Source organism: Lactuca serriola, chromosome 1 (assembly GCF_051521515.1).
Source record: "Lactuca serriola cultivar US96UC23 chromosome 1, Lser_US96UC23_V15, whole genome shotgun sequence".
Lineage (NCBI taxonomy): Eukaryota > Viridiplantae > Streptophyta > Magnoliopsida > Asterales > Asteraceae > Lactuca > Lactuca serriola.
Window position 1 is genome coordinate 101,508,577 of NC_136408.1, and position 72,089 is coordinate 101,580,665.

A 72,089-nucleotide genomic window follows, 5' to 3' on the forward strand; every position below is an offset into this window, starting at 1 on the left:
CTTGATACATGATGTGACTGGGTCACATGGTGATGTTTTAAGAATCAAAGAAAAGTGAAGAAACTTAAAGAAAGAATATGCTGAATCTGATCGCATAGATGGATTTCTATCGCGTAGTTTGAAGATCGGATTCTTGAGCTACTTCTTAGGAGTTATGAGATATTGCTTAGGAATAGATAACAACAAGTTTTCATATGGATTGTAAGGATAAGTTTTCCGCAAAGTTTTTTAAAATAAAAGGAAAATTTTGATTTTATTTATTTTAAAATATCCTTACAATGGCATCTGTGGAAATTTTTGTTGCTTATAAGATTCCATTAATAGCAAGAGTGGAAATATGAAATTGATTCTTTCATTTGTGGTAATGTCTAAATTTACCAAATAAGGAAAGATTCCCATCACCCAAGTTTCAATTGGACCGGAACTTGGAATCATGCAAGTTATATAGCATGATGAATGAGAACTTTCAAGTATTGGAAAATTAAGACTAATTACATGTTCACATGGATGTGTGAGTCAAGTGAAGGACTAAGGGATCGAGTACACATTCCTGTGCACTGATTAAGTCCACCACAAAAGATTGGTAAGACTATTCGTCATGATTTACTTAAGTTCAGTAAATATGGTTATACTTACAGGCTAAAGTATAATTCTGAGACATTGGAAAAGTTTCAATGTAAGGCAGAGCGAATAAGAAGAATCAAGTTAGGCAGAAGGATAAAAGTTTCTCAAATCTGAAAAGATGGGAGAGTACTTTAGTATCAGTTTTTGTGATCATCTTAATGATTAAGAAACCATATCAAAGTTAGTTCTCTAAGGAAATCTTAGTGTATTCTTATGACTAAGAAGAGGAACTTGAAATGTTAAAATGGTTAAATCAAGAGGATGAGTCATACTTCGTTCCAATACACGTCTTAGAGTCATACTCCAAGATTGTAACTTGAGTGACATGTCTTAAAGAAGGTTTAAAACACTTGTCAAATGTTAGAGTAAAAGTTTTCTACTCTTGTACATTTGAAATTGGTAAGTTGTGATGTTTTGGATAAAACAAAGACCAACTTAGGCCAATTTTGTGAAGTGTTTGTCTTGATTAGAATCCACACTATCTCTTGAATAACTGACAAGAAAGTCTTATATGTCAAGAGGACAGTGGGAGTCTTAAAGGTCTTGAAAGTCTCAAGAACTAATCAAGAATAAAACCTGAAGTTCTTCACTAGCACACGACTTGAGGTTTATAACCTATCGTGTTGACATAGTCTATGCCCATTCCAGTTAAATTTGGCTTTGCATATGAGTTCTTAGAGTTCTCAATGTGTTGCACAACAACTTGGAAGCAATGGCAGGCCCTTGAGCTGCCAGGTGGCAAGAAGTTAAGATTGAGTTCAATCCATATGAGTTTGGATTTGTCATTATCCTTGTCTTGTGACTATGGTTTTGACAATTCACATGGATAAGAACACATACACCATAAAAATCTAAGTGTCATAAGGTTTCTCTCCGATTTATGAAAATGATGGTGAGGAAACACTTTCACTAAGTAGATTTTAGCTAGATAGCAATTGTGATATTTGCATTCTCAAAGTCGTTAGTGGAGCGTGTGTGGTTTACCAGCACACTAACCTGGACTTGTAAGAAGTGACAAAAAGGTCTAACCATTATGATTACGACATCCCTCTTCATAATTGTTTAGACGCACAAGTGTGCTATCTAAGGGAAGGTGTATGATTTTGATAAAGTTTTATCAAAACAATCTAGTATCAGAAATCTGAACTTTGGTAAGAAAGTCAGCTAATTTCCGAGTACATGTCAAAGCTAGTGGGAGCATAAGTGTTATGCTAATAATCATCATGATAGTGGGAGCATGATAATTATGATAAGTATTGCAAGTTAGCAATGTTAATTATAGAAAACAAAAGGTTTCAATTGGGAAAGAGTTGTTTTACTATAATTAAGGGAGAGGAAATTATACTTCATCTCAAATCTATAAGCTTAGATCGTGAGGTTTTAATCATTTAGTCAAGGATATATATGAATTTCATGTTGGAATGGCTCAAAATAAGGAAATTTTGTATATGAGTCCATTATTTGCGTTCTAAAAATTCGATTATGATTACGGCATCCCTTTTCAAAATCCAAATTATGAGAACTTGGAAAATTGAAATGGAAATGTTATAGCAAAAGACTGGTTTAGTCTTTATGTGAGACATCATGAATCGATTCCCATATGCTTCGGATATAGGATCGATTACATGTGCTATATTCATCCTTTCTAAAATTTTCCAAATGCCTGGGGCATTAAGAAGGGAAAAGGTCTAGAACTGGATATGACTAAAAGGATTAAACAATTGTCGAGGACAATCTAAGGTTTACCAAAGATTGGGTGCTCAAGGACAGTTGGAAGTATAGTGAAAATTCTGGAAGGACCATATTGACATAATCTGGAAGGAGGCAACTCTTGTTCAGAAGTGATAGTCAAAATGGAATCTGGAAATGTTTCAAAGTTAGAAATTGTTTAATCTGTGTAAGATTAGGAAACTTAATGCAAGAAGGATGTTTCCAAGGAGCTGATCTCCTTTGGAATACTTTGTAATGTTTGTTGTCAAGTCCTTGTGACTTTGTGCATAATCATTACAAGAGGATCAATGCATATAAGTTTAGAATCTAACAGATTTCAGTAAATGGCATGAATTTGGAATTCTTGCATTTGCAGTAAGGATTTGGGAGTGTGAAAAGAGAATCATTGAAGTTATGTTCAATTGATCTAGTTCACAAAGTAAAGATCATAGACAAACATAGTATGCATACTTGGTGTATGGCATGACTAATGTTTAGAAAACACAATGTACATGCTTGGAGCATGGGACAACTATTGTTTTAAATTCAAGAATAAAGTTGATAGCTAAAAGAGTATACAATGAATAATGTGTAATCATATGGTGATAAATAAAAGGTGTTTTATTTATGTTCATAGGTTTTGATACCATATTGGATTCAGTTATTATTGTGTTTCATTTTGCATGTTTTGACTTCCCGAATAAACTGGGTTATTCATCTAGAATGACTAAGTTATTCAAACCATCCACAGTCGGTCATATGTTGGAAGTAGATATGAATTAGGACTGTCATGGGTTGGCTTGTAGAGGTCTAAGGTGTTGGACAAAGAGCTACAACACTCATGAGTGCTCATAAGTTATGAGTATTGGATTCAACCCGCGCTCATTGGAATCACTTCATGGATTTTATCACGAGTGATCATGAGACGGTAATATCTTATATTCTTCAAACCTAGAGATATGAGTTGTTACTATGAGTTGATAGTACATTGATTGCACGAAAATGCATTTGGTAACTCGGTGCTATAAAACGTGTCTTTGTGTATGATTCAACAAGTAGTAGAACAAGCCATATGAGTCAAAGTTTATCCATTCCTTTTACCTTCGGGATAAAAGCGATATCTGTGGGCCCCTCGATGATTTGATGATGACAAATGGAAGTGCTCGGCCGGGCCAGGACTGATTTGATTTGTTCAATTAGTCAATCGTCATAAATCGGAAATCGGGAAACAACAAATGGACAGAGAGAATGATTATAATCCATGTCTCAGTCCATATGATATCTAGAATGGAGGAATATATGATCCCTTATCTAATGGAAAAGTCACTGACAAAGGTCAGAGTTCATCTACAAGGTCAGAGTTCGACAGAAGCTTTTGAGAGCTACGATTGCTGATCGGTTCCTGAAGTCATACACAATAATAGTATTAGACTTATCCAAGTGGGAGACTGTTGGATTAATGTATAAGTCCATAACTATAATTGGTAAGACTTGACCCGACCCGGCATGGTCCATTTGGGTTGCATGACATCATGCACTTGGATAGAATATAATGAGAGAAATAAGACACTTATGGTTATTAATATATTATAAGTTCTAGTATATTAATAATAAGAATAATAAGATTATTTAATTAGTATTGATCAAGAATTAATCTAGGATTAATTAAGTGATCAAAAGAAGACTAATTAAATATATGGGTTGATTGTGTAAATCATCCATACTTGTATAGTGGGCTAATGCTCCATGGATAATCAAGTTGGGCTAAAACCCATAGGATGGTCCATGGATGCTCCATGGTGTATTTGAACCCATGGATCCAAGGAAATGGAAAGTCATGACAATTAGGGTTTACCCTAATTGTAACACTATATAAAGATCTTATTCTTGACAAAATCGGGACTAGTATCATACTAGAGTGAGGTAAGAAAGGGCTAGCCGATTTTCATGAAGTGTAGAATTCTCTCAAGTTATTCCAAGTGTATTTGGTGTTGTGTGAACCATTTGAGGTGTCACACTTGGGGAACTGGGCACTCAAGCTTCATGAAGACTTTCTACATGAAAAAGGTATGTATTCTATCTTGTTATATCCATTGTTTTGTATGCTAGATTAGGATAATACCTTGGATGTTCATATTTGCATGTATAATAGAGAAAACATAGATCCAAGGTATTTAGGGTTGCATGTACACTTAGGAGTGTTAGAATGCTCAAAACCCAACAATTATATGAGTTAGGAAGTGACTGAAGAACCTAATCAACAGCCATTTCCTCACAGACAACGGATCCCAACATTCTTAACTTATCAATGTGTGACTTCATCCCTAGGACGTGTGCACACACCGACTTTCCTTCTTTATGTTTACTTGCCAAAAGGGCTTGAGTGATCTTGAACTTTTCAAGCCTTTGAACTTGTGGGTTAGGGAGAATAATTTGAGGAGGAGGAGGAAGTGAAGTATGATCTCTTGTTCCTCGATCGAATCGTGGAATATCATCTTCATGTGGAATGCTTGTTCCACGAGATTTGGGAAAACCATAGTTGTCGAACTTTGACATCTACAATACGGGAGAAAACGAATTCAAGTTAGTTGATTGATCGAGTCCTTAGTAAAACACTTACTATCACTAACTGAAGTACTTTCGATCATCCATTTACACTACTGCTTTCCTTTCAGAGGACCCACACTCCTTCCGGAGCTACATACCTTTCCTTTCCAGGAAATCTACTCAACAACCCTTACCGCACTTATAAGTGCCGCTAAGCTAAACTCCAATCTACACTATCTATGTAGAGCAACTGTTATTCCCGAACTCCCATATACTCCGAATCCGATCACATACTAACTAGGCCCATACACGGCCTCCAGCCAACTCCATCATCATGATCAATACTTTGGGCCAGACCATCTCGATTACCATTGCATGGTAACATATTCACTCATTCTCCTCATACTGATCCACTAACACATACAAAGTCTTCAGCATGACTGGACCGCTTTTCCAGGCCGTCAGCCTATCTGGAACACTCTCAGAACCTTCAGCATTTCTGGACCGTTCCTCGAGATCATAATACCACTATATATGAAACTTGGGTCTAAACTCATAACTTGAAGTTCAAGGACCTACCCTTGTATTTCACACAAATCTTGTGATTCCTTGCAGCCGATTACGGCTCGCCCGAACCTCAACAATATTTCCATTCCGAAAGCGCTCCAACAGAGGAATGAACTACTAGGATCACTAGGCCCACAACCTATGACTGGAATACCCCTCCAAGGCCCTCAACATAGGTCTGGATTGCCTCTGAGCCCACATCATGAGTCTGGTATACCCCACCTGGCCCTCAACTCATGACTGAAATGCTCCTGATAAACTATCAACCTTGTCCAAAAGAAAACCTAACCAACGTCCTTTACAACACCAACCTATGCTACCATGTTGAAATCCCACTATGCATGATCCACCTATAGATCAAGTTGCTTATCCAAGCAAAATCCTGCAACCCTTGGTCGCACTCGACCCCAGAATAGAATGATAGACGAACTTTAGATCCAACTTGCAGACTATAACCCAGACATGATCACACGTACATCGAATCAACTCTAATGCCATCATAAATACCCGCCGTTACACATGAAGAACCACTACCATGAACATAACTGGGAGTCCTTAACTTCACATTCACTCGCCACAAAGCCCATTCTGGATCGAGACTGATCCGATTCTACCAATACAAAACTAGCCCGAGAAGACTTCCACAATTATTCCGAAGGTTACTGCAACACGAGTCTAATATAAATCAAAATTCTATTTCACCATTGGGGAGAAACATACCCCAAAGACTTGGGAACATAAACACACTGCATAAGGGAATGGGTGGCACAATCCTAGATTCGCAACTGTCGCCTCTTGAATCCCATTCGGAGAATTCCTGCTCCCTGAGGGTTCACAACTTAATGTCTGTCCGACGATTCTGGATAACATAATCTGAGCAGCAACAGAAAAAACCTTCAATGGTTGATGCTCAACCTGAGAATTACCGATTCTCCCCCACTTAGAACACTAACCACCACCACTGGTGTGAAGCCCAACATAACTTAGCTGGCAATCCCTGATGCTTGAATGATCCCACTCTCAAATCTTGAAGTCCAAAGATAGATGCTCTACTAATACTTCAGCAACAAGATATTTCCCTTGGCGCTCTCATACGCCAATTAATAACGATTACGAAAAACCATTGAATCCTGACAATGTCGGATATCCATCCTGTGGAACCCTATCCGCAAACCTCCCACATATTACCCCTTTTTTTTGAATGAATGAATCCCTGATCTCTAATCACCTACAATCCTTTGATAATAAATTTCTCCTAACACCTCCAATGGCCTAACCACTCATTAAACTTCACGACACATAAATCAGACAGAACAGGAAACTAACCCGGAATTACAACTTGTCCACATTCAACAATATTCCAAGACAAAATAAAAACCAATCACAGACGATTTGACCACAATATTATTACAGAATGGGGGCTTTCCAACTACATACCAGCAACTTCTTGCGGCTCGACCTTGAACTCCTGAAGAACGATGACTGCTGGAATCTGAATTCCTTCCGTCCTCAATACAGGACAGCTAGACCTGAAATGACCTAGCTGGTGACAGTGAAAGCATATCTGATCCTTCTTGCAATCCTGCTGCACATGCCCTCTCTCCCTACACTTGTAGCACCTGAATTTGCGACAAGCAATTCCATGGGTTCCCCCACACTTGCCACACACCTCCTGACTTCCATTACTTAGGTTAGCTGTCTCCAACTCTTCGTCCTCTGCTGAAAAGTCCCTCCTCCTCTTTCCTAGTTGTGACCCCACCACCGATACTCCCCCAGAAGTCATCCCGGTAGCAACATCTCTCACAGATTGCAACGCTGCAACATGCTCCTCGAACTTGGCGATCACCCTGGTGGTGACCCGGTCCACGACACCGAACAATTCTTCTCGCAAAATCTGAGAAACCTTCACGGAAACCATTTCCTGTAATTGATCGACGGACAATACTGACCTATCCTGGCCACCCGCTTCCGATCCTGATCTGGATCCCGCCTCAAATCGATTCGCCATCACCATACTGAACATATACCAGGAAGATATCAGATAATCCACATACACAACGGGGAACCTACTCCCAACCAAACCCTAGGGGTTGTGACTTCCTTGTTATGCGTATGGGTCTTGTGCTTTCAGTAGTACGGGCCCATACTACCTTCCACACCTACCCATATTTTTCTCAAGTATCACCACAACACCCTAAAAATATTCATAAACATAGAGAGCGATCCATCCTCACTCCTAGAGGAATGCTAAATATCTCATAACTGGCCTCCCGGCCCCTCACTACCCACCCATCCAGCAACTGCCACACGACCGTCCATTGGTGCCAGTTAACTATTGCATGAATACAATCACATACCACATGGCTTAAACAATGTTAGACTAAAAGATTTAATCCCACAACGGTTGGAATCAGACAAGAGTTGCGCAGCAGGACCAAATCCCTTACCCTAAGACCATTTAACCAATGTAGCATGTGATTTGGAGTATTCACCCAATAGTTAGTTCACACGCGAAAGAGCCATACAACAATCAATGAGGTACTCTACATAAGATAAGGCATCAAAGATCATGCAATTCTATCATATGGTTCCTGAGGATCCCTATCTTAGTACTAGCATGTTTTCCTAACATATCACAATATCAAATAACCGTATGGTATTTTGGGGTCTACTTACTGGCTCCGGCTGATTGTACACTCTGCATCCTCCTTTACTTATTTTGAAAACCTTTTAAAATCATTTTAAAATCTTTTCCTTGATTTGAGACTGGATTCACACGAGTGTTCCTCCAATTCACTCAAACCAAGGCTCTGATACCAACTTGTAACACCCAAAAAAAAATTCAAGCCAATTTAAACTTTTAAAAACATTTCGAATCCATTAACCATTACGAACTTGTTTTCAAAATGTATCATATCAGAGTATCCCAGAAACAAAGTCATAAAAAGTGAGGAGCTGTACGATCATGCCTTTGCCTTGCCACGATCCCCTAAAGTACCTGAAACAATAAACTGAAACTGTAAGCCCGAAATCTTAGTGAGTTACCCCCAAAATACCGATACAGTCCACATAACGATATCAACAATATCATAACATTACAAACTGAACATAACAACATGCATTGGGTCCACAACTCTTCAAGCTGGACTACCCCCTGGACCCTTAGTACGAGTCTGGAATGCCTACCGGGCCCTCAGCTCGTTTCTGGAATGCCATCAATCCCTCAGTACGAGTCTGGAATGCCTACCGGGCCCTCAGCTCGTATCAGGAATGCCATCGAGCCCTCAATACGAGTCTGGAATGCCTACTGGGACCTCAGCTCATATCTGGAACGCCATCGAGCCCTCAGTACGAGTCTGGAATGCCTACCGGGCCCTCAACTCGTATCTGGAATGCCATCAAGCCCTCAGTACGAGTCTGGAATGCCTACCTGGCCCTCAGCTCGTGTCTGGAATGCTCCAGAGTCCTCAGTACGAGTATGGAATGCCTACCGGGCCCTCAACTCGTAGTCCTCAGTATGAGTCTGGAATGCCTACCGGGCCCTCAGCTCATATCTGGAATACTCTAGGGTTTGTTGGCTACCGCACGGAGCAGTACAACCTCAACCCATCCCACATAACATGTCGACATGTATCATGACCAATGCACATACAAATAATCATACAATATCACAGGCAGTCCTACAGATCTACCCGACTAGCATATCAACTGGCATTCATCACTAACTCAACTCAACATATCAATAACTACTAGAATGTCAAATCCAATGGGTCGGCCTTGGTGCCTTAGGCCCCTTAGTATAGTGAGGATAACTCACCTTGCAACTGCCGAACTGAATCACAAGATCACAATCCCGAAGCACCGCCTCAAACTCCAACACCTATATCCATCAATAACCATTGACATAAATATCCAAATTACCATAATACCCCTGAAGGTCAAAGTCAAAGTCCTCAATCAATGTCAACCTTCCTGATTAACTATACTCGTCGAGTCAACCCGTCGACTCGTCGAGTTCTCATATCTAGAAAACTCTCATAGCACGACTTAACTCGCTGAGTCGCCCCAAGCCTCGTCGAGTCCAACGATCTCTGTGTTCCATCCTGACCAACTCACTGAGTCCCCAACCGAATCACTAATCCAAGGCTTTAACTGAAAGAGGTTAGGTTATGCGAGCAGACTCACCGAGTCCAAGAACAGACTCGCCGAGTTCACGACAATCTTCAATAGACTCGTCGAGTTGTTCTTCCAACTCGTTGAGTCCAAGCTCATCATCATAAGACTCGCCGAGTCGCCTATGCGACTCGTCGAGTTACTACACGACTCAATGTCTGATCTCTAGCCCGACTCGCCGAGTCATCCCCCAGGCTCGCCGAGTCCATACGTGCATTCTCATAATCTCGAGTCACCGAGCTACTCCTTTGCTCTAAACAATAGATCTGGGTCTCTAGGGTCCATTAGCAACATAAAGTTGCCACCTTTACATGCTTCTTGCCCCAAAATACCAAAAACCAAGCTAGAAAAGGACTTAACTCTTGGGGAAGGGCTTTTGCATAACAACTAGAAAGTCTTTCTGCATCAATGATCCATATAGAACTCAGATCTGGAGTTTCAACTCCAGATCTAACTCATGCTTCAAGATCTCATCAATATTTCTCCAACCAAACCCTAAAACTCCATGAAAATGGAACTAGAAAGGAGAAGACCAAGGATAACGATTCCTTACCTCCAAAATGATTTCCCACTGAAGTATAATCCGGATCTCTTCAAGTCTCCTTGATCCAAGCTTCTTGATCTTCAAGATTCCTTCACAAATCACACCAAATTGCTTCCAAGTCTTCTCACAAACGAAATTAGGGCTTCTGGATCGCAAAAGGGTGCAAAGAGGCTGAGGGTGGGTTATAATGTGCTTTATATAGGGCACAACCCCCCGGGATTAGGGTTTTCTCCTTTCAGCACCAACTCGTCGAGTACAAGCCGCCGACTCGGCGAGTTGGCCACTTAAACCCGCGACAAACCACTCCGACTCGGCGAGTAAGCATGCCTACTCGTGGAGTCCCTTTCCTTAATTTACAATTTAAGCCCTTCAACGGTACCTCTGGAATTTTGGGTGTTACATTGTTAATTTTTTTAGATGTTGATAACATTTCAAAAATCCTGATATATTTGAATATTCAATATAAATCTAGAATTATATGATTTTTGCCCTCATGATGGGAGTTGTAGTGGTTTGAGGAGTGAAAATGTACATAAAAGATCCAATGTTCGAACCTTGGCACACCAAAATAATGCTAATTTTTTTGCTATTAACCTTCCATATAGGACCTTAGACGGATTGACGTGGGGCGTTTAGATGATACAATTTACAATTTTTTTTTTCTAATTATACAATTTTTTACCTTTTAATTAAATTAAATTAAATATATATAAAATTACCTTTTTAATTAAGCAATTCTTGAAAAACTCATTACCGGCCTTGCTTAGAACCTTGCTTAAAATATGTTATTTTGGTGATAGTACGACCTCGTTTGACAATCATAAACTATTAATATTTATTAACACTAAAAAGAATGTTCGGACCCATGTCCAAGAAGATTTCATATACGACTTTTGTCACCCGGTCCGATAAACCAATACATTCCGGATCCTTATCGCCGACTGTGGGGGTTGCGTCAACATGTTCACTATTACTGTCGTAATTCTCTCGATTCTCTCGCTAACAACCCCATCATCTTCTTCCGATCAACCACCCCGATCCCCGACCGATGTCTGCATCATCGGTACCGGCATCGCCGGTTCATCCGTCGCACACTTCCTTCGTCAATACTCCTCAAGCATATCCCAAATCCGCATGTTCGAGCGTCATCCCATCGTCGGAGGTCGTATGGCAACCGTCACCATCGGCGGAGAAACATTCGAAGCCGGTGCCTCAATTCTTCATCCCAAAAACTACCACGCTTTGAACTTCACCCATTCGTTGAATCTCAAAGTCAAGGGGCCTTCCGCTAGTGATAGTTCTTTCTCGCTCGGCATTTGGGATGGTCAAAAGTTCTTATTCAAAACTATTGATTCCAAATCAAAGAGTTCGGTGGTTCAGTACTTCGTCTCCCTCGCTAATTCGTTGCGAATGTTCGTCCGATATGGTGTTTCCCTCCTTAAGATGACCAATTTTGTTGAGGTACGGCTTCTTCTTGTCGCTCTTCAAGTTTATTAGCTGAACTTAAACATAAGCGTGCCAGATGATGATCCACTTGATTGATTTGAAATTACAATCAACTCATTTCAGTTTTGAATTCCTATTAACTTGCTAATTTTGTAATTAATTAGTTCTCAAGGACATGAAAAATATTTTGATTTCTTGATGGATTAACATATTTGTAGCATATAATTGTAGTAATATGCGTCTAAAGCCTCATGAGATTGATGTAATTAGTTTTTTCAAACAAAGAATCGTTCTAATCCATGTCCCTCTGTCTTAGAGTAACTCCTTGGGATAATCCAAACATCATTTCAATACTTTGGCCTCTACCTCTGTCATTGATCTTCTCTTGGCTTTTCCTCAAAATCCTTACGTCCCTAACCTTCTCTTTTATACAATCTTTCTAAATTCTAATTCTATTCTCCTCAACATCTACATTTCTGAATGCTCAACTTGTGTACATGTGGTAAATTATGGCAGGTTCTATTGTCATGTAAAACTGTCAACTTTAATGGAACTTTATGATGTTGTAATACATGTAACCAAATTTATGTATGCATTTACTACCTTAACAGGTTACAGTGGATAATTTCTTGAAGTATTATGAAAGCAAGGAGTCAAGACCAATTTTCAACACTGTGGAAGATATGCTCAAGTGGGCAGACTTATACAATCTAACAACACAAACATTAGAAGAAAAATTAGTTGCTCTCAATTATTCTCCTCTCCTTATACAAGAGCTTATCACTGTAAGTTACTTCTTTCCAATTTCCATAAACATGGAAAAATCTTTATAGATAGTAATAAATCCAACATATCATACTTTCTTCAGGTTATAACAAGAATCAACTATGGTCAAAGTGTCAGAATCAGTGGACTTGCAGGTGCTGTTTCTCTAGCTGGATCAGGAGGAAACTTATGGGCAGTTGAAGGTGGAAACTGGCAGATGGCTGCTGGATTAGTCAACAGATCTGATGTTACTTTGCATCTTGAAGAAGAAATAGAATCAGTCACAAATCTTGATGGTTTTTATGAACTTAATTCCACTAAAGGAAACAGTTACACATGTCAAGTTACAGTGGTTGCTACACCTTTAGATGAGCTCAACATTCAGTTCACCCCAAAATTTTCTATCCCAGAAAGAAAATTACAGCATACACATGCAACTTTTGTCAGAGGCCTCTTGAATCCTGTGAGTTCTAACTTCTTATCATTATTTAAAGAGAAAATTACAAAAATGGTCCCTATGGTATGGCATAATAGGCACCTATAGTCCAACTTGAATAAAATGGACAAACTTGATCCTTGTGTTATTTGGATATTACAAACTTGGTCCCTGAGCTGTTAACTCTAACTGCAGAGCCTGTTAAATACAGTAAAATTACCTTTTTACCCTCACCTTTTTTTATTCATATCTTTCTCTTTTATTAAGATGTCCTATAGTTAAGAGTAAATTACACGAATGGTCCCTATGGTTTGGGGTAATTTGCACTTTTGGTCCGTAACTTATTTTTTTTTAACTCGGAAGGTCTTTACTGTTTGTTTTTGTTTCACGCTTGGTCCCTGTCTTACCTAAAAAGACTATTTTACCCTTGATTTTTTAACTTATTTAAATAAACACACTCCCAACCCCACATCCACCTCACCTTACCTTACCTACCCCACTTTATTTAAATAAATTAAAAAATCAAGGGCAAAATAGTCTTTTTAGGTAAGACAGGGACCAAGCGCGCTACAAAAACAAACTGTAGGGACCTTCCAAGTTAAAAAAAATAAGTTAAGGACCAAACATGCAAATCACCCCAAACCATAAGGACCATTTGTGTAATTTACTCTATAGTTAAATACAGTAAAATTACCTTTTTGTAACTATAGGACATCTTAATAAAAAACATATATGAATAAAAAAAAGGTGAGTGTAAAAAGGTAATTTTACTGTATTTAACAGGCTCTGCAGTTAGAGTTAACAGCTCAGGGACCAAGTTTGTAATACCCAAATAACAAAAGGACTAAGTTTGTCCATTTTATTGAAGTTGGACTATAGGTGCCTATTATGCCATACCATAAGGACCATTTTTGTAATTTTCTCTTATTTAAATCCTCATCATAAATTCATAATCTAGTTACAAAATTTTGTATATATATATACTAATGTTTTGATTTGGTTCAGGTGTACTTTGGGTTGGATTCAGTGTTGGAGATTCCAGAACTTGTTGGGACTATAGAGAGTGATGAGCTTCCATTTACATGCATCTCTATTCTCAAGGAACATAATGAGAATGATATGACTTACAAAATATTCTCTCGTCAAAGTTTGACTGATTCATTATTGGATCAGATCTTTAGGTAAGATTTGTTGTTTCCTGATTTTATGTTCTCTTTATTATTTACTTTATTTAAGTCACACTTGTTTGTTGGATTGGAAATTGGTAGCATAAGGAGTGAGACAATAAGAATAAATTGGGGTGCGTATCCACATTATCATGCTCCTGAGAAGTTTGCTCCATTTATGTTGGATGATGGACATCTGTATTATGTAAATGCATTTGAGAATGCAGCAAGTACTATGGAAACTGGTGCTGTTGCTGCTGAGAATATAGCGAGGCTCATTCTTTTGAGGTTATCTTCCCAACAGCCTTTGAGAATGTATGGGGTCAAGAGTTCTACATTAGATTCAAGCCTTCAGCATCGGGAATTGTGATGTGTCTATAAATAACCATTTGTTTGTTGTAACGTTACTGTAATTAAGAAGTGGTGTCACGGAAATAAATGACCTACAAATTGTAAGCTATGTTTGTGTGGCTAGAGCTATGGAAATAAGATATATATGGAAGAGGCGATATGATTTTGGGTTTATTGCATCTATATCTGTAATCTTGTTTTATTTCTTTTAACAAGATAGCCGGTAGGAAGGACGAAAGTTGGTTAACTAAGGGGGTGTTTGGATTAGCTTATTAGCTTACTTGTGGTGAGAATAAGCAATAAGCAAGGGGGAGATGCTTATTAAAATTAATTTATTTAGCTTATTTCTAACAACAAGCTGATTTTTAAGGATTTTATCTAGACATTTAAACTTAGCTTATTGTGGTGGGAATAAACAATAAGCATCTTTTTTTTTTCCTATCTAAACACTACCTAAATTAGAAAAAATTAGTACAAATACTTATAGACTTATACCATCCTGCCCTGTTATTTTCTTGTTTAATATTGATAATTAGGTTATAACCCGTAAAACGAAGATCGATATATTTAAAATTGTTATATAGACAAAAAAAATATTAAATGTAAATAAAAAAGAATGCCGACTATTATTGAAAGACCTTCACTTTCGTATTTATGAAAGACCCAAACTTTCATACTTGACAATTTAGTTACTCCAAAACATGCTCCATGAATATTCATAAAATAATATTTTATTATACAAGATGGTCTTGTTACAAAACATTGGATACAAACCGACTAAGTTTAAGTTTATTACAAAACTACTCATGATATTGTAATTTTATACATATTAAAACTTAAGTACAAAAGTAATAATAGAAACTATTCTAATTCTTCCGACAGTATATGGCTATACTTGATGCTTATTGCCTGCAATTTATTAAAATATTGAGAGGGTAAGCGAAAACGCTTAGTGAGTTCAATAATAGATACAATATAACGTTATGCCATATATATACATCAATATGACAGAAGCAAAGAGGAACAACAAAGACATATGTGACAGGCGTTCATATCAATCAAAGACTTTATTCAAAGATATACTTTTCAATGCTTGATATACATCAATAAAGTTCAGCCAAAATGGCATAGAAGACATAAATTTCTGATTATCATTTTGCTAGCATATACAGGCTTTTAGCCCTACCTAGCCCATTACGAATATCAAAAGTTATACGAGTCATGCTTTACATGGTCAAAGGCACAAAGCCAATACCAAAAATATTACAAGACATGCTCTACATGATCAAAGGTATATTCAGGGCCGGTCCAGACGGTTGGCAACCCGGACGACCGCCCAGGGCCCACGACTCAAAGGGGCCCAAAATTTCTGGATTATATAGTGTATATATATAAACCAATTATTACCAAAATGATTTTTAGGGCCTAAATTTGGTTCAAACTCAAACTAGCTCAAAAGATAAATAATTTGACTTGCTTGTTATTGCTAATTGAATATGATTATAGTGAAGAATAAATGATTTTTTTTTGAATCTTTATTATATTTTTCTTTAAGGGGCCCTTTTTTTCTTTTCGCCCTGGGCCCCATATACGTTTGGACCGGCCCTGGGTATGTTACCAATACGAGACTTGCTCTACATGGCCAAAGACTTAAAGTCAATACTAGAATATCACGGGAAAATAACTCGGAATAATAACACTGAAAAACACATAGCACATATAACACATAACATACAATTGTTCCTATATATTGAACTCACCGTGATATAACCGAGGGTTAAAATAGTAATTTGGGCAGCACTTCGTTACTATAAATAGTTTTCTTCTATAAAAACCAGGAGATATATTGAAAACCGGGCTTTGCGAAGGTAGAGCTTCAAACCGAAAAGATAAATTTTTCGGGCTTCTTGGGCACTTCGTGACGTGTTTCGGGTGCTAAAATTGATACCGGGGCTTCGGGGAATATCAAAATAGTGAAAATATTGAAAAATGGGTCAAAATTGCCAATTTTCTATAATTACCCGGGAAGGCTCGTAGCCTTCCTTTTATAAGGCCGAGGTTCGGAGGGTGCGCTGGCAGAAGGAACACGCGACATCAGGAGGCGAAGGCAGATGGCGTAGCAACGAGGCTCGGACGTAGCATCTGGCTCGGCTCAGACGCGAGGGTCGGACGGCTCCACCAGATGCGAGGCGCGTCGGAAGGCCATTGGGCCGCGACTTCAGCCGAATCAGGAGGCGACATGCGTCGGAGTCTCGGCTGCACAACGCTTCAGTGACTAAGCTACATCGGACACGAGGCGAACACGGGGAATGCATGCGAGGAGGGCGACGTGGCCGAAGCTGAGCCCTGCGATTCTTCTCGGTCTTCGCATTTATTTCGAATTTTGTATCCCGAACTTCTAAAATCCATAACTTTCGCATACGAGCTCCGTTTTCGATGTTCTTTATATGCACGCGTAGGCGGGAATAAAATCTACAACTTTCGTTTAGACTTCATCGGCTAATTTTGAATTTAATTTTAATATTATTATTTTTAACAGACCGGGACAGGAAAATCCGTTAAAAATTCATAACTTCTTCTTCCGACGTCCGTTTGCGTCAGACTTTTTACTGTGGTACTACTATTGACGAGACATTTGATTCCCGTTTAGGTCGTGTTGGCTAAATATCGCTCGATCTTTATTTCGAGTTTTTAGCTGTCTACTACTATTCCGAAACTTAGAATAATCATAACTTCCTCATATGAAGTCAGATTTTGGCGTTCTTTTTATCGAACTTCTCGGTTTAACGAATACTATGACTTTTATTTAGATCACTAAGGCTAAAAATTAGTTTATCAAAACTCACTTTTTACGTCATTCGGCGTCGTGCCGGTTTTGTCGCGGATCTTCGATTGGTCATAACTTCTTCGTTATAACTCGAATTTCGACAAGGTTTTCGCCTACAAGTTTCTAACGAAATTATCTACAAATTTAAATAATAAAATTTTACTTATTTCAAAATTTTATATTTTCGCTAAATTTCACTATTTGACTTTTAACTGGAATCTCATAAGACTCCCATTATTTTATGAGTGATTCTAAATATAGTTTTACTTTATTTTTAGTAAGAACTATCTGTTAGAACTCAACACTTAATTTTATTCACTTTTAATAATAACATAACACTATTTCAGAATGTGTATGTTACAATTTTGAATTAAAAGCAAGGGTTTGCCATGTATGTGATAAGAACTTTAAATTGAGGATTAGGTAAAGAAGGTAATTAACATGATGTATCAATAATAATTTCTTGGGATGCATTAAAATTTGAGAGATTTAATATAATTTTTAAAAGATAGATACTCTATCTTTCGAAATTGTTATTAATGTAAAAAATTTTTATTTTGAAAATTTGAATTAAAGTTGATTTGTTATGAAGAAACAAAAAATTGTAGGAATCATAGAAAAATGTCACATGTCAAAGAGATGCTGGAAAATAAACAAGTGAATTTTTTAGGTTTAGTTTATTTGAATAGGGAAAGTAGATGCAGTTCTCATTAAATTCATACTTAATTCATACTTAAGCAGGGCGTATCTAGCATGTTAGAAGGTAGGTCCTAGGACCTACCTAAAATTTGAATTTCATTTATATTATATATACCATAAAAATTAGGAACTATTTTAGAAAAAATAAAGGATCTACCTTAAGTTTGTTTTTAAAAAAATGTCTTAAAAACTATTTTAAAAGGAGAAAAAAATAAGTTACATGGGGCATTTGTGCTGTTAAATATAATATATAGTTTTTATCAAACATTAATGTATCAATGCACTAAAAATCAACTAGTTTTGCATTAAATCATTCGATTTTTTTCAATTATATTTTAGTCGATTTTTTAAAATTTTTAATTGGTGGTATCGATTTTTTTAGTTATATTTCATTAAATCGTACATGACCCGACCCCTCACAAGTGTTGTTGATTTTTTTATTGACTTCACTTAATTTGGGAACCATATAATATTTTGTTCTAGATTTGCCACTATACTTAAAAAGATATTTCTATATTGTCATTTTGTGTCTGTTTGGTTAATGGTCAAGATTCATCCTAACAATTCTCCATGGTAAAGAGTACCATGCATACTTTTTGTTTTTTGCTAATGCTGGACACATAACATCTCAGTTATATATATATATATATATATATATATATATATATATATATATATATATATATATATATATATATATATATATATGTCAGTTGATAGTAGTTTTAGGTCTCCGGGTGATAATAATTAATAAACCTCATATCGAGACAAAGATCCAAAACTGGAGGAAATTGCAAAGCAACAGATGTTACTTCAGAAGGTAGATGAACGAAGGTGATATAGTCGAAGTTTTTACTTAAAGTGAAATATCTTTTATTGATTATCAGTTTACGATATGTACCTATATTTGACATTTTTAATTAAGCCAATTAATGTTTTGAACAAAATATGATAACATTAGTGAATCGTGTAATGTTTTTATTAAGAACTTATGTAATATTTTTATTAAGAATCTATGTAATTTTTAATTATTTATTGCATTTTTTTAATAGTTGATTTTGTTGAAAATACGCTATGGAAAATAATTTGCTAAAATTTACTAATACATAATTTATTCTGTCACCATTATTTGCTATGTAATATATGCTACAAATTATATTCCTTCATTTTTGCTACATAACTACCCCATAGTCGATTTCCGACATATTTTTTTTTACAAAATTAGTTGGCAGTTAATTTTCTACTGAAATAGAGTGTCGCAAATTCAGTAGCAAATTTGCTACGAAATATAATTCGAGAAATTAAATATCCTCCTACCTTTTAATTCTACAAATCTTCCTACCCATTTAATTGATGACACGTGTCATATTAGTATCCTAAAATATCATTAAATCTCATTAAATGAATATTAAATGTTACACATGTCATAATTTCATTCGGTAGGAAGATATGTAGGAACAAAAAGTAGGAGAATATTTAATTTCTCATATAATTCCATAGTCAATAATTTAGTCCTGATTCATTTTTCATTTCCATATCCAATTTCATTAACTATTTAGGTTTAGCTATGAGATTTAAGACTCCAGTTACAGAGTTTTTCCATAACTATTTAAGAATTTTCTTGTTGAGTGAGCCTTTTTTCGTCTTGTAGACTTTCCAAAATGGTCACATTCTCTATATCAATCTGCATACACAAAAACTCAAATTAAATACAGAAATCATATCAGAAATGGCAATGAAGATGTTCAACAGCTTCTAGTACACAAATATCTCGTTGAGGAGACTGAATGTGTATAGATAACACAACATAGTTAGTCAGTTACCATCACTTGCCTCTTTGTAGCCCATATAAATGTTTATTGTGATGATCATGTTTAAATTTGTCAACCAGACAACTACTACATTTGTTCTGGATGCCTTTTTTATTTCACATGATATATTGGACTATCATTTAATGGAAGTCAAAGAACTCACTGATCCATTTAACATGCTAAATGGAAAAAACAAGTCTCAAAGTTGCAACCCAACATCTCAAGAGGATCCAAAGCTCAAATAAGCTGAAAAAGGTGGTCAACCTAACCTATACAAATTTCGACTACCATCCACTATTTGGAAGAAAAAGATTAAAAACAATCATATATCATATTAATTTATTCCCTTTAACGAAATTTCCATAAAACTGTTAGTTTAATAGAAGCTTAAGTAATGACAAGATTTGAGGATAACCAAGGAATTTCCTTTTTCTTTATGTAATTTTCGTAATTTTTGTCATTTTCATGGTTAGAACTCCTTTCATATTGTTGCATCCTGGGTGAGTTAAGAACTTTTATGATAACATATTGGGTTGCATGCCTTTTATTCATGTAATGAGAGAAATGTTTGGATACCGTTAAAAGATGTACCTCAAGTGCATGATCAAGTATGTTGGATTTCCTTTGGGAAAAAGCTCTAAAGCTCACTTCCTCTTCTGATGAAAACGTATAAAAGAGAATATGTTAATTATCATTCACATACATCCACTTGGACAAAGTAGTTGTAGCTAGAGCTCAATAAGTACGCCTTTGATCTACATTCTGATATATTTATGTTGATCCAACATATCAAAAAACTTTATCCGATAATCCAACAAACTGATCCATTTAAGTTGATCAATACTTGGATAGATCTATCATCCATCTGGGACGACCCGTTAAAATTTTTTAGCGGTAGTTTTATATTTTGATAAAAACAAACTCGTTAAAAAAATTTAGTAGTTTTATATTTTATAAAAACAAACTGTTATATTAGAGGTCAATAAATCCTTGGCACACAAATAAGAAGAAATACATGAGACACGACAAAAATGATATCCACCTTTAAAGCTGGCACTATCTGCAATGCCGCATTTAATAAATTGACGAGAAAATTCTATTTCATTGCAAATCTGCATAAATCGCCACGAGTGAAGGATGTATTCTCCTGTTGTCAACTGAAAAGCAGAGAGATCTCCACCAATGATATGATTCCATGACTTGTAATAATCCAACACATTTTCTTCTTCAACCGACTTTACATCATCATACACTAAACTAACCCCACACTCCCTTGTAAATCCAGGATCCATCATAACAGTAATACTAACATGGTCACCAACTTCCATCTCATTATTCCCAAACATCCAATGGCTTAGCAATATTATGGAGTATCCACTGACACTGACAACACCAACGCAATGCTTGTATAACCAGGTGTGGTTCTTTGTTATATTTTTAATTGTGATCACCGGCAATTCAAAGAACTTTTGCAGAGATACAAATGCCTGCAAGAAGCAGAAATTCAATCCTATGAGGTTGTTAGGAGATGATGGGATGGTAAATGATATTGAATGCCATTTGCTTCTATCCTTAATCCACTTCGGCATCTTTACGCCTCCATAAATTGTGCTGTATATTCCAAATTCATAATACATCTGCCAAATACAAACCAACTTAATCAATCACCGTAAATTATATATGCAAACATACATATTCACATGTACAGAGATAGATGATAGTTAACCAGCACAAACCTGGATTTCAGATTCCTCCGATCCTCTAACTGAAGAATCAGTCTGCAGGCGTCTTCCATGAAGGAAGTCTAGATTAGTCCAGCCCAAACTAAGTAATACCTTTTCCTCAACATCAGCCATTGGTTGGATTTTGACTATGCCTTCAATCTCAAATGACGATGGTATAAACAATCTCAAGTCAAATGATAACTTGAGTGGGGACATCTCTCGATCAAATACAACTTTTCTTAGCAAAGGCTTAGAATCAAAATGGAGGATCAACTCTCTTAGCGTACGTGGGGGGCGCTCGACTGACGTCAACATTTTACAGTTACTCATACTAAGCCTCTCAAGCCTAGGAAGGGTTCTCACACAACTAGGCATAGAAACGATAGGATTGCCATCTAAATATAATTCCTTTAGCATGGATAGGAAACTCAAGTCCCTGGGAAAGGATCTGTCAAACAAATTATTATCTACAAGTGACAAACTTAATAAAGATCTCGGTAAAACATGTCTAAAGTACTCCAAATCACTTTGCATGGTAATTATGATGGATGAAGAGGGTTTTCTATTTATGCCAATGCTGACAGCCTTCAATTTTCTATTTATGCCAATGTTGACAGCCTTGAGTTTTTCTGGAGTATCCATAACCCCAATATTCTTGACTCGAGATTCCCCAAGATTACAGCCCTCTAGCAATAGTGTTTCAACCTTTTTTAACATGCCTATGTTTCTTGGAAGTTTCTTAAGCTTCTCACAGTTGCTCAGATCAATGAGGACAAGCCTGCCACATTCCTTAATTGATTTAGAAACCTCAACCAAACCACCACAATTTGTAGCTATTAACCTCTCAAGTGCAGGTAGTCCATCAAAGCCACCCAAACTATGAAGTTGATCACAGTAACTTAAATTAAGAATCTTCAGTGATCTAATCAACCTTTTGTCTTTTGGGAACCATCTGGGCAACTGCTAAAATGGAGATAAGTTAGAATAGTAGCGAATTTCATCAACCCAGCATGAACTAATACCAAATGGAGATAGATTACCTTTTGCCTCCTCCAAGATCGCTCAAATGACTCAATCTTGCTATATGACATGTCCAGAGCAACAAGATTCTCCATTGGTAAGTTTGGAGGTATAAACTTCTTACGAAACCCATGCATACACAACCATCTTAATTTTTTTGGAAAATTCTTGTAATCCCCATTGATTTTCACATAATTGAGTTGCAATAGCATTAGATTACCCATCTTGCTCAATGCATCTGTTTTCAACACAAATGATCCATGCAAGTTCTCTTCCTCAAGCTTTTTCATGTCGAGGGTGAGGCCTAGAACACTTTCCGTACCCTACGAAGAAAGGGATGCAAAAAAAATATATATATATAAATTTTATAAACATGTTTATAGACAATAATACATGATACTTTGAGCAAGTATACATGGGCATGTTACGTACCGTTTTGTGTTTCAACACTTTGAATGACTCCTCATGACAAAACAATAGACTTTGCATATATGGCTTGTAATGTGATTCTTGACGTACAACGGATCTTCCCATCTGTTGAAACAATTGATGCATCTGCAATTTGTTATTCTGTCCAATACTAAGAAGGTGCCTGTTAATGAGATTACGGATCCCATAGAATGTGTCTATACCACATGCGTGTAATATTGTTTCAGTGACAGCTATATCCATTCCAACAAAAAAACAAGCAACATGCTTAAACAATTCCTTGTCATTCTTGGATGGCAAGGAGTCAAAGTTCTTCCTCAAGACACTACTTATATGGAGATCCTTTTGTTTCTTTAGAGCTTTGATGCAGTCCTCCCAATAAGCAACATCCTGATTATACAGAGATTTTCCCAAAATTTCAAGAGCCAATGGATGTCCTTCACAATACTTCACCAGCTCTTCTAACACGCCTTCATAACCGGCCTTGGGATCGTTGGAAATGAAAGCATGAAAACATAAAAGTTTTCGAGAATCAGTCTCATGTAAGCCTTGAAGAATATGCTTGGATTTAGTGCTCTTTCTAAAAAGCGCATAACTCTCTGTCAAATATGCATCCTTTGTCGTTATTATGATTTTGCTTCCCGGATGAAAACCTTTTCTTCCAAGCAGTGCATACAACTGGTCGTGGCTATCAATATCATCAAGAACTAGAAACACCTTTTTACGGGCTACTAAATTCTCTATCTCTGAGGTGTATCTAAGAACATCAAGCACTTGAATTGGACTTCGTTTGGTAATGTCATAATACAATTGTTTTTGTATATCGAGCAACCCATGAGAGGCTACTTCTTTCTCTATTGAGGTGTGTATAGAAGCAGCATCAACTACAACTGAACTTGGGTTTTGAATATCATCATGTTGTTGTTTTTGTAGATCAAGCAACCCACTAAAATTTTCTGAGCTCGGAGTGATATCTTTGGAAAAGCTGCTTGTGTTGAATTTGTCAGCACATCTCCTACTGATATCTTCAATAAAGCTGCTTGTTTCGAATTCATGAAAATGTAACGCGTAGACATATTTGGCTAAAGAAGTCTTCCCGATCCCACCCATACCCAAAATAGTGAGTATGTCGTACGTATCTGAAGATGTATCTGTCAACCATGAAGTGACAAAATGCTTGGAATAATCCATACCAATAAGTTGTGGTAGAGGAATCCTTGAGGATATACGTAATCTACGGTAGATGTATTCAACAACTTCTTCAATAACCTCCGACTCTAGCCTGAAACATGATTTCAATCAGAACCACAAAACACCATCCAAATAACTAACATACCAGATTTGGAGATTTAGTCACCAAATCGAATTTATATCATACTAAGGTCATAATTTTTACATATAAGTGTGTTATGTGTGACATCATAATAAAATCATATTTGATGTGTAAGATCATAATCTTTAAAAAGATCTGAGTAGCGCCACCAAATTTCATTATGTTTTTCTACAAGACCATGAAAGTTAACTATTGATGTAATTTTACAATAATATAAAGAAAATGTTATGTATAACAAACCGTTCAGAATTTGTTTTTTTTTTTTTTACAGAAAACATATAAAAAAGATTATATGGTTTATCAAAATGAATTGACTTAGAACAAGTCAATGAATTATCAATTTGGCGAATGTATCTATATGAATACACTAATGGGATCATATATTTGAAAATTTAGATTCAGTTTTATGCATCTTCTTTAGCCAATTTAAATACAACAACTTTGTGGCTATTTGATGACATTGAAGCATATTGAAATGCATAGAGAAAAGATAATACCGACATTTCATGTTTTAATAGCTGAAGTAGCAAGGAAATATAGTTATACGAAATGGTTACCTTCCATTTGCATCCATCCCTTTTAACTCAGCAACTTCTTTAAGTGCTTTAATCCATCCGTCAATCTTTTGAGCCATGTGACTTCTTTTATATGAATTTGTCTCTGCCTCCATTGCATGTTTATGCATAACGATTGAATCTCCAAAGCTTTTTTGTTGCTTCCTGACATGGGTAGGCTCAACATTATAAAATATGGGGAGAACAATATGGTTATGGGTAATACGTTGCTCAAGGATCAACACCAATTCATCAAGACACCATGATGAGTTAGCGTAATTCTTGGACAACACGATAATAGAAGCCCTAGATTCTTTAATCGCATTCTCCAGTTCCGGTTTCAGATCTCCTCTTGTTTCAATCTCTTCATCAACCAAAATGGTAGAGATATTGGCACCGATTAGGGCCTTATGGAGATGATCCGTGAAACGATTACGAGTATCACGACCTTGAAAGCTTAAAAATACATCATATTTATATTTATGATAATCAGAAGATGAAGAAGATGAAGATCCTTCTACAATTTCAGAGACAATAGCCATTACGAGTTATGTGCACGTAGCAGTGACTTGAGACTATATTTACAATCAGATTAAGAGTACTGGACGCACCACAAGTAGAGGTTTTCAGAAAGGAAATCCAAGTCAGCACTCACCAATGACTTTTGAAATTAGCCTACAAGTTTTAAAACTTCCTTTACAGAAATAAATACTTATACTGGAAAACATGAATTTCTAACGACTAAATTACAGCTTTGGTTACTGAGGTTTGCTCCAAAGAACTCTTTGTATGTGAAATTTGAAGTCCAAAGAAAAAGGAAATCAGATATTGGAGATATGGAATTGAGGAAGAACATGGCAGGAAGAAAATCAAGAGGTTGAATGATGTATGTATGAGATATAGATGATGCTTCACACCGTCGCAGTAAAAGATGGCGGAGGCAGAGTCGTCGGTGATGGGAGAAGTAGAGGAAGACAGATCGAGAAGGAGATCAAAGTGGTGATAGTAGAGGTGGTGTTCGGCTGTGATGGAGTTGATCGCGTCGGCGGTGAGGGATGACGACGGAGGTGGTCTCGTCGACAATTAGCACTGACGGAGGAGACATCGGGTGTTGGTTGATTGAACAAGGGATGAGTTCTGATTAACTTGGGGTTCTTTTTAGTTAATATTTGGAGTTTAGGGCTTCTAGATTAAAGCTTTTACACATTTGACCCTTACAATTTATATTTGTATTTATTTGGTTTAAGGGCATAAGCACAATGTATCTCACAATGAAAAGATGAAAATTTATAGAGTTAGTTTAAGTAATCTAATTACTTTTTTGTTGCTTTTTTAAATAATAATAAGTTTTTCTAAAGATTTGAAACATAACCACTTGCTTCGGAATCTTCATTATGGACCGAATTTCAAAATAGGTAAACGGGTAAAAATGTCCGACCCGGTAATATGGCCCCCTCATATATAACATGTGAGATACCTTATCCCGAACAAATTGCTTGCTCATCCCTTATCCCGGACTCCATCAATTTCGAACAATGTCTTCTTCTAGCAGCGAAGAGATCCAATTATTGTGGGTATGTGTTGATTCTTTATATGATTATATGTTAAAAATAAGAAGATTTCATGTTTTCTTGTATGATTGGATGCAATTAATTCGCAATAAGTCATTTTCCTTTCATTTTTAGTTGTTAAGCTTTTGTATGATTATATGTGTGTAATAGGATAACTAAAATCAATAAAAAAAAACTACTTTTGAATCCGTCCGGAACACAACTGGAATACACAGAACTAATATGGAATGCATAGAACATGTCTGAAATACATAGAACAAGTCTAGAATGTCTAGAAGTGTTGTGGAATGGTGTCCGCAATGTCTACAACTATTCTGGAATGGTTGACAATGCCATTTTATTCCGAAATGTTGTCTGCGATGGATCATATGAAGTGGGTTGTCACTACAACCTACAAACCTGAACTGGGCAGGGAAATCATGGCCTGTTTACATATCCCCCCCCCCCCACAAAAAAAAACATGTGGCCCTATTTCGGTGCATAAATTGACATGCTGATGGGTGTAGAATGTCACTAATTATTATGTCATTACCTTATGTGCAAGGAGGTTTCTACTTATCATTGATATGGCCTGGATGAGCTTTTATTATCGGTAGGCGACTATTGGGTTTGTTTTGACAATAGAGCTTTCTGCCTTGTTACCGAGTTAGGTTCATGGAGTATTTTTGACTACTTTATCCTCACACTACACAATTCAGATGGTGTCTTTCCATTTGTCTTAGGTTCAGAGTCAGTGAAAATTGATGACATTATTCAAGTGTTCAATAATTCACTTCATCGATTATCAGATACATATTGTGTGAGTCTCACTGATGTATATGTTAGAGTAGGGGTGTTGTGGGAAATACCCTCAACAACCAATACAAGATGAAACTTACATTGGTTTCTGATTTGGAATATTTTAACAGGTATAAAGTTATTTAGATTATATTTATAAACTTATATCAAACGACTCTTTTAATTAATTCTCAATGTACTCAATAACATGTTTTTCACTTTGAGCTATAAAAAATACGAATATAATGCACGGTAAATTATGGTAAAATAAATTAAAAGTACTATAATTTATATAAATATCTCCAATAAATTATGGTAAAAAATAAAAACATATTGTCATGTATAGTAAATCGGGGTTTTGGAATTCGCAGTGCGGGCTCTAGGCTTCATGGTATGAGCCACATCGATAAGTAGTGAATCGACTTTGGTGTAAGTTGCGGCGCGTGGAGGCCATAGCCAAAAACCCTAGGTCTCGGGTTTTGGACCCAATTTAAGGAACACAAAATCTAGGGTTTTCTCAGTTTTTCAACCTCTAACTTAAGAGAGCGAAATCGTAACCCCTTGTTGTTCTTGTAAATGTTTTCTTGAGTTTTTGGTGCCATTTGAAGAATTAGGTGGTGAATTTTGTGCAATTGAGGCAAGATCCAACCAAGTTTCTTCACTTTTATCATCTTTGTGGACCTTGGGAAGGTATAAAGTCTCAACCTTTATGATTATACTGTACTAGATCTATGTTTTTAACTTCAATTGATCCCTTTTGGTCTTGTCTCTTTGGATTTTGGAAACTACATGTCATAAAGTTTGATTGGCGTTACTTTCTTGACATTTAAAAGGTCAAATGAATGCTTATTTGTGTTCCCATTGATCAGTGCAAGAAGACTGTGGCATTTTGGTATCGTTTTGACCTAGGTTTAGAGTTGGTGGTGTTTGAGACATGCAAATGGATAAAGTATCCATTAAGACCATATTTCGTTGTGTTATATAAAGTTAGAGCCTCAATCTTAAAGGATTAAGTACTTAATAAGAATAAGGATTCTGTCTCGTAAAGAGTGATGCAACCATGGACAATATGCAAATATTGGATTGGGTTTACGACTATTTTTTCACCTGGCGATCGAGACTCGACCAGTAGGTGGGTCACATCATGTTAAATGTTGATTTTGACTACTTTATTGTTTACTATGACCATCTGAACGTTGACTTTTGACTGTAACGTCCTAAAAAATCATAGTAAAATTTTAATTTTCAAAACCCCAAACAAAACAAATGATTTGTTTTAAAACCAATCAAGTAATCATTTCATTTAAACATTAGATTAAATACCATTAAAAGTCGATTTGGAAAACGCTAGGGGATGTTGTGCAGTCACGTCGGACCCTTCCCTTTCATACCCAAAGTACATGAAACCATAAACATAAACTGTAAGCACAAAGCTTAGTGAGTTCTCCAAAATACCACATACAATATATATATATATATATATATATATATATATGTGTGTGTGTGTGTGTGTGTGTATATATATATATATATATATATATATATATATGAACAAATTACTAAAATCGTCCATGTGGTTTGCTTAAAATTACACGTGTAACGCCCCGGTTGTCAGGTATCAGTGTTTTCAGTTAAATCTTTAAGTTTCAAGACCCAGTCGACAAGTAGATGCCCTGACTCGTTGAGTAGCAGCGGGACTCAGACGCGTCATTTAATGACGGATGCGACGAGTTGAAGTTATGACTCGGCGAGTCCGAGCTAGCAGAAAAAACCCTAATTTTAGGGGGTTTTCATCCTATTTAAGAGATCATTTGTTTCCTCCTCAGTCCCCAAACAACCTTCCTCAAGTCAGAAAACCCTAAATCGGTGGTGACCTCCATTTTTGTGTGGATTAAGCTTGGAAAGAAGGTTTTGGTGAAAAGGACTTGAAGATCTAGAAGAGTGAAGCAAGGAGAGATTACAGATCCGGTTTCCACGTTGCATTAGCATCATTTTGTGGGTAAGAAGTTGTTACCTTGAATCTCCTTCACTTAGATCTCTCCATTTGTGGGTTTAGAGCTTTTGCTAAGGTTTCATGGTGGCATTTTGGTTTGGGGCAAGATCTGAGGTTGCGACTTCAGATCTAGAACCCCCTTGAGCCCTAGATCCATAAACTCTCTATGATTGTCACTCAAGAACTTCTCATTATGTGCTAGACTCCATTCCAATCTTGTTTACGAATCTTTGAGTCCCTAAATCCATGCAAGCACGTAAGGTAGCTAATTTACGTTGCTTTTGCTCTCTAAACACTCAGATCTACTGTTTGGAATGATTGAATGGCCCATAATCGTCTGGTTTTGGATTAGGTCAAGAAGACTCAGCGAGTTGGATATCCAACTCGGTGAGTCACACTAGGGTTTCAGGATCTGGATCACAATGGAACTCGGCGAGTCGGGGAAATGACTCGTCGAGTCTTCTGGGGGTTCTTAAGTAAATGGACTCGTTGGACTCGACGAGTTAGAAGCTACACTCGACGAGTCTGGTCAACTTGAGGGGTTGACCGTTGACTTTGACTAGAAGAAGGACCAGTACTTAAAAGGGCAGTTTAAGTAAATGGGAACCTGTAATGAATATTGTTAATGGATTAGGTGTTGGTATTCAGGAGCATGATTTGGAGGAAACTAATATTGTAGCTTCATTTCATTTGCGAGGTGAGTTATCCTCACTGTACTAAGGGGTCTAAGGCACCAAGGTCGGCCCATATGTCATCTTAATAGTATTAGATGTTGAGTATGAGTTAGAGTTGCATGCTAGGGAGTTATGCCAGTTGAAATGCTAGTAACTACCTGCGATGCTGATATGTTATTCTGTCTATGCTTTTATCTGTTACATGTCGACATGTTCTGTGGGATGGGTTGAGGTGTACTGCTCCGTGTAGAAGCCAACAAACCCTTGAGTATTCCAGACATGAGATGAGGGCCAGGTTAGGAATTCCAGACTCATGCTGAGGACTCGTGAGTATTCTGGATACGAGCTGAGGGCCCGATAGGCATTCTAGACCCGTACTGAGGGCTCGGTGATATTTCATTTGTGGAGTTATGGTTATTTCATGCTGTTCAGTGTTATGTTATTATCTATTTGTGAGATGTGGACTGTATGTGTATCGGTATTTTGGGGGTAACTCACTAAGCTTTCGAGCTTACAATTTCAGTTTATTGTTTCAGGTACTTCAGGGGATCGTGACAAGGCGAAGGCGTGATCATACAACTCCTCCTATTTTGTTCATGTTTCTGGGAATACTCTGATAAATGATATTTTGAAAATAAATTGTAATGTTTCAATAGATTTGACATGGTTTCTAAAAAATTAAATTGGTTTGAAATTTTGAGTGTTACAAGTGATGGGTTTTGAGCATTCTAACACTCCTATGGTGTACATGCAACCCTAGAAACCTTGGATCTATGTTTGACTAAGATACATGCAAAATTGATTTTCCAAGGTTCATAAACCTATCTAGCATACATGGGGAACTTTTATTCTAAAGTTAGTAAGAATTGCATACCTCTTTGTAGCTTGGATTCCTTTGAAACCTTGTGAGCGTAGCACCTCAAGTGTGATGCCTCAAATGCTTCACACAACACCAAGTACACTTGGAATAAAATCTAAGAGTATAAAAAACACTTGTATTTTCGGCTAGCCCTCTTTGTTTCACTCTAGTGGCCGAAAATGTTGAATAACATAACCTTTTTATAGTGTGTTACAATAAGGGATACACCATGTAAACCCTAATTGTCATGACCTTTCATTTCCATGACCCATGGGTTATGTAACCTCCATGGAGCATCTTATGGGTTTAACCCAACTTGATTATCCGTGGAGCTTTGGCCCACTCTATAAGTTATGGATGATTGACACAATCAACCCATATATTTAATTAGTATTCTTTTGATCACATAATTAATTCTAAATTAACTATTGACCAATACTAACTAAATATTATTATTCTTATTATTAATATATTAGAACTTATAATATATTAATAAACCATAAGTATCTTATTTCTCTCAATTAGTCTATCCAAGTGCATGATGCCATGCAACCCAAATGGACCATGCCGGGTCGGGTCAAGTACATACCAAACATAGTTATGGACTTAGACACTATATCCAACAACAAGTTGGTATCAGAGCCTTGGTTTGAGTGAATTAGAGGAACATTCGTGTGAATCCAGTCTCAAATCAAGGAAAATATTTTCAAATGGTTTTCAAAATAATAATGGAGGATGCAAGTGTACGATCAGCTGGAGCCAATAAGTAAACCCCAAAATACCGCATAGTTATCTGATTATGTGATATGTTAGAACATCATGCTAGTACTAGGCTAAGGATCTTCAGGAATTGCATGATAGAATTGCCTTATTACATGATGCCTGCTAGCCTAGGGTTTCCTTTATATGAGATTGACATCATTACTGTAGTTGCTTAGTGTACGCATCACGGTTATACATAATTAAGATCTTATAGCCTGAGAATGTTTGATTTGGTCTTGTGATCTGTTCTTGTTTAATTGGGAGCTTAGGGTAGGATTGGATATTCGAAAGTCTATTGATAGTACATAGATCCAAGGTATTTAGGGTTGCATGTGCACCTTAGGAGTGTTAGAATGCTCAAAACCCATCAGAAACATGGCAGCCTCGCATCCCTTTTATAGGGCGAGCTACAGAGTATGCTAGGTGTACTCTTCGGAGTATGCGGGGCGTAATGGGGCACGTGTCCGATCTTCGGTGGGGCATCATGGCTACTTCAGAATCGCGCAAAAGATGTTCGTTGGGCGTACCTTCGGTCTACGTGGAGCGTACCCGGTACGCAGGGCGTCCGAAGTGTATGTTGGGCGTCCGAAGAGGCAGATGTCATCATTCGAGTGCGAGACCGTGGGGAGCAAGGGAGGGCCGAGATTTGGCCACGTCATCCACTTCGCATTTTGCACCCCCGACTTCTAAAATTCGTAGCTTTTGCATATGAGATCTGTTTTCGACGTTATTTATATCAACGCGTAGGTGGGACCGTACTATGCAACTTTAGTATAGACTTCGTCAGCTAATTTTGATTTTATTTTTAAAGTTATATTTTTAACAGGCCGGGACAGGAAAAGTCCATTAAAAATTCATAATTTCGTCATCCGACGTCCGTTTTCATCTGTCTATTTATCGTGGAGTTCCTATTAAGGAGATCTTCGATTCCCGTTTACGTTGTGTTGGCTAAAAATCGGTCGATCTAATATTAGAACTCCGGGTTGCATACTGCTATGCCAAATCTTAGAAAAATCATAACTTCCTCATACGAAGTCAGATTTGGGCGTTCTTTTTATGCACGCTCTCAGTTTAACATATACTATGACTTTCGTTGAGATTGCTAAGGCTAAAAATCACTTTACTATAAACACACTTTTTACGTCATATAGTGTTGTGTCAGTTTTGTCGCGAAACTTCGACATGCCATAACTTCTTCGTTATAACTCGGATTTCGGCATTCTTTATATGTCTGGAATCCTTATCACGACCATTACAACTTTCTTCATAGATATCCGGTTTACCTAACATTGTATTTTTGGCGCTTATTTTTATTATATCCTTATAAACATGTATATAATCACATAAAATCACATAATTCACATAATATTAAGATAATTCATCTTTATTACTTCAAAATTAGTAACAATGGTTGACCTTGACTATTGCATCATCATACTAATTCTTAGCCCAGAAACATGGGCGTTACAAATGCACACACATTAAAGTTCATAGCTTTATTAAACTAACCCTAGGTTTGGATCAAACACTAGTCACAATCATTTAAGGTAATGAAACAACAATGATTCACGAATATATAACTAGATTGTTCTTCTAATCACATAAACTCAACAATGGGTAATAAAACAACGATCTTTAAGACATATGGATCTTTAATCAAACTTGATACAATAAATTAAATAAGAATAAACAAACCAAATATGCAATTTAATCTAAAATCTCATGATTCGTCTAATCTTTAACACAAAGTAAAAGGTTTTAACACCTAAATTCAGAAAGTAAAAACAAAGGAACATAATTGGAATACTAAACGTGATCAGAAAAGCAAACCGAATGATCCTCGACATGAATCCACTCTTGTATCCTTTAGTTTTTTCACTCAACATCAGCTTAACGGCCCTCCGCCCGCCTTCTATACCCTTAAAACGACACTTCTGTGTTTATTTTCATATATGTCATTATGGTTAATTTTTGGCTCTATTTATAGGTTACATCACCACCAAATGTACAAATAGACTTACCACATCGTAGGAGTTGGATTCTTCATGTCCACAAAATTTTCTACTTTTCCACGCTGTGGAAATGGATTTTCCATGGCGTAGGAACTGAGAATCTGATTTTTTCACAAACATGAAAGTCGTTCGAAATTTTATCTAGTTTTGAGAACATCTTGAATCTCATCAATTGGAGTTACGAGTCATGAGATATAGCCAAAACACTAAAGAGAGGTCAAGCTGTCTAAGAACATCATTTTTGGTATTTTTTTTTAGCTTCATTGTCCTCCTGGACCACGACTCACCATGCCGCCCTCATTCCCATCTATTGCTTTCCCTATCATAACTTCCCAAAACCACTCTAGTTTGTTTATCTCATCATTTGTTATCCTCTCCATCTCAGTGTCGTTACCCCTATACAATATGATAATCATCCTTTATCACTTCAATCAATACTAGAGCTTTGTTTTTTTATTATAAGAATGGGTTTTTTTTTTAGTTTTTCACCCTTTGGTTTTTATGATGTATCAGGGATTGGTTTTGAGTTTGTATTTAGATCTAAGCTTTGATTGTGGTTTTGTATATAGTTTGGACGATGGTGGATAGTGGTTGTCCCAAACAAGTGGTATGGTTTATTCAAACGAGTGGTTTAGTCGTGGCATGTATGTGGAAGAGACAATAGAATAGGTTGTTGGAGAGAGATAGAGGATCTTGTAACGCCCCTTATTTTCTCTTGCAACTTACTTCGACTACAAAATAGCTAATTTTCAAACTGAGGTTGTAAATTGTTTGACTATAATCGTCATGGTGTTGCTCACACGTGCCGTTTATTTTCGTTCGTTTCTTTGTTCTTCCCGAATCCAGTTTCACAATCCGATTTAAAATTTATTTGATCAATTATAAGTACATGGTGCAGGAGGGTGGTGTGGGTGCAATTGTTTAGGTGGTTCTTGGAGCCTAAGCCTGAGCCTGGTTTGTTTAAATATTTTTAGGCTTGAGCTCGAGTTTGACTCGTTTTGAGCCTTGTAGGATTAATCTCAAGATCGTCTCGTTAAGAATTATATATATACATGCTTGGGATCGGCTCGTATATGGTATGCTCTAATTCTCTAAAACAATATTGTTATGGGTGATTTCGAGGAAGTTAGAGATGATTCGGAGAGATTGGGATCAAATTTCAATAGGTCTTCTACGAGAGTTTTTTATGATTTTATTAACTCTCTTGATCTTGTGGATGTTCCTTTGGGTGGACCCCGTTTCACTTGGAGCGATAAATAGGGTACCAAATTCAGCAAGCTTGATAGATTTTTGGTTATGGAAGGTTTTTTGGATTCTTTTCCTCATCTCTCCGCTGTTGTCTTGGAAAAGAATATTCCTGATCACCGTCCTATTCTTTTGCTGGAGCACCTGGTAGATTATGGTCCGACACCTTTTCGTTTATTTCGTTCGTGGTTTGATATGGAAGGGTTTGATAATTTTGTTCGGGACGCTTGGTCTACCTCGTTGGTGGGGACAGACGTTACTAATCCTTGGGTTATTTTTAAGAAAAAACTTTAGTTACTTAAATCTAAACTCAGGGTGGGGCATTCTAATTACCGAGACAAGGCGAGTATTAAAAGAAAGAATTTGCAAGATTTATTAGAGTCTATTGATATTAGTCTCATGGAGGATGAAGGATCTACTACCTTGAGAGAGCAAAGAGTTTCCTTATTGAAGAAAAAGACGGATCTTGATCATTTACTTCAAGTTGATCTTGCTCAAAAGGCTAAAATTCAGTGGGGCATAGAAGAAGATGAGAACTCTAAATTTTTTCCATGGAACTATAAATCGTAAAAGAAGACAAATTGCTATCCATGGTCTTATGATTGATGGCGTGTGGGTGGATAATCCGGTCTAGGTTAAAGAGGGTTTCACGAATATTTTAAGTCTTTATTTCAGGAGAGTTCTTCTTGGAGACTTGCGACAGATTGTGCTCTTTTTAGTACTTTAACCCATTGCAGGTTGATTTTTTGAAGTCTCCTTTTTTTCTTGGGAGGAGATAAAAAGGACAGTCTGGGATTGTGGTTCTACTAAAGCTCCAGGACCTGATGGATTTACTCTTGGGTTTTTGAAGAGATATTGGGATCTTTTGCAGTTGATGTTGAGGCATTTGTTAATCATTTTTACCATCATTCTAGTATTCCAAAGGGTCGTAATGCTTCTTTTTTCACTATTATCCCAAAAGTCAGAGACCCAAAGACTCCAAAGATTTTAGACCCATTAGTCTTATTGGTTGCCAATACAAAATTATTGGTAAACTTCTAGCTAATCATCTTGTGTAGGTTATACATAATGTTGTTAGCTTGGAGCAATCTGCTTTTATTAAAGGCAAACATATCATGGATGGTCCTTTTCTTCTGAATGAATTGGTTGCCAGGAGTAAGGCTTCTGGAAATCCTATGATGCTTCTTATGGTGGATTATGAGAAAGCGTATGATTCATTATCATGGGATTTTCTATTGGAAGTTATGTCGATTATGGGATTTGAGTCTATATGGTGTCAGTTGATTAAGGAGTTATTGTCCACTGCTAGGGCTTCTGTGTTGGTTAATTGTTCCCCGACCGATGAATTCCAAATTCATCGTAGATTGAGACAGGGTGACCCGTTGTCCTCTTTTCTTTTTATTTTGGCTATGGAGGAGTTACATGTTGCTTTGATGAGTGTTCGAATGGGGAATGCTTTCAGGGGGATTTCTATTTCAGGAATTGAGATTTCTCATCTCCTTTATGCTGATGATTTTATGCTGGTCTCTTCTTGGGATCCTGAAAATGCGAATCGTCTTATTCGTATTCTCAAGTGTTTTTACTTGGCTTCAGGACTGAAAATCAATTTATCTAAAACTAAATTGATTGGTGTGGGAATCCTTATTTCACAAGTTCTTGTTGTGGCAAATAGGATGGGTTGTGCAGCTTCTACTCTCCTTTTTTCCCATCTTGGTATCCCGGTGGGCAGGCTATGACTCGAACTTCTTATTAGGATTTCGTGATTGATAGCTTTCGATCTAAGCTTTCAAATTGGAAGGCTAAGTGTCTTTCATATGGAGGTCGCCTTACTTTGGTGAAGTCCGTGTTGGGTTCGCTAGGGGGCTTCTTGATGTCTGTTTTTCTTGCTCCTCTTTTAGTTATGAAGGGTTTAGAAGGTTTGAGGGAGATATTTTTTTGGGGTGCTGTCGGGGATGAATGTCGTATGCAGTGGGTTAGATGGAATAGAGTTATTGCTTCCAAGGATGAAGGAGGATTAAGGATTGGTAGTCTTTTCTCTTTTCATAGGGCCATGATATTTCAGTGGTTGTGGAGGTTTTATCATTGCCCTGATATTTTGTGGGTTGGAGTGATAAAATCTATTTACGGGTTGGATGGTGCTTGTAGGATTTCGAGCTGTCCTATTTCTCGCCAAGGCCCTTGGATTGGGGTTATTCGTATGTTCACCCAGTTACGCCAGAAAAATATTGACCTTCAATCTCTTTGCCCTATTAGAGTTGGAGATGGTACTCGTACTTCTTTTTGGCATGATGTATGGAGGGGTGATATGACTTTGTCTGACTCTTCCTAGAGTTTATGCTTTGGATTTGCATAGACATGTTTCTATTAGTGATAGGTTGTCTATAGGATTGGGGATTAGTACCCTTAGACGTAACCCTGGAGGTGGAGCGGAACAGGAGCAATGGGATAACTTTATTTTACTTGTGCATGATTTCCAACTCAGGTCGGTTCCAGATAGACCGGGTTGGGTTAATGATCTGTTAGATACCTTTTCTATTTCTTCGACTTGTAATGTTTTGGATGGTTTTATGCTTAGTAATGGGGGTATCTCTACTAGTTGGAATAATTGGGTTCCAATTAAAATCAATATTAATATTTGGAGAATTAGATTGTCTAGTATCCCTACCAGAGAGCGTTTATCTTATAGGGGTATTTTGGTTGATTCTATTCTTTGTCCCATGTGTTCTTCTAGATTGGAGACTGTTGATCATATTTTTGCAGAATGCTTTGATTTGATTGCTCTTTGGTCTTGTATTGCAGTGTGGTGGGGCATTAACCTTCCTTCTCAGTTGACGACAGGGGACTCTCTTTTCAATTGGGCTGCTTGAGCCCCTTGGAGAATCGGTCAGCGAAAAGCTTTTGATGCAGTGATCTTGATATCCTTTTGGTGTATTTGGAATTTCAGAAACACATTAATTTTTGGAGCGGCTACCCCTAAGAAATCTATGATTTTTGATGATGTTATTTATAAATCTTTTATTTGGATTTCTGGTAGGTGTACAAAAGCCAAGTTTAGTTGGTCTTATTGGCTTCATAATCCTATTTCAGCTACTATTTTGATGTAATTTTTTCTGACATCTTGCTAGGTTAATAATATTCCGCCGTTCCAAAAAAAAAAAAATTGTGCTTATTAACACAGGTTGAACTCATTTGATAAACAAGCCTAATATTAAGCTCAAGCTCGACCCTGGTTCGTTTAAAATCAATTTTGAGTCGAGTTTTTAACAAGTTGTTTCTGAATAACTCACGAGTAACTTGGCTCTTTTGCAACTCAACATAAATACGATAAACATTAGTTCTTGGCGGACACAAAACGAAATATCACTGGTTGCACAATTTTTTTAAGGGTTGTACTACTAAAAAAAACTCATTTCCGACGACAGTTTCTGTCACAATATTCATCACTAAAAGGGGTTCATCGACAAATTTACACTTATTAGGACTTTGCGAAAGATTTCCAACGGATTTACGACGGATTTTGACGAATTTACATTAAATTTTGCACTTGACGCTGAACTTTGAGGAATTGTCTATGCCACCCCAAAACACATTCCTATGCTCCTAGTTCTTTTGGGATTCTTAAAGATTATATTTAAATGTATGCAAGTCTTTATAGGCTCAAATACCTATTTGATTATGTTTTTCACCTTTTTGTGACATGATCCTATACGTTTTATGTTTTAATTTTCATCGATTCTTGGTGATCTTGTTCATAGCTTGGTAACATCTTATATTATGAGTTGTTAAGGAGAAGTATCTAGGACACAACTTTTTATTTCTTGCATTATCATATTTAGGTTTTAGGGTCTTGGAAGGAGATGATCATATAAAAAGAGATATACGATACTGACGACTTTTTGTAGGGACTAAAAAAGTTATCAAAACATTGTTTTAGGGATTAAAATTCAAAATATAGAACTATTGTACTGTATTCATAAAAAATGATAAACCATACCGACGACTTTTTGTACTTTAGTCTTCTTTAAAATACTTGGTTCAGATCCACGGACATGAAAATAGATTCCTTATCTTATCTTATGTCGTACAAAAAGAGATATAAACGTTCTCGACCCCTTTTTTCTTCTTCTTCTTCTTCTTCTTATTATTATTATTATTATTATTATTATTATTATTATTATTATTATTATTATCATTATCAAGTTTAAGAGAATTCGACAAGAAGACAAGACGGTATGACTTGTACTAAAAGTAGTCGTTGACCTGGCCTTCGTTTACAAAAACCACCGCTTACTCTTAATATCATTGTAAATCTAGTTGTAAATTAATCTAGTGACAAATTACTTATACCTTCTCATTACTCATAATGGCTGTTGTTCCCTCTGTGGAAGGATCATCTTCTTCATCAACCAATGGCTATCAATTTCACGTGTTTATAAGTTTTCGGGGAATTGATACTCGTAAATCTTTTACAGATCATCTGTATACTTCCCTCAAGAATGCCAATATCAGTACCTTTTTGGATGAAGAAGAGATTGAAACCGGAGAAGAGCTGAAATCGGAATTGGTGAATGCGATTAAAGCGTCTAGGGCTTCTGTTATCGTCTTGTCCAAAAATTATGCTACTTCGAGATGGTGCCTAGATGAACTGGCGTTGATCCTGGAGCAACCCAAACATACTGTTATTCCAATATTTTATCATGTTGAGCCTACCCATGTTAGGAACCAAACAAGTAGCTTCGGAGATGCAATAGATAAGCACAAAAAGGCCATGAAGGCGGAGACAGATGCAGGTAAAAGAAGTGACTGGGCTCAAAAGATTGCGCGATGGATTCAAGCGCTTGAAAAAGTTGCTGGTTTAAAAGGGGAGGACGTAACAGACTGGTACCCACTTTCTTACCCGTAGTTCCATACCCATTTTGTTTGATTAAAACACAAACTGTCAATATTATCTTCTCTTTATGCATTACAATAAGTTTCTTCAGTATCTTCAAATCTACATAAACTTGGTGCATTTAAATTGGATAAAGATGATTTCATTAAATATAGAATCTAACTTTTCAATTATGTGATTTCAAAATAATTCACATAGATAGTTTAGTATTGGGCAAATTGCGGAAGTAGCAACATACTTTGACTTGTCTATGTTGGTTTATTGCCTTTTGAATCACTTGTCTTTTGCACAAAAAATAGAAGGGAGATGGAGAGCTTTTCTGCTTTCGTGTGTATGTGCTAGAAAAAAAACAATTGCCAAAAATTAAGACAAAGTTGCTATCACACGTTTTTTCATTCAAAGCTAGTCTAATCCAAAAAGAACAAAACATTAAACTAGACAACTGCTTGCTACATTAAAGAAACATTAAAAGGAATTTGTCTTGGCTGATTGCCTTGATTAAAACAACAAAGAAGTAGCTAGAGTAAATGCGCTGGACAAACTCACGTGAATGCACCATCTTTTTTTTTGAACCGACAAATCTAATCTACCCCTAAACTAACAACACCTATTCCACCTATGTCCACAACGGGGCTTGAACCCTCGACCTCAAAGAGGGAGGGCACCACCTGATACCGCTGGGCTACAAGCCCTTTGGTACGTGAATGCACCATCGCTTTCTTCCGTTTTTGTTTTTGTTTTGTTATGTTTTTTTTTTTTTTTTTTTTTTTTTTTTTTTTTTTTTTAATAAAAACTTATGGATTATTATAATAGTCTATCGATATGGGCAATGTACTTAATTTGATTTGTATACATAATAGCAACTTACAATTTTCTACCGATTATAACAATTTATGCCGTAAAGATCCGGTAACCGGTCACCATGTTGACTCATTTTCATTTTTCTTCTTACTTGGCATACAACGATGATGTGATTAAACATGGTAAGTGATCAGTACATAACATTTTTACGGATCAACTCCTTTTAAACATAATAAGTAAATGAAGAGATAAGTAAGATGAGAGGTATCGATCACTATACAATTTAGGGGTGAGAGGGTACCATTCAACCATATGGGAAGGTCCAAACGCTCACCCCTACTATACATCTCCCATATGAGAAGGTACCATTCAACCACTTACTTATACACCATCTTGTTTTATTTTATTCGATATATTTTCTACTTTTTTAACTTCATTTATTGGTTTGGTTTTGAATTATTTCTTTTCCATTGGACTTATTAAACTAATTAAAACTTACAAATAAATTCGGAATCTTAAAATGCAATCATAAGAAGTAAAATTAAAAATACATATTTTTCTTGTACCACAATAATATAAACATAATATTATTTAGCTAAATCATAGAAATGGTCCCTGTGTTTATTCCAAAATTGCCCCATGTCCATTTTTTTTCTCACCATATAAACCTAGTGGTTGTGTTTTCTTGCACCGACCATCCTTTCCTCCATTTCCATTTATTTTCTCATGTTAAGTCATGACCATGTGCCTCGTACATGAGGGCATAATAGTGTTTTCTCCCCTATTTTAATGAAATCCTCTATATATTATTTTATTTCAAATCTTCTTCTTCCCCAACTCTCTATTACTAATAAAAGTTCGCGTGGAAAAGAATTTATGGTGTTATGCTATTGTGGAAGGAATGCAGTGTTCAAGTGTATGCTAGTAGTTAACTTTGGTAAAAGAACGTGTGTTGTATATCATTAGGGTAAAATATATGAGGAACATACAAATAGAATACACAATTACAGTTAGCTTCCTCTAACTATAAGATAATCTAATTTAGCCTAAATACTTTGTCTATTCTTTCCCCTAGCAAGACATGATTACGACTAAGATATATAGCAAATCCCCCGGTGGATCGGCGGTCATCTGGACAACCAACCCAACATCCAAGTGCCATGTAGAAAAGGGGAGTTATCATCGGTGTATGTGTGCATCATGGAGTCAGGGCTGCGTTGAAAGCAAAGGTCGTGATTTACATGGCCTTGTAAGTAACGGAGGATACGCTTAACTGCCAACCAATCGTTTTTTGTTGGAGAATACATGACTTGATAGAATTTGTTGACAACATAACTGATGTCCGGCCTAGATGAAGTGGCATACTGTAGAACACCAATGATGATATCATATAGGGTTATCAAACAATAGACTGTCCTCAAGAGCTAAATCGGCGGTTGTGGTAATGGGTTGTCAACAGATTTAACATGGGATAGGCCATCTTTCTGAAGAATTTCCAAGATGTACTTTCGTTGGGATAAAATAAGACCAGACCCTCGTTTAGTAATCTCAATCCCAAGGAAATAAGAGAGCAGACCCATATCTTGAACTGTAAATGTTTCGCTAAATTGCTTGACAATGCTGTCGATAGCGGTATGATTGTTACCCGTAAGGATGATGTCATCCACATAAACAAGCATGTACAGAAGGGTGCCTCCAGATGAGTATGTGAACAAGGTGGTACCAGTTTTGGATCCCCAAAAACCAAGAGAGACAGTACACGTGAGAGACGATGAAACCAAGCTCGTTGTGCTTGCTTGAGCCCATAGAGGGGATTTGTGAAGATGACATATATTGTTTGGATGTTGTGGATCCATAAAGCCAGGAGGTTGTCAAAGATAAACGGTCTCTGTTAGATCACCGTGAAGAACTGCATTTTGAACATCCATCTGACAGAGGGGCCAATGTTGTGAGATAGCGAGAGAAAGAACAATTCTAACAGTTATAAATTTGATGACCGGGCTAAACGTTTCATGGTAATCAATAACAGGTTGTTGATGAAACCCTTTGATAAAAAATAGAATGAAAGAAGAAGATGTAGAAGAATAGATGATCATGTATGATTTTAAGAAAGAAGATGATGGCTGTATGGGAGATGTAAAAGAAAATCAAGTATGGAAGAAGTGAAATAGTCACATCACTGGTCTGACTTTAGCGTGTAATCGGTAAGTTAGTAAACGCAAGCGTACACGTTATCTCTTAGGCTAGGGCCAGTTATATTACTTTACACTAGTTTATAACTTGTGGGAACCACAATTACAAAATTAATTAAATTTTTATAGTAAAAACTCAAAATTAGTAATTAATTATTTTAAATAAATTACTAATTAAGAGATTTTTTTAGTTATATAAATTTTAATCACTGATTTAAATAAATATGTGAAATTATATCATTTTATAATTTGTATTAATTTTATTATAATTTTTATTCTAATGTTATTAAATTAATGTAATTAGAGTGAAAGTTTTAAATTTTGAAATTTGAAATGGAGTTGACAAGCGTCATGCATTAATTAGGAGAAATAATAGTGTGACACATGACAAAAGGAGAATAAAATATACATTAATTAAGAGCCCTAATAGAATGACACATGTCAAAAGGAAAATAAAACTATTCTTTTATTAGAATATATGGAGACGGAGATATGGAGATTTAACAACTTACATGGGTTTTTCTAATTGTTATTTTTTAAGTTGACCGGCCAAGTACACAATGTGTCTGAATCCGATGCACTGATGCATTGATGTGTCAGATTCAACCTCGAGGAGCACTCATCACCTCGTCTCATTAACATCGCATCCATAAGTTGATGTGTTTTTAGTTGCGCCTCAGTTGGTGCACATCACGCCTCGGGCATGCATTTTTAAACCAAGACTGCCACCTCAGCTTCATCAGCTTTCACCTATGCTTCCTGAACTTCCACCTTTGCTTCTTGTAGTTCCTCCATCTCCTACACCTTCACCATTGTCCTAACATCTACTTCATAATCATATGTTACATCTGGTTCATTACATCATTGTTGGATTAATTCAGAAAAAGGGGGATTTTAGGAGCAAGGGTATTTTTGGAAAAAACTTTCCAATTTTAAGTTTTTGAGTTAGCTTAGGATTCCAACTAGTTTACTATAAATTGGATGATTATGTATGAAATTTTTAAGTCAAGTTCTGTAAGTTTCAAGCTTTGTTTTAATAAGATACTTGGTGAACAAGTAAAATTCCCAGAATTCTTTTGTCCCCTGTTTTGTTCACTTTGTTCATCAGTTCTCCTTTTCTATACAGCAAATTTTTTTCCAGTTCTGCAAGAATCAAGTGAATTGATTCCTGCACCATCCTTATTCTGTTAGAATAAACACATGTCACGTCTTAAACCTGCTTCGTGCTTGCTCTGTTTCTTTCTGCCGTTGTTTTTCTGTGTTTTTCTTCACCTGTACCTAGGTGTTCAAAGAGTATCATCCAGGTTTCAACTTACATTCATGAATCATGTCCCTCTCGTATTTGATATACATAGAAATCATACCCCCAGTGGTTTGAGCATGATCTATGAACTCCATAATTTGTGACGAGAAGTTATTAGCCTCAAGCTTTTTTTCCAATGTTCTTTTTGGCGTACAGTAATATACAAAGTTGATTTCTGGTGGGGAAAAAAAAGCAATTAAGTCGAAGGAGGTCATGAGTAAGAAAGCCTGGTTAGTGGCGTTTGAACACAGGCAGCCAAGTAGCATAAGGGGTTAGAGGGAAGGCCCCTGAGCGTTGTATGTCGATAGTTAACGTCGTAGGAAGATCAGCAGCCATTTTAAGCAGAAACGTACCTTAGTTCTTTAATTTTGTTGGTTGAAGATAGAAGAAGATGAAAAGTGACCAAAGTTTGTACAGAGTACTAATACAATTCACTTCAGCAACAGATGATAACCCTCACTAAGTCTTACGGATGTACGTAGAAGAAGATGAACAGGTCATTCAAGCTTCGGGAGGATGAATTTGACGTAAGTCTAAGGTGGTGTTTGTTTTAGAAGTGGTTAAATGTCTTTTGTCTTTTTCCATGTTTACCGAATAAGACGTGCATTTGCAAAACGTCTACCCCGCCAAAAGGGAAAAATGCTCAAAAAGTATTTTTGTAGAAAAACAATCAAGGCCTAAGAATTCATAATTAATCACCGCTTGGGGTGGGGGCAAAGGCGAGAGTGAGAACAAAAAGACCATTTTGCCCTCATGTGTGAGGCATGCGGTCATGACTAACATGAGAACAAACAAAATTAATTGAAGGATCATCAATGAAAAAAATAAAATACAACCACATTGCTTAAATGGTAAGAAAAAAAAAGTTAGGACTTGGAGTGTAATTTTGGAACAAACATAGGTATATTTCTATAATTTAGTCTATTATTTATTTAATTTCATGACAGACATACTAAAATTTATAGTAAAATTAAATATCCTCCTGTGTTTTGTTCCTACTAATCTTCAATCATATAAATTCATAACATACACTAATTCTCTTTTTTAATCTTCTCTTTTGATTTTGACATTTGTCTTGATCTAATTAGTATAGGAAGAAAGGTAGATTAAAAGTAAGAAGATATTTGATTTCTCAATTTTAAAACCTTATTAAAAATACATGGGACTGAAAGTTTTCCAGAACATATTCAATTGTTACAACTTACAATATGTTGAATCTTTTTGTTAAAGAATAGTTGCTATTATTGTGATATAGTTTTTCACTAATATTTAATATATTAATTCGATATCAATGATTTTTTGAAATACAGGCAAAAATATATTATCGATAAACATAACCACGTCTTACCCATTTTGACATGTAAATACATACAACGATTTTTGTTGATACATTTTATGAGTTTGATTTGTTATATAGGTTTAAAATAAACCGTCTAGACAACTTGCACAATATATCCTCTCTAATAAATGAAGGTTTTTTTTGCCACTTGTCACATTCTCATTCAATTTGCCACATGTCATTTTGTAGTTATTTTGAATTAATTTCTTTTCCACATGTCATTTTATTAATTTTCCATTTTATTAATTTTCACATAATATTTTAATCTAATAATTGCAATAAATATAGTAATAAATGGATATTAATTTCATTAATAAACTTACCTTTTAATTTTAAAATTCCTAAAAGTAAAGCTCATTACTTTCCTTTGTTTATTTATTTAAATTATTTGTTTAAATTTAAAAGATAAAAACATTCCAATTATAATAATTCATTATTTTTTTATATTCTTATAAATTCAAAGTTCTCAAATATTTTGACTTTTATATTTAATTTTTTTTAATTAACCCATATAATCATGAGTCTCATAACTAGTTTTCACAACTAGTTTTTAATATAACGAAACAAAATTGCTATGAGAAAAGTCAAGACCCCAACATGCCCAACATGCCTATTTATATTTATACAATTAATACTTGCAATTTTAAAAATTGAATTGGCATTTGTATTACCACATCATCATCCATTTGGATACCATGTAAGCAAAAAATTGACAAAATCAAATTCAAATGTTACCGCTATAACTGGTAGAAAAATGTGTTGTTTTTTTTTGCAAGTTGCCCTTTATTATGTTAAAATAAATTCAATCATTTTGATAAACGATTTCAATTGTTTTTATATGTTTTCGATTTAAACCATTTTTTAATGGTTTCATACGCGTCAACCATTAGTTATATCATACTACATTCAAATAATAGCGTCTTTTAGTATAATAATAATCTATTTGTAAATAGTACTGAAGGATTACCTAGATTTTGTCTGGATTCATGCAAAACCACATCAATCGTTAATTAGTTTGATTGTCTTGTAGAAACCTATAATTCCTTCCAATTATAGAAACTTGTAAGGAAATTTGGTCTTATTACACATAAAAGTTATGACGTTGCATATTAGATAATTATATGGTTAGACATGGAAATGTGATATAGTTTTGATGTGAAAAGCTTAACCGAAATTAATGCCTTACTATGATATATTTTTGATTTGGATTTTTCGATAAATAAAATTTGTAGTCTGGTTTGTTAGTTTTCTGGATTGTGTTTTGTAGCTCTTATGAAAAATCAAATTTCAGGCAGCGAGAGACGGAGTTAATTGAAAGAATTATCATGCGCATTAACCATAAGGTACTTGTACCCTTAGGGAGTGCATTGCGAGAACCTATTGGGATGAAAGATTCCATTGAATTTTTCACTTTATGGTTTAAAAATGCATCCTCAGATACCGGAGACATACTCACTCTTTTAGGTATGGGCGGGATCGGTAAGACAGTTTTAGCCAAATATATTTATGGGTTACATTGTTATGAATTTGTCACAAGTAGCTTTATTGAAGACATCAGTAGGAAATGTGCTGCTGACAAATGGAACGGTTTGTGTAATTTAGCCGCACAACTCTCTAAGGACATTTCAAACAGAAGTTTAATTCAAGGTTATGGTGTTTCTAAATACACCTCAAATATAGAGAATCTAGTAGCAAGTAAAAAGGTATTTCTAGTTCTTGATGATATTGATAGTTTGGACCAATTAAATGCATTACTTGGAAGCAAACCTTTTCATAGAGGAAGTAAAATCATAATAACGACAAGGGACGCAGGGTTGACTGAGAGTTGTGACTTATTAAAACAACTAGGTAAACCCAAGCATGAAAAGCATGAGCTTCAAGGCTTAGAAGACTCTGAATCACGAGAACTTTTTCATTCTCATGCATTTAGGTCGAAGGATGCCAAGGCAGGTTATGTAGAGATGTCAGAAAAGTTTGTGAAGTATTGTAGAGGACATCCATCAAGTCTTGAAGTTTTGGGCAAAGACCTGTATAATAAAGATGTAGCTTTTTGGGAAGATCGCATAAAAGGGCTAGGGAGTGATATTGATTCAAGTATTTATAAAAACTTGAGCACAAGCTTTGACTCTTTGCCATCCTACAATGATAAGGAATTGTTTAAGTACATTGCTTGTTTTTTTGTTGGAGCCGATAGGAAATTTGGTGAAACAATATTAGAGGCATGTGGTATATTTATTAATTCTGGGATAAAAAATCTCATGGACAAAGGCCTTCTTTATAGATATGATGACAGATTGGTGATGCATCAATTGCTTCAAGATATGGGAAGATCCCTAGTACGTAAAGAATCAAAGCCAAGTCGATTTTTGTACTGTCATGAGGCCTCATCCAAAGTGTTGAAACGGAAAATGGTAAGAGGCCATGTATATATACTTGTTAAAAATATTTTTTGTAGTCTGTATTCATGTTTATCTTCTATAACATTTATATTTTTTTTTTTGCATCCCCTTTCTTTTTAGGGTACAAATAATATTTTAGGCCTCATCCTTGACACCAGAAAGCTTAAGGATAAGAGTTTACATGAAAATTTTATGATGGAAACAGATGCTTTGAGTATCATGGATGATCTAAGGCTACTACAGCTCAATTATGTGCGGATCAATGGGTCTTGCAAGAATTTTCCAAAAGAATTAAGATGGTTGTGTATGCATAAGTTCCGTTTGAAGTCTATACCTAAAAAGTTAAAGATGGAGAATCTGGTTGCTCTAGACATGTCATATACTGATATCAAGTCATTTGGTGTTTCCTATAAAAATCCATCACGACATCAAGGGACGCAAGAGGTAACTTTTCTCCAGTTTTTAATCCTCCATGTTGAGTTAATGATGTTCTCTACTATTACAACGTATCTCCATTTTAGCAGGTGACTGCATCGTTTTCGAAAGGAAAAATGTGCCTTCGGTCATTAAAGATTCTTAATTTAAGTTACTGTCATCGGCTTCGTAGTTTGGGTGGCTTTGACGGACTCCCTTTACTTGAGAGCTTATCAGTTGCAAATTGCAGTTGTTTGGTAAGGATTTCTGACAGAATTGAGGCATGTCCTAAACTTGTCTTTGTTGATCTGAGCTATTGCAAGATGATTGAGGAACTTCCTAGAACCATCCGCATGTTCAACAATGTTAGAACATTATTCCTAGATGGTTGTGATCTCGGTGAACCTCCAAAAACCATTAACACAAAACCTTCTTCATCTGGCATCATAAGCTTGTTCAAGGCCAAAAAACCCTCTTCATCCGCCTTTCCACAGGCTATACTAAGTGACATGAAGTTCCATACGATTTCTTTACCGAGATCTTTAGTAAGGTTGTCACTTAAAGACAATAATTTGTCAACAGAATCCTTTCCCATGGACTTCAGTTCCCTATCCACTTTAAATGAACTACATTTAGATGACAATCCTATAGTTTCCCTGCCCGATTGTGTGGAAGACCTTCCTATGCTTGAGGTACTTCGTTGGACATCCTTTGAAAAAAAATGTCGCATTGGAGATGGCGTCACCTATCACAGGTAGATATCATCCTTATCAAATGTTATTTTGTCCTATTCTATGTATTATTTGTTATCTAGTTTTTTTTGTGCCAATAATTTATTGATTTTATTGATCAAATACAAAGTTTACTTATATAGAATATTACACAATTTTTTTAAAGGGGCCGATCCAAGTATAAAGTATTCAATATTCATCCACTTACAAATGGGCCGAATTGTTAGACAGACGGATAGCTTTTTGAAATCTTCGATTACATAAACCTATCAATCTATCATATCATATCAATGTCAAAACCCAATGTACCTTTTTATTTATTTATTTATTATTATTATTTTTTTATAACGACAAACTAACTTAACTTATTAAATTTTATCCGTTTTCAGAAGAAGAAGAAGACCAGCCTAACGGAAGTCGGTCGTACTCCCACTCACACGAGGTAAATTTCTTAGACACCATGCCTTTCTCTTATCACATGCACACACAACAATTATTTTTGAAAATATCAAAATATTATATTTAACCATATTAGTTTTTAAATATCATACCTTTTTATGCTTTAAAAAATATTATATTTATCCAAAACCTTTTTTTTCTCAATTTTTTAAATATTATTATCATTTTTATTATAAAAAAAAGCCTTAAATTGACCATATTGACCCTCTAGTTGAATCCTTTTGAATCATCGGTCACGAGGCATCAACTCCAATTCAATTCTTCATACTAACATCCACCATCATTCAAGAAGGGAATCATCTCCGCCATCTCGCATCAATCTGGTGATGCCATCTGCATCTCAACCTTGAACGCCGTTATCCATATCAGTCCACTCTGGAAGTCGCCGTCTCCATCTCTACCCTCTTTATGGTTTCTTTTAATTATTTGTTGATTTCTCAAATTTGTATGTTTTTTATGATAAACTACATTTTGTATTAATTATCGTTGAGATGTTAAATTTAAATTTCTTTTACCTGAACTTGTATGATTTCTCTTTACCTGATCATCTCAGCCATCACGGCTTGTATCGATCTAATCTATGTGAGACAATATGTAGTGTAGATATCAGAGACTCCTATATAACGTTTGATTTCCATCTATTTTTGAACTATTACAGGTTAATTACGTTTTTGACTTGTTCATATTTAGACATTATTATTATTATTTATTTTGTATACATTTGACCATTTAACTTGGTAGATGTGTTTACATATGACTTGTTCATAGTTTTTTTAGGTAAGACAGGGACCAAGCGCGCTACAAAAACAAACTGTAGGGACCTTCAAAGTTAAAAACAATAAGTTACGGACCAAACATGCAAATCACCCCAAACCGTAAGGACCATTCGTGTAATTTACTCTATAGTTAAATACAGAAAAATTACCTTTTTGTAACGATAGGACATCTTAATAAAAAAGCATATATATGAATAAAAAAAGGTGAGGGTAAAAAGGTAATTTTACTGTATTTAACAGGCTCTGCAGTTAGAGTTAAAAGCTCAGGGACCAAGTTTGTAATATCCAAATAACACAAGGACCAAGTTTGTCCATTTTATTGAAGTTGGACTATAGGTGCCTATTATGCCATACCACAAGGACCATTTTTGTAATTTTCTCTTATTTAAATCCTCATCATAAATTCATAATCTAGTTACAAAATTTTGTATATATATACTAATGTTTTGATTTGGTTCGGGTGTACTTTGAGTTGGATTCAGTGTTGGAGATTCCAGAGCTTGTTGGGACTATAGAGAGTGATGAGCTTCCATTTACATGCATCTCCATTCTCAAGGAACATAGTGAGAGTGATATGACTTACAAGATGTTCTCTCGTCAAAGTTTGAGTGACACATTGTTGGATCAGATCTTTAGGTAAGATTTGTTGTTTCCCGATTTTATGTTCTCTTTATTATTTACTTTATTTAAGTCACACTTGTTTGTTGGATTGGAAATTGGCAGCATAAGGAGTGAGACAATAAGAATAAATTGGGGTGCGTATCCACATTATCATGCTCCTGAGAAGTTTGCTCCTTTTATGTTGGATGATGGACATCTGTATTATGTAAATGCTTTTGAGAATGCAGCAAGTACTATGGAAACCGGTGCTGTTGCTGCTGAGAATATAGCGAGACTTATTCTTTCAAGGTTATCTTCTCAACAGCCTTTGAGAATGTATGGATTCAAGACTAATACATTAGATTCAAGCCCTGAACATCGGGAGTTGTGATATGTCTATAAATAACCATTTGTTTGTTGTAACGTTATGTCAGTAATCTTGTCTTGTTTCTTTTTAACTAGAGCAAAAAAAATCGAACTGGCATGTTTTTTATGAGAGTTTCCTTTTTGTTTTAATATTGTTTTGTAGACAGAGAAAAAGACCCAAGGTATTTTACCTCTTCATAAACAAAAACCACTTAAGTGTACAAAAGAGTTTAATTTCCAAAATGGAATATAAAAAGTAACTTAAGTGTACAAAAGAGTTTATTGACCAAAATGGAATATAAAAAGTAGACTTAACCAGTAAACCTCATTACACCCTGTCATAAAAGCGTAACCGAATTCTTTTATGGACCAACATCTACAGGAAAAGTTTTTATCACATAATTTTTTTTCTTCAAAACATAATCTTGAGTAAGTTGATTAACCTGGATGACCAAAAATCATAGTTGATTATCACTTTTCTGTAATGTATGAGAAATATTTGTTTTTCTGATTTTGTGTCTGGATATTTTTTTTTGGCTTCTAGGTTAATGGTCAAGATTTAGCTTAACAATTTTGAATGGTTATAGTTATATTACCAACTATTTGACATTAGTCCATCTTATAGTTATCACTTATCAAGAAAGATAGATCATGATTTTCATTAAACATATGAAAGTGATGAGAATGCTTGAGCATTTTGTAGCAACAGATACCACACATTTTGTGAACAAAAAGTAAATTGGAATAGATCACGGTTTGTAAAAGCATGAACACATCCAAACGCCATGTCTTTATCAAATAAAGTCCGTAAAATGAATCACTTTGATCAATCAACCTCACTAATCTGCACACACAAAAATTCGAACCGAAATAATTGAGAAATGTTTATAAATTACCCAGCATACTTGCCATCACTTGCTTCTTTGTAGCGCATTTAAGTGTTGATTCTGTTGCTCCTGTTTGAATTTGTCAACTAGTACATTTCTTCTTGATGCATTTTTCATTTCACATGATATTGGGCTATTTGTATGATGGAAGTCCAAGAACTCATTGTTGCAACTTCCAAGGAACATCTTAAACGAAAAAAAAACAACCCTTCTAGTTTCAATCCATAGTCTCAAGAGTAATCAAAGCCCAAATAAGCCCAAAAGAACCTAACTACACATTAACTGTAGTTACCATTGCTTACACTCATGAAGCTCATCATGAATTGATTTGGGTCCAATATCTAAAAGAAAAAGATGTCAACTTAATCAAGAATAAAAATTTATAAAAATCCTATGATATATTAATTTATTTCCTTTTATGCATTTCCTTATATATATATATATATATATATATATATATATATATATATATATATATATATATATATATATATATAACTTTTTTAAAAATAAATAAGCATAAGTAATGGTTTGGATGTCATGTATTCTCATGATGAGAGAAGGGTTTGGATGTCAAAAAAACATACCTCAAATGTAAAACAGAGTATGGCTGACTTCCTTTAGGATAAAGCTCTAAACCACACATTCCGTTTTGATGAAAACATATCAAAAGTAATATGTTAATTGTCATTCACATACCTCCATTTAGACAAAACAGTTGTAGCTAAGGCCTAAGGCTAGATTTCGTTATATATATAACATCTTGATATATTTTAGTGATCCACAATATCAAAAAGAATTATATCTTTTGATCCAACAAGTCAACCTGTTTATCCGGATCAATACTCGGGTTGATCCATCATTCATGTAGGTCATCCATATAAAAAATTCAAAATATAACTTTTATTTTTTATATTGCAAAAATAAAATCTCATCTTAGAGGTCGATCAATAAAAAAACAAGTATATTTGGGTTATCATTTATTTATTTAGAACAACTAGGTTGTGATCCATTTATATGAAATAAGTAGCTCCTGATCCACCGGTTTAAATAAGTTGGGTCATAGGTTAGATTACACTTCATTACTTCATGGGTCAGATCATCATGTACATAGTTAGATAGATTAAAATTCACATCAAAATTAAGAGATGGCAACAAAAAAATAGCATAAAAATGATATCTACCTTTAAAGTTGGTGTCTTCTCCAATAAACTAACAATCATCAGAATTCACTTCATCTCCATGCAACATAAATCGCCTGGTGTTTAAGAGGTATTCTCTTGCTGTTGTTTCAAAAGGAGAGAGATCTCCACCAATGACGTCATTCCATGACTTGTAATAACCCAACACATCTTCTTCAACTTCGTCCATAATTGGATCATCATACACAAAACCAACCCCATACTCCACTCTAATTTGTCTAGGTTCCTCTGTTACAGTAATAGTAACCTGGTCACCACTTTCTATCTCATTCATCCCAAACATCCAATGACTTAGTAATATTAGAAATTTCCCACCTATACTGATTTTATCAATGTAATGTTGGTACATCCAGGTGTGATTCTTTGTTATATTACTAATTATGATCATTGGTGTAACACCTAGTTCTGGTATGAATTTATTTCCTTAAATTGTTGATTTTTCCTGTCGAACTCGGCGAGTTGAAGGCTTCAAATCGACGTGTTGAGTGGATTTTGGCTGCGCGAATTAATGGACCAACTCGGCGAGTTGGGGTGCCTCAACTCGACGAGTTGGTAGCCGGAAAAAAAACCCTAATTCTTACGATGTTGCACTCTATTTAAAGGCCTTAAGCCTCTTGGCTGACCTCCTTACCAGCCTCCTCTGTCCAGAAAACCCTATAAGAGTGTATCATCGTCCTTAAGTGTGTGTGAGCCTGTGGAAGACCTTAAGAGTTGGTATTTTGCACACTTTTGGAGGATCCTTGAAGTTGAAGGTGCATAACTTAAAGAGAAGACCTAGATCCAAAATCTCCCCACCATTTTAAGTCATTTGGAGGTATAAAGTTTATACCTTGGTTTGTTATTGATTTGGATCTATTGTTTTGGGGTTTTATCTTGATTTTGGGCTCATGGTTGAGTTGTCCAAGAAGTTGAGTATTCCAGTGGTTGTCATGTTAGATCTAGTCATGTTACAGTCTCATTTGGCTTAAAGTTGCAAACTTTACTAAGTCTTAGGTCCCATTTATGCATTAAGTCCTTTATTAAACCCGTTTTGAGTTCTAGGGTTCCTTTTAGCATGCATGGACGTAAAGTTGGAAACTTTACGTGATTTCTCAACCTAAGGGGACCATATTTGCATTTTGGGACTTTGTTTTGGGAGTTTAAGGGCTTAATGGGTCAAGCATCACTCAAATGAGTCTAGGTTTTGGGATTGACTCAACTTGGATGGTTCCTAAGGGTAAAGTTGGAAACTTTACCCTTCTAAACATCATTTTGAAAGAGATCTGAGAATTGAAGCTTCCAGATTCGATGGAAACAGCTTAATGCATTAACATGTTGGATTCCTGGCTAACTCGGCGAGTTCATTAGGTGAACTCGGCGAGTTGATGCGAGTTTTCCCAATTTGTGCAGTTAATGGTGAAAGTCAACTCGGACCGTTGACTTTGACCTTTGACTTTAGTCTTTGACCAAGTTTGACTTTTAAGGGGTTTTAGGGCATTTTGAGTTGTACTTAGGGAATTGTTTCTGTTTAGGGGTTGAGTAGAGCTGATATTCAGAACCGTGACCTAGTAAGCTATCGTTCAGTATTTGAGATGAGTCTTCTCACCACACTTATGGGTAGAAGGCACCAAGGCCGACCCATATTGATTATGAAATGATTCGTATGGGAATATGTACTTATTTGTTATTGGATTCATATGTGGACTTATATGACCATGGGAGGAGCCCGTGACATTTGGCAAGACCATGAGAGGAGCCCATGGCTCAGGGATACAAGACCATGGGGGTAGCCCATGACATTCCAATAAAGACCATAGAGGGAGTCCATGGCAAACTTATATGTATATATGTGTGCATGGTATTATGTGATTATATGATTCGTGTGCTTTGGGAACTCACTAAGCTTGTGGTTACAACTCTATTGAATGTTTCAAGTATTTCTATTGATAAGGGCAAGGGCCCGACTTGATGGCGCGACATGCATTCTCTAGTGTTTTTCACATATAATTTTTGTACTCTGAATTTTAAAATAATATGGCTATGTAATGGGATTTTTGTACTCCTTATGGTTGATGTTCATGAAATTAAAAGTTAAAAATTTTGGCTGTTACAATTGGCACATAAAATAACTCATCTTCTAAAGATTGCAATGTTTGCAAAGAGCAGAAATTCAACCCTCTAACATTCTTAGGAAATCTCGAGATGGTAAATTATTAAAAATATATGTTGATGTACAAACTTAAAATTCTTTGTTTTGTAGGGTTTGAAAGGTAAGTTAATTTATTACTAAATTTGTTAATTGTTGAGTTATGGGTAGTTTGTGTATTATGAATGATTTTTTTTGGGTTGCCATGCATTTTCTTCTGATTGAGTTCGGGTTAACACGCGTGTTGAAGGGATCCGTTTAGCCAGGTACATAAAGGTTTAGATGATGGTTGCAGCAGTTCATTTGATTCATTTTTTACACTCTATCAGACTTCTTCACTCTCGCCCTCTCTTCCGATATAGAACTAGGGTCTCTTATTTCTATTGCTGTTCTTGGTTCTTATTGTATATTAGGTCGAGTGAAATACAGAGAGTAGATTAGGAATATTGTAGTGAGGTTTTATATGTAAGTATGATTAAAACCATCTGTCTGTTTGTATTCAAATGATATAATGGATGGTGATGTTGGGAAAATGTGTTTGTGTGTTTTTTAAGATGGCATCAGAGCAATGAGGCTCCAATCTTGGTTTCCTACGGTCATTGTCATCTTGTTTGAGGTACTTTCTTTTCTGTTCTTATTTTTTGTTCAGATCTTGTGTTTTTTATTCAACTTATTTAGATCTTCATAGCTGGTTATCCTAGAGATCTTTGTTGGGTTCTCTAGTGGTTGAACCTATCTGTGAACGTCTAGGGTTTGGTTGTTCTTTTATGATCTAGGTTTTCGTTCGTAAAAGTTTTTATGTTTTTTTTGTTCTTTAAGATCTTGGTACTGCGAGTTTCTGTGTATTCTTGCAGATCTGTCATCAAGTGGAGATCCTTGTTTAACTGGTTGTCTACGAGTGGAGATCCTTGGTTGTAGAACGTCGTCTTATAAGATCGATTAATATTTTTCTCTGAAATAACTCTCTTGAGAACGGATTTCATCACCGTTAACTCTTATAGGGAACAAAGTAACAAGAGTCGATCTGCTTTCTTCTCGTCTCAGTTGTTTTGTGAGCATTCTTGTTCCCTTTTACCTCTATTTCCGTATGTAGACTCTGGGAGATCCTGGTTGTCTTGAGTACACCAGTTACTATATTGTTGATTGTTTCTTTTGTGTGACTCTGTGATTCTTTTCTTGATTGTTCTTTTTGTGTGGTTCTGTGACTCTTGTCTTGGGCCCCAATGTATTGTGGTGATCATCTGGACTTATAGGGATCACAGTTGTCTGTGTTTTCTGTGCTTTTTGTTAGTTTTGTTGTTTGTGCATCATGACTGGACCTGCACCTGGTTCTGAATTTGGTAGTAGTTCTAAGACTGAGTCTATGAACTATGATGATCCTTTGTTCATTCATCCTTCAGATAATACTGTTACTACAATTGTGAACTTTAAACTAACTGGGACCAAAAATTTCCGTGTATGGCTTAATTCTATGTCTAGAAGTCTTAAAGATAAGAATAAGTTAGGGGTTTGCTCCTGGATCCTTGGTTCTTTGTCTAAGTCTATTTACTCTGGTCATGCATATTCTGAATCTGCTAAAGAAATTTGGGATGAACTGTTTGAAACTTATAATAAAGTAGATGGGTCTGTTATCTTTAATGTTCATCAACGTATTAATTATCTTAACAAAAATGGGCCTTCCTTGTCTAAATACTTTAATAAACTTGATGCTCTTTGGAAGGAATTCGATGGTCTTACAAATCTTGCTGAATGTACTTGTGAGGCTGCTGCTAAATATAATGATCATTCTAATCTAATGAAGTTAATGCAGTTTTTAAGTGGTCTTGATGAGTCTTTTAATGAAGTAAAGAGTCACATACTTTTGATGGATCCTCTTCCTAATGTTAAATCTTCCTTTTATATTGTTTATAGAGAGGAATCTCATCAAAAGAATGGGGCTCTTTCCTCTTCCTCTAGTGTCTCCAAAACTCAGTCACTTGCATTTAATAGTAGATTTAATGATAAGAGAAGTCAAAATAATAGCTCAAATAGAGGAAGAAATCAGAACTTGCAATGTAAAAACTATGGACTAAAGGGACACCTTATTGAAAGGTGCTATAAACTAATTGGATATCCAAAAGATTATAAATTCTAGAATGAAACTAGTAGTAATAACATGAAGAGTAAAAGGAAATCCTTTTCTAGTAACTCCTCATTTGTTCCTTTTAGTAGTTCTTTTTCTTCTAGTGTTGCTTCAGATGTCACTAGGAGTAGTAATGCTCACTATCCCACAAGAGAGCAATACAACAAGCTGTTGAGTCTCATTAATGAGAAGTCTTCTGTTTCTGAGGATACTTTTGTGAGTGCTAATATGGCAGGTATCCCTCTTTTTAGGTCATATAATTCTACTATTAACCATAAAAAATGGATAGTTGACTCAGGTGCAAATCAACATATGACTTCAGTTGAGTCACTTCTTCATGATATTGTTGATGTTTCCAAATTGAATCTTCTTGTAAATCATCCTAATGGATCTTATGCCAAAATTAACAAAATTGGAAATTTAGAGTTTTTTTGAAAACTTAACACTATTTGATGTCTTTGTTGTTCCTGATTTTAATGTAAATTTACTTTTTGTACATAAATTGTGCAAAGACACAAATTGTGTAGTTGTTTTAATGAACATGAGTGTAAAATTCAGGATTTAAAGTCAATGAAGGTGGTGGAGAATGGTAGAGTAGCTGGGGGTTTATATTATCTTAATTATTTTCCCTCGGGTATTAGTTCTTATAAAGCTAATTTTGCTAAGTGTTTTGTGTCTAAACTAACTTGGCATAGTAAATTGGGTCATCCAGCTGAACAAGCTTTGAATTGTTTAAAAGATAAACTTAATTTTGTTAATACTGATCTTCCTCCTTATGATGTTTGTCACAAGGATAAGCAAAATCATGAACCCTTTCATCTTAGTGTTCATAGCTCCTCTAGTCTTGGAGAGTTAATTCATTTTGATGTATGGGGTCCCTATAGAGTGACTACTAGGGTAGTCTTTAGGTACTTTTTGATTGTTGTGGATGATTTTACAAGGGCTACTTGGGTCTATCTTTTAAAGAGTAAAGATGAAGTTCATAATTGTTTTACTTATTTCTTTAGTATTTTGTTAAAATAGTTTGATTCAAAGATTAAAGTTGTTCGATCAGATATAGGAATTGAGTTTTTAAATTTTAAGATGAAGTCTTTTTTTTGAACTTAATGGAATTTTGCATCAAACATCTTGTGTCAATACACCACAGCAGAATGGGGTGTTTGAAAGTAAACATAGACATATTCTAAATGTTGCTAGATCTTTGTTATTTCAATCTGCTCTTCCAGTTATTTACTGGGGAGAAGTTGTTCTTACTTCTGTTTTTTTAATAAATAGAATGCCTACTTCTGTTTTAAAAGGCTTGTTTCCTTATGAATTTGTTTTTTTTTAAAACCACCTGTGTTTGAACATTTAAGGGTATTTGGTAGCATGTGCTTTGCTACCAAAGTAAATAATCAAGATAAGTTTTCTGAAAGGGCTGAAAAGTGTGTTTTATTGGGTTATTCTTCTGAAAATGGGATACAAATTGCTGAGTCTTGATACAAATTATGTTTTTGTTTCCAGGGATGTGAAGTTTTACGGATCTGTATTCCCTTTTAAGTTGAAGTCAATAGTTGTTGACAAACAATTTGTTTTTGATAATTCTGTAGACCCATTTTCCTAAGATGATATAAACAGTTCTGAATATATGAATGATGTTATTAATTTGGATGACTTGAGTGTTAATGTAACGTCCGCAGATCTGGGCTAGTTAATTTAGAGACAATGAGCAGAGTTTTGATGGAAGATTATTTAGAAGGATTAATCTTAAACAAGTTATAGTTATTATGTTACAAGGGGTCCGTACATATAAAGAACGCCGAAATCCAAGTTATAACGAAGAAGTTATGACCCGTCGAAGTTTTACGGCAAAACCGACACGACAACGAGAATCATAAAAAGTGAATTTATGATAAAATACTTTCTAGCCTTAGCGATCTAAATGAAATTCGTAGTATATATTAAACTGAGAGTGTGCATAAAAAGAACGTCCAAATCTGACTTCGTATGAGGAAGTTATGATTTTTCTAAGATTTAGCACATCAGTGCACAACCCGAAATTCGAATTTTAGATCGGTCAATTTTTAACCAAAAAAGTCTAAATGAGAAATGAATATATCGTTAATAGGAGTTCAACGATAAAAATACAGTCGAAAAGGAGCTCGTATGCGAAAGATATGGACGAAACTTAGTCACTACTCTTCGAGCGCGACGAATTCGATACAAATTTGTAAATTCAAGATAGAATGAGAATTAGCCAATGGAGTCTAAATGAAAGTTGTAGTACTCATAAATACCAACGAGTGGATATAAAGAACGTCGAGAATAGAGCTCGTATGTTAAAGATATGGACGGAACTCTGTCTCTACTCTTCGAGCGCGATAAATTCGATACAGTTTTGTAAATCTGAGATAGAATGAGAATTAGGTGACGGCGTCTAAATGAAATTTTTAGTACTCATAAATACCAATGCATGGATATAAAGAACGTCAAAAACGGAGTTCGTATGAACGAGTTATAAATTTTAATAGCACATTTACGTATTAAAATAAAGCGTAAATCATATATACGTCTACATATATATATATATATATATATATATATATATATATATATATATATATATATATATATATATATATATATCATAAGAAAGGTATCTACGATGCAGTCATTATAAGACTAATGTTGAGTACTTTCAACATTAGTTTAGTACAAATATCATTAAATCTATTTAAAATAGTATTATAAAGGGGTGTTTAGTCATTTAAGTAAATATAGAGGGTGGTTTTTGAAAATTCAATTACTATAAATAAGCGCCTCTTGGCTCTCATATTTCTTGCACCATTCTCTTGATTCAAGAGTCTTTTTCTTCTCATCCCCCGAGCATTTCGGTCCCTCGTGATTCGACTTCTCTTTCTGGAGTTTTAGTATAGTAAGGTGAGCGCTGAAGCGCTGCACGAATCTTTTAGAAAGATTCAGCGACGAAGTTTTGCCCCTGCAGAGCTCAACTCCTAGCTAAAACCCCCTTGTAAGTAAATTATGCTTACTCTATTTTAAATATAGTTTATATTTAAAATTAGTTTTGTTATTCTGAACTTATAATAAATATTTGAGCTATTATTATGACTTATATAATTGTTGTTATAATATCTTTTTAACTACTCGCGGTACGGGGAATCTGGTTTAAAGGGCCGCATAGGGTTGTTGGATTTCAAAAGTGCTATATGCCAAAATGGTACTGCCCTCCGGTGTTTTATGTCTGGCCCCTGTTTGTACATAGTGGTTGGAAAATATTGTTTAAACGCTTATATAATAATAATAATGCTAAGACTAATAATTAGTCACGGTAAATATTAGACTAAAATCTAGTGGTAATAATACTAGGTTTTGTCGAAGGAAATTATATTGTTAAGAAGCGAAGTGCTGTTTGAGTTTAGAAACATCACTTTAACAAGTGAGTGCATAGTTACTTTCATCTTACACATAGATATGAAGTATTTTATATAAACTACGTGCTATGTGTGCATATTGTCTGAATACTTGTTGTCTATGTTGGGTGAAAGATTTTTATACATGTTTTAAATGATTTAAACTATATATGTATTTTATATCTACAAAATGTGTTGGGTATAACATGGGTAGATGTAATTGTGGTTGTGTGACAAAATAAAATAATGAGAAGCCTCGATATAGATGTTATTGATGATCCAGTCATCTAGCAGAGTATAGATGACGATCCTTGACATTTCTAGACAGTCCAGTGGGACGCTAGCAGGCTCGTAACTTGTAAGCGTTTTTGAGCCATGTATTCAGTAGGTATTTTTGAACTAAGTGCTCACTAGACGTTTTGAACTAAGTGTTCACCAGATGTTTTGAACTACGTGTTCACCAGATGTTTTGAACTAAGTGTTCACCAGATGTACCCTGAAAGACCCTGGCGACTATGCAGACTTAGTGCCTAAACCATGGTGATGATGGACTTTGTGTCTATTCCTTAGGATAATCCTTAGGAATGAATTAACAAGGAATAGCTGATTCTTAGGGTAGATCCTTAAGAGTAAAGAAGATAACAAGGATGAGTAATTGGGTAAACTGTTTGATGATTAAACATAATAATTATATTATTATGGGTTGAAAACCCTATGTACTCACCAAGTTTCCCAACCTGACCCACTCAGTTCATTTGTATCACAGGTGTCGATATGAAGTTACATTACACTGATAGATTAAGGAGATATAAATCGCTAGTGATAATGAATGTAAGTTCTGTTTATGCTTATGTTTCTGTATTACGATGACATCCCAAAGTTTTAAAATGAATAAAATACATTTCTTCGGAAATGCTTTGATAACGTAATTATCATGTTTTTATGGGAACAAATTCCGCAACACTTTTCTTTAAAAGGTTACTCTGATTTTCAAAATAAAGCATAAACAAATCGGTCTTTTCTGGCCGTGAAAATGGGATGTCACAGTTAACCACCAGATAGATGGTTCTGGTGCAGTTGAGAATCTGAGTGATACCTTCTTTGATACTACACACGGTGACAATCAGACTAGCGAGGCATCTGTGCCTCCATATGGTGAGACTATGCCAGGACCTTCAAATTTTTCCGACGAAAGCAGTCATTTAGATTCCTTTCCTTCCTTGGGACAGTCTATAAGGGCGTTTAGGTCTAGAAGAGTGTCTTGAATCCCTGTCAAATTTAATGATTAAATTGTTGAGGGTCGGCATAAATATGGTATAGAACGTACTCTTAACTATTCTATTCTTAATGAAGAAAATATGTATTTTGTTTCTAATCTTAACAAAAGAGTTGAACAAAAGAACTTTAATGAAGCCTCTTCTGATCCTAATTAGATAGAGGAAATGAATAAAGAAATTAAAGCTTTTGTATAGAAATCACACTTGGGACATTGTTGATTTACCTAAAAATAGGAAGCCAATTGGCTGTAAGTGGGTATATATAATAATATAGACTTGATGGTACATGTGGTTGATAGATATAAGGCTCGTCTTGTAGCCAAGGGCTATAATAAGAGAGAAGGTATAGACTATCAAGAAACGTTCTCTCCTGTGGCCAAAACAGTTACTGTTCGTATAGTTTTGTCTTTATCTGTAAATAGATCATGGTCGTTATATCAGCTTGACATAAACAATTCCTTTCTTTACGGAGATTTTTCTAAGGAAGTTTTTATGAGCCTTCCTCCAGGCTATCATTTAGAAGGGGATACAAGAGTTTGTAAATTAGTTAAGTCATTGTATGGGCTAAAAAAGGACCCTAGAAAGTGGAATGAAAAACTTTGCACTGAATTGTTTACTAATGGTTTTTTACAAAATGTAAATGACTATTCCTTGTTTGTTAGGAATAGAAACAACTCTATTGTTGTTTTGCTGGTATATGTTGATGATATAATTTTGACAGGTTATAATGAAGCAGAAATTCGAAGTGTAAAATCTTTTTTAAACTCAAAATTTTTGATAAAAGATGTAGGGAAGTTGAATTATTTTCTTGGCATCGAGGTTTTGAATATAAATCAAGGAAGTTGCTTAAATCAAAGGAAATATTGTCTTGAACTTTTACATGAGTTTTGTATGTTGAGTTGCAAACCTGCATTAACTCCTTTAGAAGCAAACTTTGTTCCTAAAATAAGTTTTGATTTAGATGATCCCTTATTAAAGAATGTGACTGAATTTCAAAAGTTAGTTGGAAAGTTAATCTATCTTACTATTACTAGACCTGACATTTCATATTGCATACAAATTCTCAATCAATTCATGCATAAGCCCCATAAGTCTCACCTGATTATATAGCTTTCAGACTGCTTAGATATTTGAAGGGCAATCCTGGTAGAGGTGTTTCTATTGTTAAAACAAATACATTTGACTTAATGAGTTTTGTAGATGCTGACTGGGCAAAGTGTTTATCTTCTAGAAACTCAGTTATTGGTTATTTTGTTTATGTTGGCAACTCTTTGGTATATTGGAAAAGCAAGAAACATGCAACTGTTTCAATATCTTGCACTGAGTCTGATTACAGGGCTTTAGGTTCTATTACTTGTGAGATAATGTGGATTTTGAAATTTTTGTTTGATTTGGGAATTAAAGGTTTAACTCATGTTAAAGTTTTTTTTTGTGATAATGAATCTGCTATAAAACTTGCTTTGAATCTAGTTTTGCATGAGAAAACAAAACACTTTGAGGTTTACCTTCATTTTGTTAGAGAAAAAGTTGCTAATGGGGTTTTGAAAATGGAAAAAATAAGTTTTTCAAAACAAAAAGCTGACATTTTAAACAAAATTTTAAGTTATGGGCAACATATTTTGTAGTAAATGAAATTGGTTTGAGTTAATCTTTTTGGTAATAATTAATGTTTTTTTATTGAATGTTAAGTTTGAGGAGGGGTGTTAAAAATATATGTTGATGTACAAACTTAACACTCTTTGTTTTGCAGGGTTTGAAAGGTAAGTTAATTTATTACTAAATTTGTTATTTGTTGAGTTATGGGTAGTTTGTCTATTATGAATGATTCTTGTGGGTTGCCATGCATTTTCTTCTGATTGAGTTCGGGTTAACACGCGGGTTGAAGGGATCCGTTTACCCGGGTACTTAAAGGTTTAGATGATGGTTGCAGCAGTTTAGTTGATTCATTTTTACACTCTATCAGACTTCTTCACTCTCGCTCTCTCTTCTAATATAGAACTAGGGTTTCTTATTTCTGTTGTTGTTCTTGGTTCTTATTGTAGATTAGGTTGAGTGAAATACAGAGAGTAGATTAGGAATATTGTCGTTAGGTCTTATATGTAAGTATGATTAAAATCATCTGTATGTTTGTCTTCAAATGATATAATGGATGATGATGTTGGAAAATGTGTTTGTGTGTTTTTTAAGATAAATGACTTTGATGGCTCCTCGCTTCTATCTGTAATCCAACCCGACATCTCTTTCTCCCCATAAATTGTGCTAAATATTCTAAATTGATAATATATCTATCAAATACAATCTTAATTAATCACCATAAATGATAATATATCTATCAAATACATCCTTAATTAATTAATCACCATGAATGATATATATATATATATATATATATATACACACACACACACACACACATATATATATATATATATATATATATATATATATATATATATATATATATATATATATATGGGAAAAGTGAATATACCCTTAAGGGTATATAAGCTTAGGTACCCGAACACACCATAATACGTCGTTTTGTTTGATATATTCATTATAATGTTCATAAACTTCAATCTTAAGTTGATTTACTTTCAAGATATTCGAAATTTCCGTATAATCTTTCTCTTACATCACATCTTTTTGTCGAACACTTATTAGGCTATATATTGTAGATGAAAATGAAAATTATGTAAGAGAAAGATAAATGTATAATTTATAAAAATCTTGGAAGTAAATCAAGTTAGAAGTTAAATTATAAGAACATTAGACAATTAGAATGTATTATATGATACAAAACAACGTATTATGATGAGTTTGGGTACCTAAGTTTATATACCCTTAAGGGTATATTCACTTTTCCTTATATATATATATATATATATATATATATATATATATATATATATATATATTCACTCAAAGACATATAATTAACTAGACCAAACCTGAATTTCAGATTTCTCTGGCTCTTTATTCAAGTTTGGAGTTATGACATGCCTTTCGTTAAGGAAGTCTAACCCACTCCAGCTCAAACTACTTAATAACGGATCCTCAACATCTACAATTGATTGGACTTTGACCATGCCTTCAAATTCAAATGATGAAGGTGAAAATGATTGCCACTCTGTTAGTAACTGGAGTGGGGTCATTTCTTGATTAAATACAACTTTTCATAGCAAAGGCTTATAATCAAATGGAGGATCAACTCTCTTAGTGTATGTGGAAGATGCTTGACTGACGTCAGCATTTTACAATTACTTATACCAAGGCTCTCAAGCTTAGGAAGGCTTCCCACACAATTACGCAGGGAAATGATAGGATTGTCATCTAAAAACAATTCCTTTAACATGGATAGCCAACTGAACTCCATGGGAAAGGATTCATTGGAAAAATTATTATTTGCAAGTGATAACCTTACTAAAAATCTCGGTATACAAATTGTAGTGAAATTCATATCACATAGTATAGCCTCAAGAACAGTGGATGAAGAGAGTTAATTTTGGTAAACAAGTAATGTTGTAATGTATTATGTAAATCACGAATACATAAGAGTATATATGTGAGATATATTTACACTCATAACCCTCTAATATAGTTATATACACATCACACTTAGTAGTCTAATATTCCCCTGCAAGCTAAGGCCGGGGAGCGACCTGTTAGACCGTAATAGGAGAAACCGCTGTGAGGGCAGCAGCTTGGTGAACACATCTGCAATATGATCATCAATAGATAAAAACTAAACTGAAAGCTTTCGTTGGGCCACCATTTCTCGAACAATGTGAAAATCATCTTCAACATGTTTTGTATGTGCATGAAAGACAGATTAGGTGAAAGTTACGTAGAACCAAGATTATCACACCATAACGTAGGAACTGATGTAATAGGGACTTGAAGCTCGCGTAAAAGTGTTTCGATCCATGTGAGTTCAGCAACAGTATTAGATAGAGCCTTCTATTCAGACTATGTTGACGACCAAGAGACAGTCTTTTGTATTCGAGCAGACCATGATACTATAGGTGGGAACCTAGGTAGATAGCATATCCTCGAGTGGATCAATGGTCGACTGGGCAACCAGTCAGCATTGGAGAAGCCATTTAGTGAGTTGTAAGTTGAATCAGTGTAGGCATGGAAAATTATGCCCGAATCATGCTTAAGTCGTAGACCATAATTAGCGGTGCCCTATAAATAACGAAGAATTCTTTTGACCGTGGACCAATTATTCTCAGTGGGGGAGTGCATAAACTAACAAACTACGTTACCTATGAAAGGAATATACGGACGTGACATACCGAAGATCACGTACAACTTGGCGATATTTGACCGGATTATCAAATGTGGCACTGTTACCAAGAGCAAGATTCGCATTGTTGGTCATAGGAGATGAGACCGGTTTAGCATTATATAGACCTGCACATTATAAAAGTTCTGTAACGTCCGGAAATTATGAGCTAACAATTTCATTTTAAATACAATTAAATCACCAATTATCTTTTACAAAAGCATTCAAAGTTGAAGAGTTATCAGAGTACAATCCCAAAATCGACATGTTGGTGAAACATGGGTGGATGCGTTGCGATCAAACCGGGTCTTTCACATTTGAACATGAAGTACCTGAAACCAAAACTGAAAACTGTAAGCACAAAGCTTAGCGAGTTCCTCAAATACCATATATCATACATGTCAACATATAATAGGACCCCGTCCTACCTCGGGCCCCTCCTAACATCGAGCTCTGCTCGGCCTCGGTCCCCGCCCGACATCGAGCCCTGGTCAGATTACAGATCTATCATTCATTAGGCCCCGCCTGGCATCAGGCCTTGCCCAGTACACACATAATCATATAAACATATAATCATACAAAAACATGCGGTAATCACAAAGAAAATAGCATACCATACAGTCATTGAGCCTCGTCCGGCATCGGGCCTTGCTCGGTAAGCATACAATAGATACTGATAACTAGCATACAATATACTCATCAGGCCCCGCTTGGCATTGGGCCTCGCTCGGTAAACATATAGTCCATAAAACCTACGAACGAGTCAAGTAGACATCTTGAATCCTAAGCATAACAATCATGGGCCAACATTGGTGCCTTAGACCCACTAGACACAATGAGGAAACTCACCTCAATCCGCTAATGATCAAATAACTGCTTGAACCACAAAACCGAATACCCTCGCACCAACTAATCCATAAATACAATTTTAATCAATAATTAACCCGGTAACCCAAAATTTGAGGCCCACTCCAAAGACCAACTACCTAAAGGGTAAAAGACCATTTTACCCTTTTCTTACTTTTTCTATAACCAAGGCCCAACAAAAAGTTCATAAAAAGCCCAACACCCAAAATGGCAATACAAAGCCCAAATCAAACGCAAAAAAAGCCCATTATGGCCTAATAACCCGATTAGGGACCAAAACCATCATGGACCTACTTACAAGGAAACCCTAAGTCCATCCATGGCCCAAAGTCAGAAGCCCAATGGCCCAACAAGGCCCAAACCACAAAAAGCCCAAAGTGACCGGCTAGGTGTATGCCCCACGTACCAGAATGGCACACCCAAAGTACTCACCCTCGAAGCATATCATACAAGTTCCCGATGCACAAAAATAGCATTATGCTAAGCATACACTTTTATACGCCCAACGTCTCCTCAAGGGTCCAAAAATCCAAACTAAGCTCTAAATGGTTAAGACAACGACTTCTAAACTTGGATATGACCCTAATGAGATGTCTTAACACGTAAAGTTGGCAATTTTACTCCTTTGCAAGGCTTAATGGGACCAAAAACTTAAAAAAAAGTCCATAATAATCACCCAAACTCATGCATGCACCACAATAACTCATCAAGATGACATTTTGATGAACAAGGGACATCCCAAAGGCCAAGATCCATCATTCTAAGCTCTTGGAGTAGCTCATACCCACAAGGATGACTAAGGACCAAAGAGAACCAAAATTACTCCTTAAACTAGATCTAACACCTAGATTCATCAAGATAGAAACTTTATACCTCCAAAATGTGGATCAAGATGCAACAAGCCTGGATCCAAGAGCTCCAAGCAATCCCACACTCTTCCAAGAAGCTCATTCTTCTTAAAAGATCACCAAAATGCTTAAGATACCACCAAAAGCTCAAAAAACACTCAAATAGGGGCTAGGGTTTCGTTTATAAGGTTTGATGGGATGTAGACTGGAGATAATAGGGTTAGGTGATGTTATAAGGAGCTTAAATAGGGCCCAAGACCCTAAAATAAGGTTTGGGTCTGACTAGAGTACGCCCAGCGTACTCCGAAGAACACCCGCGATGCATCTGCTTAATATGCCCCACATACTGGTCTTATCACTAGTACGCCCCACGTACACTTATGTACGCCCCGCGTACTCGATTTCACCCTAAAACCACCAAAACTTCCGAAGGCGATAATGTCTTCGTTCCATGAGAAGGTAACGAGAAGCTCTACACTTCTATAAACTCATACATACCTTAAAACCTCTCGAACAAAAATCCAAATTCCATAAAAGCCAAAACTCACACTTTACCGAAATACCCCTTGGCTCCAAAACACAAACCAAACTTCCTGGATCATCCAATTACCTTACCCACACCCAAATGGGTCTAAATTTCTTTTCCTCAACGACCCTAATCCTGATGATACTTAGTCTTCGGGTCACCACCCCGCATTAGGAAACGATTTGGAACAGGGAGTTACAACCCCCTACACACACACTCTTAAATTAGATTTCGTCGTCGAAATCACTCCTTACCACCCTCCTGGATACTAACGCTCTGATCAAAACCTTCTAGTGCTGAACGAAAAACTGAACCCATAACTAACAATTCGACATGATACCGCTAAAATACTGAATCCCATCACTTGCCTAACAACTACACAGGTGGAACCATCCGAAACATAATCACAAGAATCTCGACCAAAAGGAAACTTGGTACATCATTCATACCTGGAGATCCATGGATTTACACTTGCATTTCACCTGAAATATTCTGATCCACTACATCCATTCACTCTTCCGGGATATAAAATCTCCAACCTACCGCTGAGACTACCAATCTTATACCTGGTCTAGCCACCAGGTTCCTGAGAGTCCAACCGATAAGGCTACCCTAGCCTATGCACCACACTATGCCACACCCTAGCCACATAATCATCCTACTAAAACCATAACCCAACTCCTTGACCCAACCAATTGTTGGAATAGTGTCTAAGGCTGCAACTATATCACGCAAGTATTTGACCCGATTGTGCATGGTCCTTTTGGGTTGCCTTCACCATAGCAACTTGATAGGATGATTTATTAAGAGAGAATAAATATTATTAATATATTATGAGAATAATAATAATATTGTTATTTGATTAATATAAGTCATAAATTAATTAGAATTAATTTGGTGACTTAAAGAGATTAATTAAATAAGAGGGTATAAATTGTCAATTGTTTGATAGTTAAACTTTAGACTGTAAATCCTTAAGAGATAAGGGTTGGACGAATTCTAGAGCTAAGGATAGCTCAAAATCGTCCAAGGCTATCTATGGTAAGGATATGGATTGCTTTAAGGAAGGATTATCCAACTAGGGTTTAAGGTGAAACCCTTAAGGAGTCTACAAGTATAAATAAACCCCATGGCCAAGGGAAATCGGCATCTCATCTAAAGTAGAGAACCCTTGGCCGATTTCCTCCTACTCTCTCTCTCTCTCTCTCTCTCTCTCAAATCATCCTCCTTGCTAGTTGGTGTTTGTAAGCCATTAGAGGAGTGACAATTGTGACTCTAGAGCTCCAAGACAACAAGATCAAACAAGAGATTCAAATGTAAACTTCTAGATCTGATTTTGTATTGTTCTTATACCTAATTAGTTGTTAGAAGTCTTGGATTCAAAGCATGTTTAATTAGAAAGCCTAGATCCAAGCATTAGGGTTTTGCATGCGCACATAGGAATTCTTATGGCTAAAACCCATCAGTGGTATCAGAGCCTAGCTTGGTTTCTATTAAATTGTTGCTTGTTTGTTTGAAACTTGTTTGCAAAATTCGATTTTTGTGTTTCTGAGTCATGGACTCGGCGAGTTCCATAGTGGACTCGGCGAGTTGGCCTGACTCGGCGAGTCCCTTGGTGCACTCGGCGAGTCCAAGCGTCAGGAAAGGCCAGATTCGGGATTTTTTGATAATTATCTTATGGAAACTTGCCTTAATCATATTAGATCAACCCTAATCCGATTTTTTGATATATATGACTATAATCTTGATCTAATTAAAGATATTTATCAACTAATAAAATATTTAGTTTCCTTATATGATAATTAATTAATTATTTTGATTAAATTGGTAATTATCTTGCATGAAATCTTGAATAAATCAAATATAGATAATTAGGAAATTAATTGTTAATTAAAATTATTTTTAATTTGATCCTCCATGTTTTAAATGTTTAAAACTTGTCCTCAAGTTTTGAAATTTATGTTTTGTGATAAAAAAAAATTTAATTTAGACAATTTAAATTTCAAACCCTAGTTTTTTAAAAGGTTAAAATACAACCCTATACTAATATAATATTACAAGATGTATATATATATATATATATATATATATATATATATATATATATATATATGTATAACTAAAATGCTAGTCTTATCGTTAGTAGGCCTCATTCACGAAGCCGATCTATAAGGTGGGTATAAGGTTGCGGCCTAGAAAATGGCGCTTAATGGGTGTACACTCACACCCACCGCTTGCTTGATCGGTGGAGGGTCGTTAGCCGAACGGGTAGGATAGGGCAACCTCATCCTCTCATTAAAAGTATAATATGAAATACAAAGTAACTACACATTTTTAAAAAATTTCCCAATCTTAGTTACTTTAGGAAAAGTGAATTGATGCAATCCCATGAAATTACACTTTGCACCCTTGCTAAGAAGTTAGTGGAGCGTGTGTGGTTTACCGGCACACTAATTGGTTCTAAGCAAAGGTGGCAAAGGGTGATTCATTGTTTATCATAGTTCGATGGAGCGTGTGTGGTTTACCGGCACATCGAATAGGTGATCATTACAATGAAGGCACCATGTGAATTTGCATGGTAATTCACACCCGCTTTGTGATCCTCGGTATCCCAGTCACAAACAAGAGGGGCATATCGAGATTTAAAAATGTCATTGAATAGTTTCAATGAATCTCATCCGAACCTAGGAATTCTCAATACATTTAGGACTTAAAGTTATGTTTTTATGGTGGAGAATTAGTGAATCGTCATTTACTTACCTTCAAATTGTTTGCATGTTAGATTACGACATCCCTTTTCTAATATGTAAATATTGTTGTTGGATACTAGCCCTAATTTTTCTTATTGGGTGATAATTAGGGATTCATATTCTAATCTATCTTTGTCCTTTCTATTTGTAGATGTCGAACGCTAACAACGCTGCTGCTAGTTCTTTCACATTGATGAGCCTTTGTCAAAAGGTCACTTTCGATGGGACGAACTTTAGCGAATGGATAAGATACATTCGCACCATTGCTCGCTATGAGGATAAGGAGTATGTCCTCGATGAGAAGATCGAGAAAATCAACCTTGAAATCGCTACTCCGGCTGAAATGACCGCTTTTGAAACTCATGAGCGTGATGCAACGAAGGTACATTGCATCATGATTGCCACCATGAACTCCGAATTCCAAAAGTCCTATGAGGACATGTACCCGTACGAGATGCATCAAGACCTATTGGAGAGATACCACCAAAACGCGAGACAAGAGCGTTATGAGATTTTCACTAACATGATTTCCGCTAAGATGGGTCATGGAGAGTCTCTTACCGTGCACCTGCAAAAGATGCAAAGGTATGTCGACCGTCTTCGCAAGTTGAATGTTGACTTTGGGGAAGACTTGGAGATCGACATGGTGCTTCGCTCTTTGCCTCCGAGCTACAATCAATTTAGGATGACATACCACATGAACAAAGAGGAGGTCACCCTAAGCAAACTCCAAGGTCTCTTGAGGGTCGCTGAGAGCAACTTCAAGGACAAGTCTGTTGCACCAACTCACAATCCACCCGCTGCTCCTATCTTGGCTATTGGAAAAAGAAAGGGAAAGAAGAGGAAGGCTTCGTCTAAGAACTATCGCAAGGTTAAAGCCCGAGATGGCGCCTCTTC

General features: G+C 35.7%; 5 protein-coding genes across 12 annotated transcripts; 4 read left to right on the forward strand and 1 right to left on the reverse strand.

Moving 5' to 3' along the window:
* The first annotated feature begins 11,041 nt into the window (after window positions 1–11,041).
* FCLY (farnesylcysteine lyase) lies at window positions 11,042–14,503 on the forward strand. Its single transcript, XM_079034035.1, has 5 exons — window positions 11,042–11,626; window positions 12,223–12,396; window positions 12,480–12,839; window positions 13,818–13,993; window positions 14,081–14,503. The coding sequence occupies exons 1-5, from the start codon at window positions 11,126–11,128 to the stop codon at window positions 14,346–14,348; spliced, it is 1,479 nt and encodes a 492-aa protein (XP_078890161.1). The 5' UTR covers window positions 11,042–11,125; the 3' UTR covers window positions 14,349–14,503.
* A 574-nt stretch (window positions 14,504–15,077) lies between these two features.
* LOC145096291 (disease resistance protein RML1A-like) lies at window positions 15,078–25,848 on the reverse strand. Of its 5 annotated transcripts, none has more exons than XM_079034051.1 (8): window positions 24,730–25,848; window positions 22,843–24,121; window positions 22,431–22,733; window positions 21,403–22,350; window positions 20,709–21,303; window positions 20,258–20,322; window positions 19,461–19,539; window positions 15,078–15,238 (listed from the first exon to the last, which is right to left on the reverse strand). In XM_079034051.1, the coding sequence occupies exons 1-7, from the start codon at window positions 25,266–25,268 to the stop codon at window positions 19,465–19,467; spliced, it is 3,804 nt and encodes a 1,267-aa protein (XP_078890177.1). In that variant the 5' UTR covers window positions 25,269–25,848; the 3' UTR covers window positions 15,078–15,238; window positions 19,461–19,464. The 5 variants fall into 5 exon arrangements, with proteins under 5 accessions (XP_078890177.1, XP_078890172.1, XP_078890180.1 ...); XM_079034046.1 differs by having other exon boundaries at window positions 20,243–20,322; XM_079034054.1 differs by lacking the exon at window positions 15,078–15,238 and having other exon boundaries at window positions 19,363–19,539.
* Window positions 25,849–38,802: 12,954 nt separating this feature from the next.
* Window positions 38,803–49,789, forward strand: LOC145096316 (disease resistance protein Roq1-like). 4 transcript variants are annotated; one of them, XM_079034073.1, is made up of 6 exons: window positions 38,803–39,500; window positions 46,437–47,556; window positions 47,665–47,988; window positions 48,069–48,712; window positions 49,082–49,131; window positions 49,360–49,789. In XM_079034073.1, exons 1-5 carry the CDS (start codon window positions 38,983–38,985, stop codon window positions 49,098–49,100), a joined length of 2,625 nt encoding a protein of 874 aa, XP_078890199.1. In that variant the 5' UTR covers window positions 38,803–38,982; the 3' UTR covers window positions 49,101–49,131; window positions 49,360–49,789. The 4 variants fall into 4 exon arrangements, with proteins under 4 accessions (XP_078890199.1, XP_078890203.1, XP_078890193.1 ...); XM_079034077.1 differs by having other exon boundaries at window positions 49,441–49,789; XM_079034067.1 differs by having other exon boundaries at window positions 38,804–39,500; window positions 49,079–49,131.
* A 129-nt stretch (window positions 49,790–49,918) lies between these two features.
* Window positions 49,919–51,022, forward strand: LOC145096332 (farnesylcysteine lyase-like). The gene is made up of 3 exons (XM_079034082.1): window positions 49,919–50,023; window positions 50,407–50,560; window positions 50,648–51,022. Exons 1-3 carry the CDS (start codon window positions 50,005–50,007, stop codon window positions 50,913–50,915), a joined length of 441 nt encoding a protein of 146 aa, XP_078890208.1. The 5' UTR covers window positions 49,919–50,004; the 3' UTR covers window positions 50,916–51,022.
* A 5,391-nt stretch (window positions 51,023–56,413) lies between these two features.
* Window positions 56,414–57,238, forward strand: LOC145059545 (uncharacterized). The gene has a single exon (XM_079007385.1). It carries the CDS (start codon window positions 56,414–56,416, stop codon window positions 57,236–57,238), a length of 825 nt encoding a protein of 274 aa, XP_078863511.1.
* Window positions 57,239–72,089: the final 14,851 nt, after the last annotated feature.

What these genes read in the sequence shown, in the direction of transcription:
- LOC145096291 (XM_079034046.1), bottom strand. Translation starts at nt 25,268, where the DNA reads ATGGCTATTGTCTCTGAAATTGTAGAAGGATCTTCATCTTCTTCATCT. An exon ending in CGGAGGAATCTGAAATCCAG is followed by an intron (nt 21,304 to 21,402) that starts GTTTGTGCTGGT and finishes TGTATTTGGCAG; the next exon opens with ATGTATTATGAATTTGGAAT. An exon ending in TTGAGGTACATCTTTTAACG is followed by an intron (nt 19,540 to 20,242) that starts GTATCCAAACAT and finishes TTGTGTATGCAG; the next exon opens with ATTGATATAGAGAATGTGAC.
- LOC145096316 (XM_079034067.1), top strand. Translation starts at nt 38,983, where the DNA reads ATGGCTGTTGTTCCCTCTGTGGAAGGATCATCTTCTTCATCAACCAAT. An exon ending in AAGTGTTGAAACGGAAAATG is followed by an intron (nt 47,557 to 47,664) that starts GTAAGAGGCCAT and finishes CTTTCTTTTTAG; the next exon opens with GGTACAAATAATATTTTAGG. An exon ending in GATGGCGTCACCTATCACAG is followed by an intron (nt 48,713 to 49,078) that starts GTAGATATCATC and finishes ATCCGTTTTCAG; the next exon opens with AAGAAGAAGAAGACCAGCCT.
- LOC145059545 (XM_079007385.1), top strand. Translation starts at nt 56,414, where the DNA reads ATGACTGGACCTGCACCTGGTTCTGAATTTGGTAGTAGTTCTAAGACT.
- FCLY (XM_079034035.1), top strand. Translation starts at nt 11,126, where the DNA reads ATGTTCACTATTACTGTCGTAATTCTCTCGATTCTCTCGCTAACAACC. An exon ending in TTATACAAGAGCTTATCACT is followed by an intron (nt 12,397 to 12,479) that starts GTAAGTTACTTC and finishes TACTTTCTTCAG; the next exon opens with GTTATAACAAGAATCAACTA. An exon ending in TTATTGGATCAGATCTTTAG is followed by an intron (nt 13,994 to 14,080) that starts GTAAGATTTGTT and finishes GGAAATTGGTAG; the next exon opens with CATAAGGAGTGAGACAATAA.
- LOC145096332 (XM_079034082.1), top strand. An exon ending in TTGTTGGATCAGATCTTTAG is followed by an intron (nt 50,561 to 50,647) that starts GTAAGATTTGTT and finishes GGAAATTGGCAG; the next exon opens with CATAAGGAGTGAGACAATAA.